Source organism: Porites lutea, chromosome 5 (assembly GCF_958299795.1).
Source record: "Porites lutea chromosome 5, jaPorLute2.1, whole genome shotgun sequence".
NCBI lineage: Eukaryota > Metazoa > Cnidaria > Anthozoa > Scleractinia > Poritidae > Porites > Porites lutea.
The window spans coordinates 41,816,874-41,887,732 of record NC_133205.1 but is presented as its reverse complement, the minus strand read 5'-3'; the positions used below and the strand labels follow the sequence as shown (position 1 = coordinate 41,887,732).

Below are 70,859 nucleotides of genomic sequence, written 5' to 3'. Positions count from 1 at the left end.
AGATTTTAGATGGGGGAGGGGGGAGGGGGAGAAGAGAAAGGAAAGGTTTCTCTCCTTCAGCTCTCTCTCTTTTTCGCTTCCATCTTTCCTCTTTTCTCCCAGAAACGCCTGATACTCAGGCTACCTGCGAACAGCAGACGCATTTCTGGTCGTCGCTTCTCTCCCTCCGAAATTTTTCGGAGGGAGAGAAGAGACGACCGGAAATGCGTCTGCTGTTCACAGGCTAATTTAAGTGCTGAGGTATCTAATTTGATGAGGACGATTAAGGGCTGTATTTTGTTTTTTACTCAATTTAATTCAGTAATAGTTACACTATATGTTCTATTACTTACCGACACATCAGTCTGGATTGCAATCCGCGCTTCTGAAACTGAAAAGAGAGAAAAATTTACATCGCTACGTTTCAACAGACAATGGCCTTTCTCAGGCCTGGGCGATACTAGGAAAACTAATATAAGGTTATGCTCAGACCGTTTTGACCGCCGCCTGGTTAGCTCAGTTTGGAGAGCGCCGGTCTCGCTGGTTTAAGCCCCGGCCGGAAAAAACACACAGGGTCTTTAATTAACTGAGAGTGAGAAGAAAGTGCAGCCTTTGTAACCGGACATCTGCAAATGGTTAGACTTTCTAGTCTTCTCAGATAAGGACGAAAAACCGTAGGTCCCGTCTCACAGCACTTTCACTGATTTAATTGTTTTTGTGGGACTTAAGAGAACGCACTTCACTATTCGAAAAGAGTAGGGGTTGTAGACCTCGGTGGTGTGGTCAACCTTTACGGGTTGTGGGTTTGGGTAGGGATGGCACCTCGCATGGGACCCGAGTCCCGTTCGTGCGTATTCCCTCTGGGCAGGCCTATGTCCAGAAAAGCTGGTAAATAAATAAATAGACTATACCGGATAGTGGATAGCTTTTCGTTGCGCCACGAAAAGCTGCATGACGTCGGGTGCAGCACGAAGAGCAACAGCCTGGAGCGGGACAAGTCTTTCCTGGAGAGGGTTGGTGCAGTCCTTACTCCTGAATATTCAGTCCTCGCTCCTACTTATTGTGTTCACACCCAGAGAAGAATGTCTGTCTCTCTTGGTTCACACTGCACCAAAGTATGGCACACTGAAAACCTATCCGATCTTCGTCACAGCGGTCGCGCCGCAATCGCCGTTCTTGTGTGCCAACAGAAGCCGTATCCCTTATCATTTTCGTGGCAGCGCAAAAGCTATCCCGTAAAGCTGAACAATTAGCCTCAGTAAAAAGATTCACTTAGGCGAAACACCGAGAAATGATAAATGGCAAGACCTATCAAAACAAGCCGCAGGTTATTTCAACCGTCAGAACTGACATTCTGGCCAAAACATGGCAATTCCAAGGCGACAAAAAAGCTACAAAATTCTAGGATAAAAGCCTTTTTCTTTCTGTGCTCGGCATTCTAAACCCTCCGGAATGAATGGACGCTTTTCATCCATAATTTTTGCCGAGGCTGAGAAACTCAAAATCCTGTAACGTGTGTGAAGCTTTGGCCACACTTAAAAGAGCAAAGAGGAACAGTTTTAAAGGAGAGTTATGTTCTCGTGTCAACAAGAACGAAGTAACTGAAGTAATACGTGAGTGATGTGGAAGATGAAAGGGGAGGACAATTATAGCATGATGGTTGTCGGCTTTGTTTTGAAACAACAGAAGAAATACATGACTTTAAAACTGTAAGCATAGGGTGACATGCATGTCATAACTAATTACCAATATCAACACTATCAACCCTTAGGAACACTAGATCGGAAATTTGTTTGAATTTGCAGGCACAAAAGATTTTTTTCGAAATCTTGAAGGCAGAGTAAGTCCATGATTGGCTCTTAAATTTCACTGAGGTCAAATTGTTGTCTCTTTACTCTGGCTTAAACATGTATAACAGAATTTCCTCTCTCAGAGCGACCGCCACAAAACAGAACAATTTTACGTGCCTCACGAAGTCACGTGATCTCGTCTGTCGATTCACTGAAGAAGACATAAATTCAAATCGTTCTGAGAAAGAAAGAGCTTTTGAAACGTATTCTTCATTAAAATTGTGACTTGAAATCATGCTGAGAGATTAGAATACTGAAACAGCAAGATTCATCGTGACGTATTTTATTTCCAGCAGGTTATACTGATTATACCTCCGTCTTTGGACGAGACTTTTTGAATATTATTTTTTTAAAATGATGGATTCAAATTTTATCTAAATGATGGTAGAAATAAATCCTTACTATCCTTGCTAACGGTAACTGTTTATAGAACCACTCAAGTTAAGACGTTTTGCAGCAAATACGATAAAGCAAAAAAATGCGATCATCCCTATGTTAAATCCCGATCAGTTTTAGTCATAGTCGAGGTAACAAAAACCATGAATTGCGCCATTATTTTTCAAATTTATTGCACTCTTACCTTTCTTGATTTCTGTCGACGATAGCATTATCAGTACTCCAAATATTACGAAGATAACCAAGGAAAGTAAGACGCGAAATTTCCATTCCATGTTTTCGAAATAGCAATGATAAAAAATCTCTGCGGACACAAAGAAATATATTGGCCAGATGAAGTCTCTTCACAAAATGTGGTCTGTTCTGGTGTACCTCCGCGAAAGATAAATTTGCATTGAATTACATCCTTAAGAAGTTTCCAACACCCGAAGGAACACAGATCTTGATGAATTCCCAGTTATGAAGTAATTATTATGCTGATTTGCATTTGTGTGTTTTACAGTTTAACTAATTAATGCAAACACCGTCGAGGGAGTTTAATAGTTCAGCCAAATCCAATGTCTGCTACTCCAACGTTTGATAGGCAAGAAGACAGAAAAGAAAAACATTTATTAATTGATCTACTAAAAATCTGAGCTGGTGATCCAATGATTTTCTGAAACAGTGGTCTATAGGAGGTCTATGTTAAGAATTCGTTTAAATTGGCAGGAAAATACTGATTTCGTTCGAATATAAAAAACCAGTAGTATTATTTGGTTTATGTGATTTTAAGATTATTTTCATTTTACATGTTAATCCAGAATAAAGCGTTTATTGATCTCTTCAATACATGTGATTTGAATAGTGGGCATGAACGAGTCAACGTACACCTGGAAAATGGAAAACAATTTTGGTATCTATGCTACTAAACATTTGTTTACACAGCTGTCGAATAGATTTCAGTACTCTTGCATGTAAATTAGATTTAATCAAAATGCTTTTTATCCCGTTGATTCACCATTCACACATTGCCCATAATACGCCTTTTAATCCCCAAAATTTGTAATTAGTTTCTGATTTTTCCAATTTCCAGACGTCCCAAGAAAAATGGACTACAATGCTTTTGCAAAATTTTGAGAGGTAAACAAGCATTCGGTGTATGAGCAATGTTAAAGTAGTGAATATGACACAAAGTTGTAGGCATCTACAGCATCTACTTTAAAAAAATGATACGACAGAGACTCCCTTCGCCATAGGAGGAGGCTCCGTTGATTAACATGGAAGCTTAGCTTGTAAAAGTTTGAATTGATTCTGTATATGATTTTCAAATATATGATTTAAGACCAGTTATCTTTACATCAGGTATAGCAAATAACACTAAACCCCGGTTTACACTACAGAAAATTTCTGGCACGGCTCGGGTGAAAATGGCACGGGTCCCAAAAAGAGGGTTCGGCTCGGATAAAATTTGCAGTGTAAAAAACCTGTCCGTACCAAATTTCAACCATGCCGAACCAAAATTTGTACCCGTGCTGGGACCTTCGGAAAGGTAGTCCGAGCACGGGTGAAAATGGTACGGGTGCTAAAAAAGAAAAAACAGCACGGTTCGGATAGAACATGTAGTGTAAACGCTTTAACGGGTCAAATTGGAGCCTCCTTTCATATAGTCTAGCGGTTTTCTTGCGTATACTTCAACATGGCTGCTCGTTTCTCCACCAAAATCACGCGGACGTTCTTGGAAAGAAAGCGACGTAAAAGAATTACTTACAATTATGAAAGAAGCGACCAAACGCCTCTATCGATGGGTGGATTTGTCAACATTATAGCCGCAAGAAACTTAAAATGTTTCCTTGTTTACTTTTTTTTTAAGGTAGAGGATTCTTGCCGGCAAATTTTTGCCAACTTCAGTGTCCATAGTTGAGCTTTGAACTTTGTGAAACGTCTTTCTTAAGAGATACAGCAGGAAGAAGGCTTCGTCGTCCATCTTTGCTTCTAATTGAACTGCGCATGTCTCCAAGAGAACTTACGCGGGCCAAAAAATTTTGGTACGGTATTTTTGGTGCGGTAAAAATGGTCTGGTGTAGTGTAAACAAAGTTTTGCCGAGCTCTTTTTGGGCACCCGTGCCAATTTCACCCGAGCCGTGCCAAAAATTTTCTGTAGTGTAAACCGGGCTTAAAAAGACTCACAGATTCCACAAGACTTAAGAGTTTATTGTGCCAACCGGCTTACAGCAATCCCGTTGTAACGTGTTGGGGCGAACGCTGTAGTAGGTTCCGAGTTCAACTAGCCTGCGAAAACAGACGTTTCTGCTCGCTCATCGCCGCTGGGGGACGTTTCGCGAGGATCGAGAAACCGTCCCCTTGGCGAAACGTCCCCAGCTGTGAGGAGCGACGAGAAACGGCTCTTTTCGCTGGCTAGAGTTCAACAGTAATAAAGAAGTTTCTTGATCGATATGGTTACCCGTCGAATTTCTCCGAGCCTTAGAAAAAACTACACGTGACGGCTAGCGGAAAATCATGCATTGGCCGAATTTATACCAGAGACGAGTTATCCGTCTAGACGGATTATCCATCAGACGGATAATTCGCCGGCCGATTCGTCTGTTAGCACGTCTTGAAGACGTGCTAAATTTATATCTAGACGGAATGTAAACGGTTTTTTTGACGAAGTTCCACATGAGAGGGACTGGTTTCTATATTTTCGCAGTGTTTCCTGTCTCCCGCGTAAAATATCTAGACAAATTATCCGTCAAAATTCGTCTTCGGATTTATAATTAGACTATAATTTACGCGGGAAACAGGAAACACTGCGAAAATATAGAAACCAGTCCCTCTCATGTGGAGCTTCGTCAAAAAACTGTCTACATTCCGTCTAGATATAAATTTAGCACGTCTTTAAGACGTGCTAATGTATCGGTCAAATCGAAGCTTCAACATGCCCCCCCCGGGCAACCCCCCGGGCATTTGACTTTTTTGAAAATTATTGTTCAAATTCCCCCCTACCCGGGCCAAAATGCCGTTCAAATGCCCCACACTAGGGTTCATTCAGGTGATCAAATGCCCCCACCCCGGGGACATTTCACAGGCACAAAAATGACAGAAGGATGGTGGAAACGCCTTCAGATGTCGAACAAAATTTTTATAAATATAACAAAAACTGAGAAACACTGTTAGCGTATTTACTATGAACAAAAGTCTCGTGCAAAGCGGCGGAAATCGCTACTACAAGGTCACTGAATGCTCAGCTTTTCTTCATCATGCAACATACAAAGCGTTCTATAAAAAAAGATCCCACCTATTGAGATTACTACATCATGACCATTTCACTGACATGCATCATTGCTCACCTTATTAATTAACATACTTGCAATAGGTCAAAGTAGTTGACCTGGGCTTTTTATTTTATTTTATCGCCGGTATAGCAACCTCGTCCCCAGGGCTTTTCCCTCAAAAAATGGGTGGGGCCCCACCCATTTTATTGTATTTCATTGTAAACACAACAATAAAATACATTCATACATTCAAAGCCTGCATCCAATTAAAAATTTTAAAAATTAAATACTTCAAATACGGCACAAAGCTTGTTTAAGCCCTCTCCTCGTAACCAATTGGCCACAAAGGCACAATCTTTTCCACGAAAATCCTCTAACACCGCGTCCGCCATGATAGCTCACCACACCAAAGATTTTACATGAAATCGAGGGTGCAGTTCAAATTCCCCACCCCTAAAGCATGGGGATCAAATTCCCCACCCCCTGGAAGACTCTGATAATCAAATTCCCTCCTCCCCGGGACAGCAAAGGTGTCAAATGCCCGGGGTATGCCCGGGGGGGGCATGTTGAAGCTTCGATTTGACCGATACATAACAGACGAATCGGCCTCAGACGAATTTTGCCCATAATTCGTCTTAGCACCGAATTTATACTAGAGACGAATTATATTCCGCCATTGTGCCATTGTGCGGTTACAACAAAGAAAATTGCTACAAATACTAAGAAACAAAACTAAGGCACACTCTCATGCATCACGCTGACTTTTTTAGACCATCACACATCACATGGGAAAAAAATGAGCTATAACGCATCACGATCACGTAAATGAGGTGCAATTGCAGTAAGTTCACTTTAGGATCCAACGACGCGACGACAACGAGAGCGTCGCTTAAAAAGTGAATTTGCGTTCTTTCAGTCTTTATAGCGATTATTCCTACCCACTTACTTTGTCAAATGTGGGCGAACCCTCCTGAAGCCTTAATTTCAAGTGACCATATCCAAGCTCAGAAAGAGAAATAAAATTAATTTCGTCGTTGCTTGTTTACGTCCTCTATAAAACGCGAAATAAGGCATTTCCACGTCGTAGTCGTGTAAAAACGGTAAAGAAATGTACAAAAAAAGTGTGATGCAAGTGCGAAGTTGTTGTTTTGCTTATTAAACCTATTGTTTTCTTTACCTTCTCGTTGCCGTCCGCGTCGTTGGATCTTAAAGTCCCTAATATCTCAAAATCACGTTCAGTTCCTTTTTGGGGTGGAGCGTTGCGTGACGAAAAAAAAAAACACTGTGTAACACATTACAAGTCCCTTGTCGTTTTCGTGAAAACTTTGCCGCCAAGAAAAATCTAGAGAGAACAAGAAGCAGTAAAATAATAATGATGATAATAAATAAAAATTCTCAGTTAAATATTAAGATGAAAAAAGAAACAAAAACAAAACGTAGACGAAAGAACGCGGAAAATGTGTCAGCTATTGTGTCACTTTATAGGGTTTTAAGTAAAATCTTTCCTAATGCGACATTTGGTCAAAAAGGCTTATAGGACACTGAAATTCAGATAAACCGGTCTCCTTTTATCAGTCATACTTTCTTTGGCTTTCACGACTTGCGTAGGACCGCAGGACGTCTCCATGTGTCGTTACTGATTTATGCATCTCAAGGCGTTACGCAAACAAATCTCTGATCAGGCATATGCAAATCTATATCCCTGTTTACAATATTTGTGATGTAACTGATTTGTTGCTTAAGGATTTTTAAACCACTTCACCGAACGTCAAAGAGGAGATAAAGTTAGCATTTTCCCTCTGAATTTGGTTATGCAAGAACGAGGCAGATTATGTAAAAGTCATTGATAAATGCGGAGTTACCGAAGAGTGATTCACTAGCTGTTTTAAAAAAAAACTGACTGTCAATATTAATAATGGACTACAAAAATGCTTCGGAGGTGGAAATGAATCAACTTGTTCTTCCAACGCACACGAACGAACGGCAAGAAAATTGCCTCAGTGGAGGACAGCTGTTGAAATGGATGGACGCCGTGGCGTGTCTCGCGGCCGAGAAACACGCTCGAGCATCTTGTGTGACGGCGTCCATGGACGAGCTGTATTTCGCACAGCAAATCTACGTCGGCCAGGTTGTTAACTTGACGGCACGAGTGAATCGAGCGTTCAACACGAGCATGGAGGTTGGAGTTTCGGTAAAGGTGGAGAACCTTCTTAGTGGCAAGGTACAAGAAGTTTGCAATGCTTTTTTCACTTTCGTAGCGTTTGATAAAGACAATCAAAAACAGCGGTTGACTCCTGTTGTGCCATTCACGGCTGAGGAAAAATTACAGTATGCTCTAGCCAACGAGAGAAGAAGATTGCGGATACAGTATCCGACTAACCTCAAAGAGTTTGCGCTAAAGCAGAATGGCGAGACCGAGAGTCAACAATGGACTTCTCTGCCAGAGAATGCAAAGTCCACTGATGAGAAAATCTCGCCTTTCAAGACTACACTAGAAAGTGTGGAGCTTGTTCTTCCCCCACATGCAAACCATCATCAAACAGCGTTTGGTGGTCAAGTGATGGCTTGGATGGTAGCCGCCTGCACCATCGCTGCTACCCGCCTTTGCAGATCCCATCCGCAGCTGCGAGCTGTTGACGAGGTCAAATTTCGAGGTCCCATCAAGGTCGGAGATCGGGTAATCATTAAAACTATGGTTAATAACACGTATGACGTGCATATGGAAGTAGGATGTCGAGTAGAGGCTTATTCAATCGGAGGTGAAGTGCGACACGTCAACAGCGCTTTTTTGATTTTTGTTGCACCTGACAAGACTGGCGTTCCGAAGATCCTGGTACCTTTGCGATTAGACACGGAAGAAGCACAGCGACGCGCGCGTGAGGCTATGGCTAGGAAACGCCTCCGCTTAGAGCGGGAACAGATCCGTAAATCGGTGGGACCCGTCATCGCCATTCCTTGGAATCACAATATAAGTCAGCTGCTGAACTACAACAACGTAGAAGCGCTGGTGAAACTTTACGAACTGACCAAATGGGAACAGGTGCGATCCTCGTCAGGTGTCACGCTTTTCAAATGTGAAAGCGACAGTTACCTTTGTGTGAAGGCCACTCTATGTGTAGCCGTTCCTCCTGGTGAAGTGTTTGCGCTGTTAAGAAATGAAAATGGTCGAAAAGAATGGGACCCACTTTTGATCAAAGTAGAAGTAGCAGAGGTCGTCGACGATGACGACGAGATTCTTCACATGGTTTTGGAGAACAACTTACGTAACGCAACAAAACCAGATGATGTAGTTCTTTTGGTGTCACGCAGGATCCCTTGCGACACAAGAGACCACTTTACGATTGCTTACCGGTCAGTCAAATTGACGACTCTACCACCTTTTCCAGAGTATAATCGTAAAGAACACTTGTGTTCAGGATTGCTGATAAAAGAAACTGAGGGGGAGAAGGGAAAGTCGACCATAACTTACATCAATCAAACCACTCGTGAGCTGGAGCCGTACGTATTGGGAGACCTCGCTGGTGCGACAGAGTTTTATGTCAAGCGATTTAGGCCACTCGAGGCATTTTTATTGAAAAATGCATGCAGTACATAAGCCTCTGGGCTGTGGCTAGACTTGTGACATAGACGAGGGGGCGGGGCATTGAATTAGGCATATCTTCAGTACCAGTAACATTGAGCTTGTTCAACAGAGGATTATTTTCCCAATTAAACATTCTTGAATTGTAAATTGTTAGGTCTAATATCATAACACGGTTTTTCTTTTTCACGTTCATGTCTGTGGCTCAACTATGAATTAGGAGTAACTCCTTCATAAGGCGGACAGTTCTCAGGTCCCAAAATAGGCACAAGCTTACCAAAAAAGAGAGTTTGGTATCTTATCGCCTTTACCGAAAACTAACCAGAAGAAAGTGATTTGGAAGGGAAGAGCACCGAGGCTCGATTTCCGCCGCTTTCTGGAGAAAAGGCTCTACACTGAGAGAGCTTTTGGAAGCGCTGGAAAGATCTTTTCGGCGTGGAGCGCGGAGAGACGACTGTATTTGCAGGCTAAATCTAGAAATAATTGTAGAAAAGACTTGGACATCAATAAAAACGTCTATTAGCGACCACCAAGCATTTGATACCCTTAATTTGGCGTTATTTTAGTCCGAAACAAGGTGAAGACCCGGCGGGGGGACTCCGCATATGAAAGTGGTGGGATGCTCGTCGTCTCGCCTAGGGGTGTAAATTTCGGATTTTGGTCTCATTTAGGGTGTTCTGGGCAAAACGTCATCATATTTAGCCGTGAAGGTCTCGTTTAGGGCTGCACGCGAAAAAATATAAAAATATATATTTGATATGTATATTTTTAATTCGTTTTATTTACTCCATTCATATGATCCAAGTTTTCCCATTTGTCTGTGTTTTAACATGGTCTCTTTTAGGGATCAAAAGAAGCTTGGGCCACCCCCAGATCGGTCTCCTTTAGGGGTTTAATTCAAAATTTCCGACGAGCATCCCCACCCCTTTCATATGCGGAGTGTCCTCGGGCGTGAAGACTGATTCTGCACCAGTAACGCCGCTAACCTTGTTTCTGAATCATAATGATTTTTGTTCTTGGGCCATCGTAGTTTGATCAAAAATAAAACAGAAACAGCTGTGATAAACATTTCCGAATACAGTCGAACCTCCATGTGCAACTCGTGATTAAACAAATCGGACTCCCGCTACGCGGTCGTCCGATTTTGTTAATCACTCCTATGATTACAGACCGAATTGGACTCCACTCAGTCCTGTTACCATTACTTTTTAATATCAATTTTTTTTTTCTATAATTGATCGAAATGTGTATTGAAATTTTCCTTATTATGCTTACCTTTCGGCATGTCTGGGTTGATAACACTCCAAAAATTCGCGTATCTTGAAGTTTTCTATGAACTTCTGTCAACTTCAAAGTCAACTCGTTGACTTTTTCGCGCTTGATATGTGCTGAACCCTGTATTTTGCTCAGAAATTGCTCATCTCCATGTTGCTAAAACCACAAAAAGTTGCTCCCAAAGCCAAAAGTTGCTCAAAAGTTGTCGAGCACAATCGGGACAGGCCTTGTCATACTTCGATACTCTTTTGCGTTACTTTTTATCAGTGACATTCTGTAGGGCAGCTGTTTTGAATGGACCAAAAGACACACTCCAAAGCGCGGATGAAGTGAAAAGGCGTGTATAACTGTGTAACATGTATAAACACTTGGAGAGTTTGCCAGACAAGAGCCTATCATTCACAAATCTTTCATTGGAAACAATTTGCCACACACTCTATCTCTCTCTTTGGGGGCGATGGTCGATTACAGAAATTCGCCGACGATTAAATTCTGTGCTGACGTATTCCCTGCTCACAGATGTCCTTCTATAAAGTTTTTTTAAAGCATTGTCTAATATGTAAAAAAGTGAGAACGCGAGAGCCTGAATTGATCAAACCTTTTAATTTCTAACTATTACTTTCCGGCTAATAAAATGGACTGTATGTAAAAAGTGAAAGAGAAATAACGAAAAATTCCAACTTCTAATCAAATCTTTTCTTATGGTTTACACTGAATCAGTGCGTGGAACCTGGCTTTTCCTGTTTTTATCTCTGGGTTTGTATGGAATATGTATGAAAATCTTCATTATGAATCGTTATAAATTATTTCTCAGAGCTGCACAACGGCCAAGAATACCATTGACCGACAAAATATACATAGCGGGCGCAGCTGTAGTGTCAACTATTACTAGTTTACACATCTGATCTTTGGAAGCGCTAATTTGGTATAGTTAACAGTATTAACAAATTATCGAAAGAACAGTTCAAAGGTCAGCTAGAAATTAGTTACATCTTCTTTTAAACAAGGCATTGTTCAATTATCAATTAATGAGTTTCCTAAAACTATTATGTTAAAATAATTAAAATAATTGTTATGATAAAATAACCTCATTTCTTACAATAATAAGCTCCTTCACAATAAACTTTTTTTGCTGAACACTCGGTTCTACACTATTCCCAACCCATAGTTCTTTAAAGTCTTTGAGATCAGGATTTGAATCATTGAGAACGTAAATTAAAGAGTAAGAATGGGACGATGAGATGTCTTGTACGTGATATGTGCAATTATTTTACCGTTATGCAACATCTATCTAAAACTAATTTATAAATTAATGATGTAATCTTAGACACTCTGAATGCAAGATACTCTAACTAAATGAAATGAAGACCTATAGCCTGCTGTCGCTTCTTCGAGAGTTGCGAGAGCAGAAGAGACAAAAAATTCCGAAAACAACCTGTTAGAGCCCGGGGAAGGGGGGACTTCGCATATGTAAGGGGTGGGGATGCTCGTGGGAAATTTTGAATTAAATCCCTAAAGGAGACCGATCTGGACGTGGCCCAAGCTTTTTTGATCCCTAAACGAGACCATGTTAAAACACAGGCAAATGAGAAAACTTAGATTATATGAATGGAGTAAACAAAACGAATTAAAAATATACATATCAAATATATGTTTTTATATTTTTTCGCCGGCAACCCTAAACGAGACCTTCACGGCTAAATATGATGGCGTTTTGTCCAGAACACCCTAAATGAGACCAAAATCCGAAATTTACATCCCTAAGTGAGACGATGAGCATCCCCACCACTTTCATATGCGGAGTCCCCTCCTTCCCCCCCCCCCCAGGGTGTTAGAGTTCCAAGCAGCACATATACTGCATGTACACTTAACTCAAAAGGATAAAACATGGAAAAGACAAAGAAAATCACACAGCAAAATATTTCAAAACATTCTAAAGCATCTTAAATATTTATCTTCTAAAATAAAACATTGAATTTAGCAGAACAGCTCTTAAAAAAGAAATTGAATTACATGGAAGCTGGTATGCGTGAGAGCGACCTATCTTCCCATGTGTAAGGAATTTGAATTGTCTAGGGAAAAAATTAACAAAGTTAATGAATAGCGTTAGAGCGGTTTTCACTTGACTGTCGAAAGTAATTGAGGAATTGGTTTGGTTTTGGTTTCACTACACCCTTTGGTTGGCTAGTGTATTTACTTTGGTTTTGGTTTTACGACAGTCAAGTGAAAACCGCTCTATCCACCGGATAAATCATTATCCACTGGATAGCGATATATTGGTTTTCCTAATACTTATCCAATGGATAGGAATTTATCCAGTGGATCTTTTGAACAACTGGCTCCAGCCTTCAGGTGTTCAAAAGGGGCATAGCCCTATCCAACGGATAAATCTTTATCCACTCTGACTCTATAATGCAAACGGTTTTCCTAATACTTATCTCTTGGATAGTGATTTATTAGGTGGATAGCACTACTTATCTTTTAAACTGCCGGAACCTGAAGGGCAAGAATGAAGCTAGAAGATGAGTTTTAATCAAAGTACAATGTAGATTAAGGGAGTGATATGTGTGTAATTCATCAGAAGTTACCTCTAGGGGTGAATAGCACAGGTTGTCAAAGCTGAGACAAAATGGGAATTGTTGTGCAACAATAAATTGATTATAAGGGGTTTGTATGGGTATTACAGAAATTGCTATACAGGAGTAAAAAACAGGAGAGGAATTCCTTACCTTGTCTCCATGGGCTATTTACTGTGTGTTCCTGGTATTTGAGGCTGTTTCAGAGTGATTCTATCAGGTTTTATTGTGCTGTTTTTCTCTCTTGCAACTAAAACTTACTGGAATCACTCTGAAACGGCCTTAAAAGCCAGGAACACACACTCAAATGGAGACAAGGTAAGGAATTCTGCTACCCTTTGACTCCTAAAATGTGATCAAGACAATCCGAACTCTTGAAATTTAATGGACCATACAACAATTCACAATTGTGAGCTTGGGCTTCCTGTGTTGATAGTACATTAATGCCAAAGGACTCTCTGTGTTTGCTGTTACATGTAGTCATGTTACTTTATAGAGTATTTTCCCAGAAAAAGTGGCCTAGTACTATTTTGAAAAAGGAAAGAAAATGTAAAACTTCACGTCTAAAAGCTACAAAAATAAACAGCCAACTATTTTAACAAACTATAAAGTATAACTGCATTCCCCTGGGGATCTTTGACTTGCCAATGTCCTTCTCCAATGTTTCGAACTCCACCTGGAATTTCAGAACACATTTTGTTTACTCCATTCATCATGAAGCAAAGTGCAGTGTTTTTCACAGTGTGTGATTTGAGAGATGGGTGCAAAACAAGTTCAAGTTCTAGTTTGTCAGAGAGTGGAAATTTACGGTAGCTCAAGCCTTCTTCAATCTTGTTATAAGCAAGTGGAGTTTTACCAGTGATTAACGTGTAAAATTTCTCCATCTCATCCATACTGTTGTTCACATAGAGTAAAATGCGAACTCCAGGACAGGGTGAAAGTCTCTTCACTGCAAAAAGTGGCCCATCAATATTTGCAGTCTTGAAATAAACCTCATCTCCTTCAGAGATGGCTTGTGGAACTTTCACCTCCTCCCAGTCTGTAGAACTAGACTTAACTACATCCAAACACCTGTCAGAATTCTTTTGTGCTCGCTGGGTAAACATCAGCATCATGCCAACAGCAGGTGATGTGAGGCCACGATCATCGATTCTCCTGGTTTTAGAGGCAGGAGAATTGGAAGGGCTACCTCCATTGGTGAATTTATGTTCTGGTTCTCTGATGCACACAAATGGGAACACAGATTGATGAGGCACCAGTAATGATGTGAGGGTTCCTTTCAGGGCTGGTCCTTCACCAGTTGGAACAGCCATTTCTATATAACAGGGTGGAGGAGTTGCAAGAGACACAGCTAAGAGACAAAGAAGAGAGACAATTATACATAATATTAATATCAGCAGCAAGTCACTTACACGTATATTACTGACACTTTAAATAAATGTATGCCAACTCTTCCTAATCATCCAGGAGTTATCTGGAAGCAGAAAACACTTCCAAGTCTCCTGTAAAGGTCACCAAATTAATGTCTCAAACAAAAACTCAATTTTTCCTCATTTTTGTATATACTATACTATGGGCAAACATTTTTATCCCAGATTTTTCCAAATACCTAAGTATCTCTCTGTTTGTTTCCTTTTTTCTATGAGAAAGAAACAAATAAAAAGACAAACAATTGTATTATAGAAAAAAAATAACGTCAAAGGTCAATCATTGGTGGTCACAGAAATTTTCGTGGTAAGATTTTAAATCATTGTTTTATGCTTTTAAAACAGGCGAGAGATGTCTGTGAAGAAGACATTGATCTACAATGCAGTTTACACAGTGAGCATAGTTATAACAAATATAATAACACTTAATGTAAACACGGTTATTTTTCTCAAAGGAGGCAAAAAGATTTACACAATATGGCTATGTTCATGCAGTCCTGGTCGATTTTTTGACCAGTTGAAAAATTTGAGCAGACACTTTGTTCACACGAAACTGTTCAATATTTTTGTACTGTTCACACTGGACTGTCGAACTGTAATAATAACACGATTTGTAAATCCATGTTCACAATATCTCTTTGCAATCTCCCTCTCTTTTTCCAGCTGAGTAACCACACATCCATGCAACCACGCCTTTCCCATACAAAAATTCAGCCAGTCACAGAGTTCACACCTTGCCGTTCAAATTTTCGCCCATATTGGTCAAAAAACTTGACCTAATTCTAGTGTTCAAATGTTTGAACAGCAAGGTGTTCAAATTTTTGTACAGTTAGCATGGATTCCGTGTGAACAGAACACCTAACTGTACAGATTTTTTGATAGGTTGAAAATTTGACCGGTACCATGTGAGCATAGCCTAAGACATAACATTTTACCTTGAATCTCAGTGAGTTTCAGATGATGGATCTCCTCAATCTCTTTATTCAAGAAACACTTTCCAAGTGTTTCATAACCAGAAGAACTGGAAAACAGCACCAGAATTTGAAAACCACTGTAGCGCAGGGCTATTAGTTTTGCGTCACCACTTTTCTTTGTTACCACTTCAGTTATTTTCATAACAGTGGACTCATCAAGTTGTGAGATGCTTGAATTAGGAGTAGCTTCAAAACTCAAAAGAGCAACAAGATCATCAGGATGAGGGGGCCGATATCTTGCCTTTCCAGTGGGAGTTCCCCATGTGCTATGGACCTACCGTTACCAAAATGAAACTAAAAATTAGCTAAATTTGACTCACAGCATACCTGATTTCTCGCATTCAATGCATCCCATTTAGACACCTTTAGTTTCAAGAACAAGGACAACTATGAGAAGAATTTAATTTAACTCAAAGTTTTTCTTACGTTTTCTCAAAAAAATACACCTTGGAAGCTTTACTTATTAGTAAAGATGAAACTTCTAACCTTTGATAACTTGTTTCTGCCACTTCAACATTCTCACTAAAACTCATACAATAGAATGACGACAGCTACTGTGTCACATTTTCCGCCCAAAATAACTCTGGTTCATGTGGGCACTCTACTGTTCTTACTTGGTATTTAGAAAATCATGTCCACACAGTGGTCCTCAGTTTAGAATCTAAAAGGTTTCTAATGGAAACTACACCTCCCAAATGACTTGTTTTTGGTAATTTTCATAACTGCTGTGGTATAATACACATGTCTTCTGCTCTTCTAACAGATGCAGCATTATGTGCACACCACTCACATCAAAAACTCTGGTTTATAATATCCTTTGAAAAGACTATTGTGAATTTTTTTTCCTGAAATTTATTATTGGCATGGAAGCAAACCTCTTTAAAAATTAACGGTCTGCTCACAACTTTTTTGTAAGTGTATACTATACTGCACTTGATATGTAATAAATTTACTTTAATTTTGGCTTTTTGTTCAAAAGCAAAATATTATTTATTGAAATATTCTTAGGGGTACAATAGTTCTTGCAGAAATGGGAAGCATTCACAAGGTTAGTTGTCACATGTAGCATAAATCTTGTCATGGTTTTGGAAGCCATCTTGATGAGTAGGCAAACATGACAGAAATTTACAGTGTTTGTATGAGAATCTTATGTTGAATAATTTTGCTAAAACGCCTGTTCTGAAAAAAATATGAATTGGAAACTAAAGCTTCAATCCTCAGGATTCTACTGAAAATGAGGGCATTGCATGCAGCTGCATGCACTAGAACAACTTTTTAAAATTTTCTGTACATTTGTCTATAAAAATTTCTCTTCCTGCTGACTAACATTTCCTGGGAAAAACTGCAGACAAATATACGGAAAATCTAAAGCAAGTGTCTGGGGAAATTTAAGCACAGTTATGGCCCCAAACATTTGTTAGTAGAATCTTTTGCTGTGTAGTTTTAGTTTAAAATTCATACTTTTTTCAGAACAGGCGTTTTATGGAAATTACCATAAAATTCCGAAAATAAGTCCCTCCATTTTAATATTAGCCCCCCAAACTTGTAACGTAAAAACACGTCCGTTAAATCACCCCTCCAAATATGGGCCCCCGGGGGCTTGTACTTGGAAACTGCCGTCAAATACAAAGTAAAACAAAGCAAAAACGGTAAATTTCCTTCCAACTGTAAGGCTTGCCCAATCGATTTAGAAATGCAAATTTCCCGACATAGATAAGCCTCTCCGAACATAAGCCCCTCCAAAAATAAGCCTCTTTAAAAGGGCCTTTGAAAAATATAAGCCCCGGGGCTTATTTTCGGATTTTTACGGTATTCGACATTAGACTCTCATACAAACACTGTAATTTCTCACACGGTTGCCTACTCACCAAGATGGCTTCCAAAACTGTGACAAGGCCTATTGTTATATTCCTAAACTTTCACTCAACTAAAAAGGGACTGCCATTGGTTGATTTTTGGTCACAATGGCCTTGACTAAAATCAAATTGGTTCTGATCATGATACATTTTAGCAATTGTACTCTGCTTGGGATACATTACAGCACGTGATCAAAGCATAATGGAAAGTGGCGTGACAGAAGGCGGGAAAAACACGGCCAGTTTTCTTTTTTGTGAATGAACAGGCACAACAACACAACCATCAAGCCTCAAGCTAAAAAGCAACAATTTTCAAAGTTGTCCCAGAGGAGAAACAGCAGCTAGTGGAGGAAAAGGATGCAGATAATGTAAGGAAAGTACTTTGTAAATCATTCATTCTGTGGTTTTGAGAATGAAATCAAGTTGTGTTCTTATAAGTACCCAGTCGACTGTTTCGATTTGCTGCAGTTATTCTTTTGTTGAAGTGAAAGTCTAGAAATATAACAAAACACTTAATGTCAGATTCCTCTGGAAACCAGTTAGTTTTGTTTTCTCTCGAGTCATGATGTTTCCCTCGACAACGTATATTGTATTTGTTATCAAATACTCACTAAAGATTGGAACACCCCTCTTCTCCAAATGAGGTAAAAATGGGCTCAATATTAATCCTGGCAACACCTCAATATAATTATAATCAAAATGAAAAGAGGTAAAAAGTAACCAAGCTTATAAATGGGAAAGTTATTACAAGCATCTGTAGTGAAACAGAGTTTTGACAACTAGAGCGTTTTTAAGTCATTTATCAGAAAATTATGAATAAGTATTTCCTATATGGCTAAAAAACTGTCACTTAGCAGATTAAATGTCTGCGTGCATGCGGATGTCACGAAAACATTATCAAACAACGCAAGCTGTCCATCAAAGACAATGAAGTTCTTACAAATGTCATGTCAGAATTAATTTGATAAAACAAAACCCAGTAAAAGTACAAAATGCAGACGTTCGAAAATGATTCTGACCAATCGCAGGAGAACAAATTGACGCGGCAAGTGATCATTTTTAGATAAACCGACAAACTTGTCAATTTTTGCCATGATAAAACATTCTGCAGGAGTTAATTTCCTTTAGGAAAATGACAGAAAGTGACTTTATTTCCCCAAAGCACGATTTTGTGGAGTGAAAGAGGCTTCCCTTTATGTCCATAATGTGCAGTCTAAAATACGCTGAAATTTATAATTGCAAAGAATGATAAGCAGCTACTGTACCAATTTTCCGTGAAAGATAAGCTTAAATGGCGCGTAAACGGTGTTATGAAAGCCCCGGCCGAGAAGCTGCAAACTTTTGTACTAGTTCACTATTTAAGTTGTATTACCTGTCATTCTATTGTCTACTAAACACTGGCAGCGTTAACCCTTTACCTCTGATAACGGGAAATCACATCTCTCGGAGGCACATATGTTCAAAAAACGAACAGACAACTTTTGGTTTTCAATTGTCAATGTGTCGCTTTGAAGAACAATAATTAATAAACAAAAGCGGAACTTTTACCTTCTTTTTCCTCTGGGATGTTTCTGCAGCAGGATCGTAGTGATAAGGGGGCTCTAACTGTGGAGAAAATATCTTTCGAATCAAATATCGTGTTGGGATTTCCGAATCTCTATCAAGTTGAATAACTCGAGTTGATGCCGCGTCAGTTTCATCAAGATCAATATTCTCTTCGTCTAAAAAGGCAAGATTGTACTCGTCATCGCTCACTGCAGCCATTATTTTTCCCCTGGAGTTCTCACCCGATATACTTGTTCACAAGAAAAGGCTGGAAAGAAAAGTAAACCGGATCGATACCGTGCCTCGGAAATTTGTACTCGTTAATCAAAACGCTCCCCTATGGCTGTGTTTTCTAAACAAATACAACGCGAAAAGGTCTGGTGACCGAGATAACATTTTTTTAGCGAGGGACTGGGGAGAGTAGTGCCTACGCTCCTAATGGTCTCACACGGTCAAGATGGCGAATGATGAGGAAGAGAGAGGGAGACAATGAACGGCCAAAATCTGCAGGATTTTTTACTTAACAACTCCTCATTAACTAGTAAAATAACATGGCAGAAAAGGGTGAGTATTCAGAGTGTCATTTTACTACCTCGTGTTCCGTATTGGCGTATAAATAAAAAAAAAAACCTTTGTGCCTGAGGTAAAATATAAAAAAACAGCTGAATATAATAAGATAAAACCTATTAAGCTTACTATAGCGGGTATCAAAAGATAGCAATAAGAGTTAATATCTCTCTCTTTTTATGTTTGTCATTGCCATGTTCTTGTTGTTAGCAACAATTTGGAGATTTCCGTACCACCTCATACATTTATTATGCATGCAGCAATTTTATACTATATTTCTCACAAATAGTTAATATTTAAATAGAGTTGAAAATTTTTATCTAATAGCTCTGAAGGAGTGCTATAAGCCTCAAAATTCAGTGATTTCCGATTGCTCTTACAGTGCAATGGAAACTCTTGTAAGCAGACACCCTCAGGACATGAAATAGCTCTCTGTTACTGAGCTGGCTGCTTACAAGAATGTTTCACTTAAGTGGCCATGCACTAGAGATCTAAGGGTTAAATGGCTGCCTACGGGAGCTTGCTCAACTACAAATGTACATTAGAAATGCAAAAAACTGTTTGTTAATAATTCAGTCACAAGCATAAAATTCAACTGACAGTGCTGCTTCAAAGTAGATAAACCGGACCAAAAACATTACAGAAACACGCCCATTCAAAAACGTCGATCGTGAAAATGCAAATAAGTGAAAAATGACGTTAATTTAGTGTCAATCAAGAAATCCCCTGGGTATATCCCTTTCCTGGTTATTGTTCCTGCTCAGACATCCGCAACGTTTGCCTATTCTTCGATGAAGAATAGAACTATACGCGACTAACAATAGCTCAGTCTGTTTAAAAACTGTCTAAATTTACTCCGAATTAGCATGTGACTTTTTGCTGTTAAACGCTTCAAAATTGAAAAATCCTCGATGATTGTTGTTGATTTTGCCGTAAATAATTCAATGCACTGACTTAAAATGAATTTTTACCTTTGACAAACTTCTTGGTGTTCGAATCGATCGATGAAATATGAGCGCAACTGATGCGTTTATAGTTTGTTTACATTTTGTCACGGGTTTTGGATATTATAAACCTTAAAATTTACGGGCAAATTCGACGAAAAAGCACTCTCACTTACATTCTTCATTTAAGATATTGATTTTAGCAAAGTATAAGGCAAAATTAAGAGCGATACTTTCTTTAAGAACACCATAACTACATATTTAACGGCCAAACCTAAACAGCGATCTAATCCGTCTCTTGAAAACAACTACAATACCGCTTCTGATAATAATATTTATAAACGCTGCAAACATTTTTATTCAATCTTATCGAGTGATTTTCGTGAATATGAGTTTTTAAGTGAAGAATACTTTGGTTTCTGATTAGCTTTAACTGTTTTGCTATCAAAATGATTCGCACGAGACTACCGAATTCGCGAGGGTTTTATGTTAGTGCACGAGGAAGAAAAATGCTTCGCTTTGCATAAACTTGAAGCACTGACAAAGACATTCCAACACTTAAAACAATGGCAACCTACTTCTATTGTTTCTGCATTGTCTCTTGAAAGTGTGAGAATAGTTAACCGCTATGGAGTTCATAAGAGACCGAAAACGACGGTAGTCTTTGAAACTTCGTTTTTGCTCGCAAAGCCTAATGGGTACCCCACTTTTCACGGGCGACGTTTTTCAATGGGCGCGTTTCTGTAATGAAATGTGAAAAAAAAAACAAAACAAAAAAAAAACACCGAAGTTGATATATTATTCAGTGGTGAATAAGATTTCATTTCAGGTGTCTGCTTATGGGAGCATAAAAGCAAAGATAAAATCTAACTAGTAAACCCTGAAAGTGTCCGCAACTGCCTACGGGAATTTTGTCCACTTACGAGAATGTAAAAATACACAGTTTGTATAGCAGTTGAAACGAGGTTTTGTAGAGGTGGCTGTAAGTAGAACTGTGCACTTATGAGAGTGTCCATTAAAGAGCTTTGACTGTATTGTCATTTTTCAGAAACAGAAAGGTCACCCCCAGATTATGCTTTTGGTCTCCTTGAAGTTGGATGCAGTGGAACAATTGAAGTCATTCCAGATTTAATCAATAAAACATCTGATGATAACCTGAAGCCACTCACAACAGTAGGTTGGCCTTTGAAAGCTAGAATGTTGTTGCAATTGAAATAATGTTTTCTTCATAATAATTTATTTTTTCTACTTTATTTTATGCCGATAGACATCTTGTTGATATCAACTGTAAAAACTGTGAACACATGAATTATTTTAGGAATGTTTGTGTTATGGCCAATTGCAGTGAAGATCAGGATATGTGAGGAAGCATGAGGGTCCCACGGAAAACTGCCATAAATGGAGAGCTCCCTCTTTTTAAAATTATCATTATTATTATTTATTTAGTATCATGGGTGACAAATTACTCCTTAATTTTGGCTTGAAATTTCAGCCATGTCCATCCTTGCCGTCCTTTTCAGCAGATGATTATGGAACAGTTCTAATGGCTACAAAATGAAAATATCCTGTACGAAACATGCGTCACTCGTGCAGCACTGCTTTAGCGACTTATAAGCGTTGCACAAATGGCTGCAGGAGAGCTGCATGATAACTGCACCGCAAGCACTGCCGGAGTTTCGAAAAAATGACCGAGTAATGCCAGATGATTGTGTGAATCATGCATAAGCTATGCACACTTTTAGTCTTAGATAACAAAAATGGACCATTATTTTTGGAATTCAATTGTTGCACAAAAAGTTTTAGCCTTTTAGCAAATAGCGTGACATAGCCCCTTTAAATTAAATGATTATTAAATTGCTTTTCTTGTTTATAGAAGTATTATTATTTCTTTTCAGCTCCCTTGTGGCCTTCCTCCATTGTTTACCCCTGATTTAAAATCTGATTTGGAGAAATATCTTCTGGATCCTACAGTGTTGCCCATCCATGACTTTCATAAAACTCAAAGGTAATACCACCTTGTTCAAGATGTTTTTTTGGTTATTTAGAAGTACATGTAAATGCCTCCAAATGTTGTATCAATGTATTTAATTATAATAATCATTGATTTCATTTCATTATCTTGAGAAGTGAAGCAGACAAAGATGAATCCGTAAACTTATCAGACCCTTTCCTGGTTTTTTCAACTTTTAAATGGGACCAGTTAGAAAATCTGACAACACAGCTAGAAAGAAATAAAAAATTGCCTTAAAATCAGTAAAGTTGCCAACTTTGAAAGTGATTGGTTAAAAATCAACAAAGATCTAATAATATAGCTCTGCAAAGTCACAGAATTTTACGGACGTTTGTATGGTGGAGGGTAAAATTAAAAGAAAAAAAATAAAAATTTTGCCAATTTGTGGAGCAATACTGTATCTCTTTGCATGCAACACTTTTAAACTTTGGCAATTTACCCTAGTTTAAGACCCTCTTTCCAGCAATGTCCATGGAGTTTCAATTACTGTTCTTAACATTATTTGAGTAAAAAACATACAATGTAGACAGACCTTTCCTGGATCATCTTCCATTAAGTGATTAACTGCCAAATAATACTAGTTTTCACTGACATAAATCATAGATGTGATATTTATCTATTACAATCATGTATATATATGTCACTTAAAATTTCATAGCACAACAAACAGCATCCAAAGTCAGGATGGTAAATCCAGAATAACATAACCTCAAAAAAGTTGAAAAAATGACTCTTGCCGATATTTCGTCTTTTTTAAAAGACTTTGTCAGGGTCATTACTTAGAATTTTATAGTATACACTGATTTACAGTTCAGATTTGTTTTTTTTTTAAGTTGATCGATGTGCTGTGACTCAATTCTATTCTTATGGTATACAAATTTGTTTTCCTTTGTATTATACTTGAACATTATATAAACTTTGATTTCTTGTTTTTATGTCAGGTTCTGGCCCCGTGAAAGAGACCCAGAAAGTTTGCTTTTTGGTGATGTCTGTCCAGTACCATCAACATTGAAAGTAGAACGAAATCCAACAACTGGAGAGCTTCTTGGATATAATGAGGTGTGAAGCATATTATGTTTGAATGTGTTTTATTAGCTTTATGCAGTGGAACTCCTTTAGCATCCTTTGGGACACCTCCATTCAGGGGATACAAATTTTGGTCCCGGAAAAATTTACACACAATCTTCATATCTGTTACCTCTTTGAAGGGACACCTCTATTCAAGAGTAAGGCACATTTTCTCTCGGCCCTGAAACCCAGGTTTAGCATCCATCCAGCGGACACCTTAGTGGTGACTGGCCACAGATATCATTGATAGGTAAATAAGTGTTCACTAGTCACAATGGTGACAGTTTTCAAACCACAAACTACATGTATCTCTCTTAAAGCAATGTACTGCACAAACACACAACATCCCAGAGATAAGTTAATCAGGACGTTTAATTACATTATCTAGCTGTTTAAAATAATGACTGCAACAGATTCCAAGGCAGAAGAAAAGAAAAATATTTTTATTTGTTGGTTATTATTAACAAACCCCAGCCCAACCTCCATTCAGGGAACACTTGCCTTGGTCCGTCCTGAAGGTGCCCCCTCAATATAAGTTCCACTGCACCTTGATTTCAAACTTCCACTGCCCATGTGGACATGGTTGCCTCAAATCAGGGTAAAATAAAATTCTTCAAGGTCAGAGAAAAATCCAATTTTGAAGAAAATTCAGGACAAATTAAAATCATACCGCCTCTGATTGAATGCTTTTGAAGGTTAGAAGAAGCATTTAAAAAAGGTTAGAGGGTAGAGAGATTGACAAGTTATAAAAAATAATTATATTATAACTTTAAAGGAAACTATACAATCTTGTTATTATAGTAGGTGGAAGAAACAGACTGCTTGGTCTTACTAATTTTACTTAATACACCACTAATCTTTTACTCGCAATAGGTGATGGTGACAGATACCGGAAGTACGGCCAAAAATTCTATGTCCCTTTTACGACAACCTGGGCCACTTTCTTCTTCTGTAAGAGGAGAATCCACAAATTATCCTTTCCTTCCAGGTATGAATTAGTCCTGTATGTTTAAAACTACAGAATATAGTTACTACAGCTCATATCTGCTCTCCATTGACACTATGCAATTAAAACCTATTTTCAGAAAAATGATTTTGTGTGATTGTCAAACTGGTGTTAGTTGTAATGCTCTGCATAGTGCAGGATTTGATTGCCAAATGCCCAAAGAAGTGTCCTGTTTCTAACAAACGATACACTCAAATTGCCTGGCAACCATTTTGTAATTACCGTGGAAACTCTCGTGAGTGGACACGCTCGGAACGTGAAAAAGGTGTCCGTAACTGCAGCTGGCCACTTATGGGAGTGTAAGAATACAGAGTTTGTATGGGAGCTGAGAATAATGGTGGCCATAAGTAGAGCTGTTTGCTTACGTTAGTGTCCATTAGCAGAGCTTGCACTGTATTTCAGGCTGCCAAAGTGCAACTTTGAAAACAGTCAAACCAGGAGAACTGCCGTTGAGTCATGTGCTCTTTTTCAACTCCGCTCTTAAAGAAAAGAACATTTGTACCACCCAAGAAAATCCCTTGAGTTGCAAAACCCAGAAAGAGCTTTCCTCCTGCCTGTCACTTCTTTTCCTGAGTACAGTACTCCTGGGTGTGGGTGTTTACTGAAGTCTAGTATAATTATATCAGGTTATTCTATTTCTTCTCTGAGATAAAAAAGTATATGTGAAAAGCATGTATTAGAGGTAAAATGCTCTGTTATGTCTCCTTGTGTTTACAGTTATTATGGTTGTATTTCAGGCCAAGAGGTTTCTCTCAGTTGTTCATTCGTGGCAATCACTAACTCCTATTGTTTGATGTTAGGTGGAATGGAAACTCTAGAAACTTCCAAACCAGATCTTGTGTTTGATGGAGAGCTGGACTTTGAGAAAGGTACGGTGTAATGTTTACAATGCATTTGTATTTTTATTCTTGTTCTTAGGCATGTATACAATGTATTTGTAATTTTCTTTTTCACAAATTGTTTTTGCTCTACATTGTAAACCCTATGACCTGGGTATGTTTAGGCTTGGAGTTGACTGAGCCATAATCACTGATGATCGACTGTCAATAGTATTGGCTATTTTATTCAGAGAAGTCATCAAGTTTGTTCGCTCATTGCTGATACAATCAGTTACTCTAAAGAAACCAGCTCCATCCTTCTATTTTTGTTTTAACGAGACAGTTTAAATGAATTGAGTACTATTACGGTAATAACATTGTAACTATACACAAGAACTTTGGGAGCCACACCAGTTGCTTTTAGTCTAATTTTTAAAGAGTTTCTTTGGACTCCTGGAGAAAGAACTTAATTTTTATAAGTACCAGTAAACTAATTTGGAGATTGAACAAAATAAAGTACATTGTTAATAGGTATAGCCACAAACCTGTTCATGAATATAATTTATATCTTTTTGTTATTGTCAGATCTTCTGTCTGTGCCTCCAGGTTTTAAACAGGGGGTCTCATTTAATGAAGCCAATGAAAGAGAACAGCAAGGTAAGATGCTCTCTCAAAAATGTGTTAGCATTGCATTTCAAGGTTAAATTTGACCAGCTATTTGTGCAACGAGTTCTACGGTCACGATTGACTTCAAACTTGCAGATATAAAACTAGAGAGCTCTGAGGCTTGTTTGGCAAAGTTACAGAAAAATCTGTCTTAGGGTTTTGAAATTATTGACATTTTTTGTAAAAATGCGGTTTTAAACATACCGGTATACCGATATCTCAAACTTTTTCAGACCAATTAAAAGATAAGTAATGGTAACAGGACTGAGTGGAGTCCAATTCGGTCTGTAATCATACGAGTGATTAACAAAATCGGACGACCGCGTAGCGGGAGTCCGATTTGTTTAATCACGAGTATGATTACAGACCGAATTGGACGACACGAAGTTCTGTTACCAATTAATCATAACTTTAACAAAATTTGTGATATATAGGACTCTTTTTAAATCAAAATACAAGAAATTCCAAGATTTTTTCGCTAGCAATGAAAAAAAAAGCCATTTAAGCGCGCGCGTGATGGCGCGTACTGTCCAATTACTCAGGCATGACGCGTACCGTCCTATTAAGGCTGAAATCAGGGCAGTTGAGAACCAATCAGATTTGAGAATTTTGTTATAGTTATGATTAGTAATGGTAATCAGTCCGGAATATCCCTAAATTTAAGGACAGGGCCAGCTGATCACGCGACACTTTTCAACCAATGAGAAGGCGCGCTTGTGTTTATCAACAAACAAATCAAAACATCAAAACATCGCCGCAGTGCAGTGATCAAAAATTTTCAAAACAGCGGAAGGAGTCGGACAGAATCAGTCATCGTTTCGAGGCTCTCAGGCATATTTTAAAGACTTTTCATGAGGTATACACAATTTTTTTAAGTGGACAGCGTATCGGAAGCCATATTGGAAGAGTCTCGTGAAATATTCAACACATTTTGTGGCTTATTTCTTCTTTTAAACAACGCGATGTATGGGCGAGATTTTGGTCGGTTTTCAAGGTAGGTGAAGAAGTATCTATTATTTTTTCGATTCACAGATTTTTTTACGAAGTTCTAGATATTTTATCTCGATTGTCATATCGATTAACTTTTATCATGTTGAATGTGAGGATGGTAGACAACCTAGAATTTTGCTACACAATTTTTGAATTCCGAGGTCCAAAACACGTACGTTTTCCATTCCCGGGTTTGTCACAGAGCCGTGTTATTACTTTTTTTCGCATTAGTACGAGCCTTTGCCTCTTTTCTTTTCAAGGCCAAAACAACTTTATTGGTCTTATGGATATTCACGTCCAACATCTCGCCTCACTTTGCCGAATTTGTGGGGATGAAATTGAAGATCATAAGCGCAAGATAGATACTAACTGCTTTGTTTCTGAAATTCACCAAATCTGGAAAGATTTAATTTTGCTGGATTCTCCAAATGTTCATCCACCGTTAAAAAACAGTCAAAGAAAGAAGGCAAATTTCAAGTGTATATGATGTATTTCGCTACTCATTGAACATGCACTGATTATCTGGGATAAAATTAAAACATTGCAGGTACTACAGCCAGCAAGGAACACCAGATGCGTGTGAAGTCAACACGAAACAACACCAAAAAACAAGCAAGAAAAATTAATAAATTTGAACTACTTCTTATTCTTGTTATGATGAATGGTTCTTTGATTCTTGTCCCGTAGAAGTTAATAGATAGTATCAATCTTGTTTTGTACGATCTCAACAAATTTTCACACTCTCCCTAAGGCTATTTTTCACGGGAGCAGTTTGCTTCTATCAAAAATCTTGCAAGCCACAGCTGCAAGCCATGCCGGTGAAGCCACGACCTCTGCGATCGGTCCGGAATCAGTTCGAACTCCCCAATGATTCCTTGCAATGAATAATGCTCTTATTCTCTCACATGAATTGTTTTCTTTGAAATATTCAATGTGAAACCTAGACGAGTACTGTTAGCTCATCTTTAATTCTGTCCGCCGACTCCGTCCGTTGTTTTGAAAATTTTTGATCACTGGGGCGATGTTTTGATTTGTTTGTTGATAAACACAAGCGCGCCTTCTCGTTGGTTGAAAAGTGTCGCGTGATCAGCTGGCCCTGTCCTTAAATTTAGGGATATTCCGGACTGGTAATACTGTAACATGTTTGTTACTTAATGTAACCGAAGTCACGCGTATTAGTGTCCAACCGCTTTATTTTATAAATCACACTCCTACGGTACTGTACAACCAAAAATACAAAGAATACGAAATTACGAAAAATGTAGAAATCAGTACAAAATAACAAATACATCAAAGAAAACGGAAAAGCGTACAAATGGCGTATGACTAAAATTTACCTTAACGGTTTCTTGACTTAACGTTAAAAGGAATGAGCTGTTCTTGACCGATAAAAACTGTAAAACACACTGACCGACAAGACTAAGTTTATACCAGAAAACTTGACAGATTACGTAACATTACGCAACGATGGTGACACCAAAAAGAAAGTAAACAATATAACAAAAGAAAACTATAAACAATTACAACTAATTGCAAGTAGACGCGAACAAAAAAAACAAAGAAAACCCTAAGTTCTAGAAGTTTCGCTGTAACACACCGGCCTCGAAAGGCAGACGGGCATTACGCCTTGCCTTTCTTAAGAAAACTAAGCGAAACTAGTAAACGAAACTTATTTAGAATATTCAAAAACCTTATCTACAATTAACATCTTAATTGCTTTACACAGTTCGCAACGTATTTATGAGCTAAGTGATCACTGCAATCAGGGACTTCCTTTCCAGCAACTGGCTCCTTTTTCTCCAAAACCTCGAAGCGGTCTGTCTGTCCTTACAAGTTACATTGTGTCAACAGCTGGGATTAATTATCGGCAGCTTCCAGCAGCAAGCATATCTTTCTAATATCTCGCTTCAAAATTGCTCTGGCGGTTCTAACTGTAGCTTGTCGCACTGCACCATAGCGATCTGGTGTAACTTCTTCAACAACACCCATTGGCCACTGTCCACGCGGACTGTGCTCATCAGCTATGAGAACCAAATCTCCAACAGCTACATTCCGGCGCGGGCGAATCCACTTCTGCCTTTCTTGAAGAGATAACAAGTATTCATCTACCCATCTTCTCCAAAAGATGTTACTCAGGTATTGTGCTTGTCTCCAGCATTTTTTGTACTTGTCTGTGGACGCAGTGGAGAAGTTACCAGGGGCAACACATGCATTACGGTGAGACAACAAAAGATGATTCGGCGTTAATGGTTCCAAGTCATTTGGATCTTCGCTTAATCTTGTGAGTGGGCGGTCGTTCAGGATTTTCTCTACCTCGGCCATAACAGTGAGAAGGGTCTCGTCATTGACTATTTGGTTTCCCAGGAGAGCGCGCAGTATCTTGCGAACAGAGCGAATCATTCTCTCCCAGACCCCTCCTTGGTGACTTGCTTGTGGGGGGTTGAAGTACCATTGAATACTGCGCTTGCGTAAACTCTCTGTGATGCGTGATTGATTCCACATTTTAAGAGCTTTCTTCAACTCACATTCTGCTCCTTTAAAGTTGGTACCATTATCACTGTAAACTTCTGTTGGTGCACCGCGCCTACTGACAAATCTTGAAAACGCCATCAGAAACGAGTCAGTCGTCAAATCTTGAGAGACCTCAATATGCACTGCTCGCATTGTTAGACAGGTGAAAATGCACCCATATCGTTTAACTCGACTTCTCTTCAACTTGACTGGCATTGGTCCGAAGTAGTCAATTCCAACTGCGGTGAACGGTGCATCTCCTGGCGTGACGCGAGCCATAGGTAGCGGAGCCATAATCTGTGTTTCCGGCCTTGAGTTCCATCTTCTACACTTGATACACTTGCTGACCACTCGTCTGACGGCTGAACCACCTTTCAAAATCCAAAATTTCCTTCTAATTGCAGCAAGAACTTGACTTGATCCTACATGGCCTATCTGATGATAATGGCGAATAATCATGTCAGTTACGTGATGCTTGGTTGGAAGAACTATTGGATGCTTCATGAAACAATCGATAGCCTCTGCATTATTAAGACGACCACCAACTCTGATTAACCCATTATCAGCTATTGGATTGAGTTTGCGCAGTGGGCTGACGTACGAACCGTCACTAAGGCGTTTCCCCGACACTCTAGAGATACTACGGCGTTGCTGGGCTTCAGTCATCAGTGCATTCAACTCCCTCGGAAAGAACAGCCTTTGCACGTACTTAATGACCTCCACTTCAGCGTTTTGGATTTCGCGGACGGATATTTCTCCTCTTTTGACGTCTTCTTTTGCAATCTTCCCTGTGCGATACAGCAAGTAATTCTTGAAGCGGCTCAGCCAAGCTAGAGCCTTTTTCAAACCATACCACGAAGAGTAGTGATAAACCAACGAGTCAAACCCTTGATCTTGTATAACAGCATGCGCCTGGACTTTCTTCGATCTTTTGACGTTCTGGTCATTTTCATCAATCTCAGGAAGCTGGGTTGGCTGATTTGGCCACTGGCTTTCGTCCTTCAACAAAAATCTTGGTCCCTCGAGCCAAATCTTCAGTTTGGTACGTTCATGAGAATTAAACCCACGAGACGCGTAATCTGCTGGGTTCAGATCCGAGCTAACATGACGCCACTGAGACGGGGTAGAGATATCGTGGATCGTTGCCAGCCGGTTGGAGACGAATGTCTGGAATCTTGTGTGACTGTTGTTGATATACTGCAAGACAATAGTAGAGTCAGTCCAAAACGTCACTTCATGTATAGGCAAAGTGAGTTCTTCCTTGATCTGCTTGTGAAGCTTTACAGCGACTGTGGCAGCCGTTAACTCCAGTCGTGGTACTGTCACAGTCTTCAATGGAGCAACTCTTGCCTTTCCCAGTAAGATGCTACAGGCGATATTACCAAGCGCATCAGTTAAGCGCAGGTATGAGACAGCCCCATATCCCTCTTCCGAGGCATCTGAGAAATGATGCAGCTGGACGGAACTGAGCTCGCCAAAATCTCTCGGTTTCACACAACGTGGTATGGCTACTTCGGTAAGACCAATGATGCCCCTTGTCCAATCTTGCCACTGCAGAAGGTCGTCTTCTTGGACTATGTCATCCCAACCAAGCTCGTCTTTGCATAACTTCTGAAGCAGTCGCTTAGCTGGAAGTATAACTGGAGCAGCTAGGCCAAGAGGATCATATAGAGATGAGGTGACAGAAAGAATCTCTCTCCTTGTGTTGGCTGTAATATTCGGAATGGTCCTAAACCCAAAGGTGTCTTCTTCCGTGTCCCACTGCATGCCAAGGGCGCGATCTAACGGTAAATCTTCTAAGTCTAGGTTAAGGTTCTTCACCGACGGTGCTAGGTCTTCCTTAGCGACTGAGGACAAGATTTCTCGACGATTACTGATCCACTTTGTTAAGCGGAAGCCTCCCCTACTCAACAATTCTGGCAGCTGCTCAACTAATCGTACCGCCTCTTCAGTTGTTGCGACCGATTTAACACAGTCATCAACGTAGAAGTTCCTATTAACCGTATCGATGGTTTCCACATCGAAGTCCGTCTTGTTGTCTTCTGCGGTTTTCTTTAATGCAAAACTTGCACAGCTAGGAGATGATTTAGCTCCAAAGAGGTGAACAAGCATCTCATGGTCTTCTGCTTCTTTAGAAAGATCGCCACCAGGCCACCACAAAAATGACAGAGCGCAAGTGTCTTGAGGAGACACTCTCACTTGATGGAACATCTTCTCTATGTCGGCCGTAAGACCTATTTGCTCTTGACGGAAACGAAGTAGTACTCCGACGAGATTATTGGTTAAATCTGGCCCTTGAAGCAGCTGTTCGTTGAGTGACGTATTGCGAAATTTAGCGGCGCAATCGAACACAACTCTGGTCTTCTCAGGTTTCTGCGGGTGTATCACAGGATGGTGGGGAAGATACCAGACAGAACGTGGCACTTGATGTAGAGATACTTTCCTCGCGTGACCTTGTGCAATGTAATCTTCAACAGCATCCTTGTACTTCTCTTGGAGAACTTTGTTCTTTTCCAAACGTCTTTTCAGAAGATTTAGTCTTTTTTCGGCCATAGGTCTGTTATTCGGTAGGCACGGATTATCATACTTTCAAGGAAGGGAGAGCTGATAATGGCCATCGACCATCTGAACGGTTCGTTCCATTATTGCCAGGGCTCTTCTATCTTCAATCGACATCATTTCTTTAGATGACGCAGACGATTCGCCGAACTCCGCGTTGTACATTCGCTCAATTTGTGCTGACAGCGTTTCTTGACCTCCACTTAAGAAACTGACGGTCGCTTCAGGGTTGCTTGAACCGCCAACTGGTCCGATAAGTGTCCAACCAAGCAATGTCCGTGCAGCGCAAGGCTGTTTACGGCGACCACGGCGCTCTTCAAAGACCCAGTGAGCCTCGGGAACATCATTGCCGATTAAGATGGATACCTCTTTATCGAGCTTAGGTATACTTATACCCTGCAGATGCGGCCAATCGCGGATATCTTCGGTGCTGGGTATGCTTTTCTTTGAGACAGGTAACTTGTCAACAGTCCACACACGATCTAGTTGTATGCATTCATCTGACGACAATGCTCTCACAGTAAGACTAACTTCTTCTCCAGACCGTTTGGTTCTCTCGGCATTAATGGTAGTTAAAGAAAATGACGTTGGAGAACCTCTTACTCCTAACTCATCCAGAAGGCGTCGTAGACACAAGGTGGTGTCAGAACCATCATCAATGAAAGCATATGTCTCCACTTCTCGTCCACCTTTAGCAGAGACTCGGACGGGCACAATCCTCAAACTAATTCTGTTTTTTCCGGCATTTGTCGCATAATCCGCCCCGGCCTCGATGTGGTGTGGACTTGCTTCAGCCAGATCTTCACGAGTCGCTGTTGGCCCGGTAACAGGATCTTCAGAATCACCTCGCGTTCTAGAAGTTTCATTTGAAGCTATGGGAGCGCTCAATGAATTAGGTGGGTGCAGCAAGGAATGGTGCCTTTCTCTACAGCCACTCAGCAAGCAAGCATCAAGACTCCTGCATCGTCTAGCGATGTGATTAGGCTTCAAACAATTTTCACACAGATTTTGTTTCCTAACAAAGTCCTTCCTTTGAATATATCGTTTGTCCCGGAACTTAAAACACTTCTCCAATTCATGTCTTCCATCGCAAAACTTGCATTTGACTTGACCATCCGTTGCTGACCTCTGATTTGAGCGTTTGCTGTTGGCTGTATTGGCTTGATTACTAACATCCTTCTCAACTTGAGTCAAAGCAAGCACAGTACCATCACCATCAGCTGCTTTTCTTGGTTGTTTTGTGACTCTTGACTCTCCAAGCTTGAATTTAACTAACTTCCCGAACTCAGTGTTTGCTATCAGAGCCCTTTTTTCGAGAAAGTCTGCCAAATGAGAGAAGGTTGGCTCAGAACCCATTTCCAAAATCTTCCCCGACTCATCCGCCCATTTTGCCTGCATGTGCACAGGAAGACGCATAACGATCTTCTTCAGAGTGTCCAAAGAGTTTATATCGGCTTGATAGCTTAATTCCGCAGAATTCAACAAACAGATTCGCATGTCCCTTGCGAGCTGTAAGAGTTTCTCTCCATCAGAAGATTTTAGCTGTGGACCTTTGACAACTTTATCGATGAACGATCGGATGATGACATGACGTTGTCCAAAATTCTTTCTAAGAATTTCACGAGCAGCTTTGTATCCTTCAGGCCCTGGCAGAATTACACAGTTTTCAATTGCCTCCTTAGCTTTGCCAGTGCAATACTGAATCAGATAAGATAGCCTTACATTGTCATCTGTAATCGAAGATTCCACGTTTAGCTCAAAATTCTTAATAAATCTGGGGTACCTTGAAGGATCGCCATCAAAGTACAAGAATTCCCGCTTTGGCATGTCCAACTTCTCAAGTCCAAGAACAACTTTATCGATAGACATCTGCTGTTGCTCCATAATCCTTTGAAATTTAACCGTTGTTTCGTCAGTGCTATTTCCAGTAACATTCTTCGCTTCCGGTATGTCAGCTTTCACTTCCGGTAAAGCGTGCGGTTTGGTTTCCGGTAAAACGCATTTCTCAACATCCGGTTGACCAGGAACGGCGGAAAGTGACAATCCTTCCAAATATTTCCTCACGTTCTCGCGACCTCTAACTGATCCTTCGGAAGAAAAAACAGAGTCAAAATCAACCTGCTCCCCCAGTTTGGCTTCAATCTCAGCCTGTTCTGCGTCAATCCTGGCTAACATTAATTCGCTTCGAATGTTCAAACGTTCCTTCTCGGCTGACAAACGCGTGTTTTCTTCTTGTAGTCGTAACGCAATTTCACTTTCCTTTATCTCTTGTTCAGCCAGAAGCCTTTTCACTTTAAGCTGAGCCATTGTACACTTGACATTCCGTGCCGATAACTGACTTCCTCTTTTAGAACTCTTTTCCCTTGGGTGTAATTGACTTGGCGTCTTATCGCCGCCACTTGCATGATCTCGAGTCGCATTAGGTGTTTTCGTTTCCAACAAATCACTACGCGCGCCCGCACGGGAAACTGAAGGATTTGTATTCTGAGTTCCTTGAAAGGCACCCTCTAATCGTACAACAGGCGTTTTGGAGCTCAAATCAAACCCAGAAATATTCGCAATTCCTTCACCGTAAACTCCTCGACTTATTGGGGTGTAAACATCGTTTAACCATTCCTTGTATTTGTTTTCAAACATCTGCATTCGATAAACATCCTTGGCGTAGTCATGAGTAGTACGCTCTCTATCCTCTTGCTCCCCAGACAAATGATACCACTGCGCACAAGCCCGTTTAAGCTTCTCGAATATGCTCACCAGCGAACTGTGCTTTTCAACAACTTCTTTAGAAGCAATTTGCTCCAAGAGTAGCGGATCTAATTCATTTATAATCCGCGTAATGTGTCCACGCTAGGCTATAATCGTCCGTCCCAAGCTGTCTCTTTCACCAACCGAAGACGTCGTTAATGGTAATTTCAACTTGGAACTCCTTTGATCTGTCGCCAACCAGAGCGGCCAACTTTTACCAAAGTCGATCGTTAAGTACTATGTAACCGAAGTCACGCGTATTAGTGTCCAACCGCTTTATTTTATAAATCACACTCCTACGGTACTGTACAACCAAAAATACAAAGAATACGAAATTACGAAAAATGTAGAAATCAGTACAAAATAACAAATACATCAAAGAAAACGGAAAAGCGTACAAATGGCGTATGACTAAAATTTACCTTAACGGTTTCTTGACTTAACGTTAAAAGGAATGAGCTGTTCTTGACCGATAAAAACTGTAAAAAACACTGACCGACAAGACTAAGTTTATACCAGAAAACTTGACAGATTACGTAACATTACGCAACGATGGTGACACCAAAAAGAAAGTAAACAATATAACAAAAGAAAACTATAAACAATTACAACTAATTGCAAGTAGACGCGAACAAAAAAAACAAAGAAAACCCTAAGTTCTAGAAGTTTCGCTGTAACACTTAAAATACCTGCAACTGAACAACTTATCTTTAAGTGTCATGTCTAACAATTCACCTTGAATACATGAACCTTTGATTCTGTATCATATAATGGAAGGATAACAACAGGTTTGTTTAGTGGTGTATAGGCGTTTGACTAGCTACTTGTTATATGCTTATAGACTGTTTGGCTTTAATACTATTGGCTTAATGGTAAGCTGGACAGTGGAAATTATATTACTTCTTCTTTTACTTGTGTTTTCGTCTTTAAAACGCAAGAGACACTCTTTAACTTTTCTAAGGCAAAATTTATTTGATTGTACCGTATCTTCCCAATGAAATGCCATGCTAAAAGGGCGTGGCAGACCCAGCGTTTGTTTTTTGTCTTCACTTTATCTGGCCTACTATTTTCAAAGGAGGTTTTCAATCCTTTTAAACATTCGTTGCCCATAGGGCTATTACAGCTTAAAAAATGTCTGAAGTGTAGCCATAAACCTGTTGCACTGTATTGAAATAGAGCGAATTAAATAATGATAATGACCGACGATGAATTTTGAGAGTAGAATTATTTCAAAGTCCGGCTCTCAGCTTTTTTGCCCACATGTTTAAATTTAGAGCTGTCAACGACGGTACCTCAAGTCGTAGCAATGTCAGACATCATGGCTGGTACCACCCTTGAAGAGCTGGAGTATAGTGATGAAGAAGATGAAATGGAGTCAGACGAGGGTGATATTGATAAGGTGGGTGCTCTGTTAGGGCGAATTACTGTGAATACTTGGCGAGCCAACAGTAGGGAGCTTTAGCAACGACGACGGCAATTGGAGCGAAAACGTCTTAGATATATGAATTCGCCTTTTTCAAACTTTGTCGCGTTTACTTTAGCCTGCGAACCCAGGCGTATTACCTGTCGTCGCTTCTCTCCATCCGAAAAGTACTACGTCTGGGTTAGCAGACTACGTTTATTCCAACTTGTCTAAAGTGTCAAATGTAGGTGAATTTTACCGGAGTTGGATTTTTGGGGAGCACACCCAAGTTTAGTAAGAGAAAGAAATATTCTTCTTTGTGTATTTATTTGCTACTGTCAAATTGTAAAACGATAATTGACTTATCAGAGAGCACCTTTTCTTTATCTGTAATACTTGTATCACTTTACATTGTATCAAGTGAATAATTTTCAGTCATGCCAGTGAAGGTGCAGAACCCATGTCGTTTTTCCACCATACTTATTAAAGATTTTAGATTCTAAGGCGAGGACGACTACGAGACTGAGATTCTCCAAATGCTAAGTAGTGCGCTAAAGGTCTCCAATAGTTTAGCCTGTGGGTGATATTCTTTTCGCGGATTGACTCTTCTGCTTTGTTTTACCTTGCATTTACATGAAAAGGGAGAATCTGCTGATTCGGAGGATGCGGCAGAAGGTGAGATCTGAAAATTATGACTTCCGTCTGTTCAATTAAGCTGTTTGATGTAATAATAGAATTTTCAAATAAGGTTACCTCCAATATGCATTGTAGCAGGAAATATAAGTATTACTAGATGGGAATTTTCGTTGCAACTCTTGTAATCAAAGATGCGATACACTTAAGCGTGTAGGCAAGTTCTCCATTTCAGGGAGAGAAGTTACGTGCGAGCGGCACTCGAAACGAGACTCGAGAATTAAGGGCTTTGTAGCCTGCGAACGCAGACGTATTTCTGGTCGTCGCGTCTTTCGACTCGAAAGTAAGAGAAGTGACGCTGTGACGCCGCTCGCTTGCGTCATGTTTTTGTTTCATGAAACGCTTTTTCTTGTCGTTAACAGAAAATTGCTGCCCTCATCTTGTTGTCTTCTTTTACAGGGAGTGTTGAGGGGCAAGAGAGTCTTGAGGATGTCTTAGTGGAGGTGTGACATATTTACAGTGTATGACTTTGAAATAACGTAGTAGTTTATCGTAGTAGATGCACTAATTATAGAGTAATAGTTTGTTTCACGATGTAGTCATCGCCATATTTCGACTTCTTACTGTTTGTGTTCATCGGGCGAGTAGCCACGCATTCACGACTGACTTAACTCATTTCATGAACAAATGATAGCAGCAAAAGGCGTTGGGTGCGGTGCACGTCATTTTGATTTATACATCGAGTTCTTATTCGTTTCTTCTGGTCACGTGAAGTAAACCATACATGAAGCAAAGGCATTTTTGAGCGACACACGTCAACCGAAAGGGGACTTTTTGCATTCTTGGGTAGTGGTTTTGCTCAACAGTAATCGTCTCTTTCAGATTATGGACTCTTGGCAGAACAAATTTCCTGGTAGCGTTAAGGTCGTTAAGACGTATTAGAAGGGAAAACGCCTCATTACCGTTTCACGTACGTTGCTCAGAAATGCTTTCGCTAATTCTATTCTCGCATTTATAAGCGTGCGCTTTGTCAATGCAAAAAAAAAAGCGTTCAAAGAGTCAGTTTCTTGCGGACTTCCTGCCCAAATTTAGGATCCTAAGTTTATTTTTTATTGTTTAGGGTCCAAACTCAGAGAACAATTTTACTTCAACTGCTCCTGTGGCAGAGAAATCAGCAAAGGAAGAGTGGGCAGTTATGGTGAATGTGACTGAACCAGTAAAGGATTTTCACAAGCGAGTTCCTGATATGGCTCATAAGGTGAGAGCTCCGTACAGTTTTCTGTTTCTGTGTCTCTTTTCTCTTCCATTATTTTTTATTTAGTCATAAAGAAACTTAAACGTAAAGAAGATCATCACAGTTTTAGACGCAACTTTAGCAGCAGCTGTTAGTGAAAAGAAGCTTGAAATACAGGCTTATACGTATTTTTAACCCTCCCCCCCCCCCGCCCGCTGCGATTCTGGTGCAGCGCTATACCAATTGTTCATTAAGTTAGTTCGTTACAATCCCGTGAAAGGATGAAGAAATAAAGTGAAATTCATACAGTTGAAATTGAACGTAAAGAAGATCATGGCAGTTTCTTTCGCAGTCAAAAAAGGCCAGTACGGGATTCAAACCCTTGACCTTTGCGAGGACCCTCCTTTATCTTGGCTTGTACTCCCAGCACAACTTAGATTAGCCTGCGAGCAAGCTCTCCATTTGGGGAAGTCCGAGAAGTCACGCGAGAGCAGCACGCGAGAGCAGCACGTGAAAGGAGACGCGACTCCTGCATTATCAGGCTAAATTTGATAAAAGACTTTGTAAAGTGTGTACATTCATGTGATTCTTAATGGGTAGTTCTCCTCTTATAGTATTTCAATTGTATTTAGGATTGAATGTTTTACAAACGACTGGCTCTCACGCAGCAATTGCTAATCTGGACAATCCGGGATTTATGATCAGATAGTTTCTTTATTACAGTGCATGATTAAGACCAGTGATAACGAAAAGGAGTTCTACATGGTGAACATAAACGTTCATAAGCTACTACGCTGTACTTGCTTGCATTAATGCTATTTATCTTTTGTATAATGTGGTCCATGTAAGAAGGAAAACATCCTTTTTCCTGAAGTGTGACCGTTCACAGTGCTAATGTCCCTAATTATTTCTTTGCTCTCCTTTGGCTTGTAGTGGAAGTTCGAGTTGGACACATTTCAAAAACAGGCTGTTCTATGTTTGGAGAACAATGAGAGCGTGTTTGTTGCTGCTCACACATCTGCTGGGAAGACTGTTGTAGCCGAATACGCGATTGCACTGGCCAGTAAACACATGACTAAGTACGCTTATATGACTGACCACTTTCGTTTTATTGAAATATGTGGCGATCGTTGAAAGTTAAGATAGAATTCAGTCCTGTGTCAGATCTTTCCTAGAGTATCTTTCCTAAGCTTTAACTTAACAGCACATATAGTAACCATAAAGGTGTTTGTCCCTTTATTCGCAGAATTTGCACATTGAGAACTGGCCAGTTTATCCCTCCGAACTGCTCAGATTCTATTCCTCAGTAGCGCGCAGAAACGTATTGAAAATGGCCTGTTCTTTGCGAAAATGTCCAGTGAGGGTTAAAAAGGAAAAAGGAATGCTTTTTACCCACAGCCTTCGAATCCATCACGGCGCCTCCTCAAAAATAGGGCGCGTAATCTTTGGCGATTACTTACAAGTGCAATGTCATTTCTAGTTACACAGTTCTTAGAATCTACCTGTACTCTTTCAGAAACCCGGTTATATCTACTGCCGTAGTGTCATCGTAAACCGATTTATTCGGTACATAACTAATAATGTGACCGTTCGGAATATTTTCTCTCTCAGGACTGTGTATACTTCTCCGATCAAAGCTTTATCCAATCAGAAATTTCGAGAGTTCAAGGATACTTTTGAAGATGTCGGTTTGTTGACCGGTGACGTGCAAATCAGACCCGAGGCGTCCTGTCTTATTATGACCACAGAAATTCTGCGGTGAGTGTTTTACGCATGCCCGCACTCCTCGCAGCTCTTGTTTATTTTTTAATCTAGATATCAAAGGGGAGCTTTTGACCGACATTTGTACAAAAGCTAAAGGTGTTTTTTAAATAGCATTCCAGTTGAAGTGAAGAGAAGTTAAGCAACGCAATGAGCTAATCAGAATTCGAATCATATCATTCTTATTGGATAAACACAGCCATAAGCAAGTACTTGGTGCTAATCAAGAACGGAATAAGTTTCGTGTTATTCCTGTCGCATTTTGAGCTAAGGTAAACTCGCTGGGTTAATTTGTTTGTTTGTTTATCTGTTTTTTTCCTCCCGCAAGCATAACAGTGACACTTTCAAACGAAAGCGAGGGGGGACTGAAAAGCTCAAGTAACTCTCGTTGCATTTGTGTCATTTAATCCTTGCCCGTGTAATTTATCTGAAAGCTTAACGTAAAATATTCACATGAGCAAACTGAAGCAGTATTTGGTGACTTTCTTTCCAGGTCTATGCTGTACAACGGTTCAGATACAATACGTGACGTTGAGTGGGTGATTTTTGATGAAGTTCATTATGTTAATGATGAAGAGGTAATTATGTCGTTAATTCATTACGTGTTTATATGCACCAAACTTTCTTCGAGCTCAAAGGCGTGCCTTTGCTTGTAAGAGTTAGATTTTGTACCCGGCAATATAAGAAAAGCCATCACAGAGCCACCCTTTAGATGACTGTGGCCACTAAACGACTATCTTATAAGTGCGATAGCATACCACCGCCGCCGAGAATAGGGTTTGCATGTCACCCATTCCTCAGAAAAGATATTTTTCGTTAACAGACTATTTCTTCTTTGACAGAGGGGTGTTGTTTGGGAAGAGGTGTTGATCATGTTGCCGGCGCAAGTCAAAATCATCTTACTATCTGCCACGGTACCTAACACTTTGGAGTTTGCAGACTGGATCGGGTGAGCGAGTTAAGGCCGTAAATTCCATTCTTTACAAACACTAAAACAACTAGTTTAATCAACTCATCCTGTGAACACTTGCTATGGATTTCTCGAACGAGGGTTCAGGGTAAACCATATTTCAAACATAGTGTTCTCGTCTAGCAAACAAACCTGGACTTAAGATGTTACCCCTTTGTTTGCCCCAATTGCTCATGGAGCATAAGGATTTGAATCGACAACCTGGTTTGTTTTGGCAGCCTCGACTTACAAACGGCGACAATATTGTTGAGGCACCAAGAGCCATAATAGGACAGAGAGGGAGTCTGAGGCCGTTGGCCGGAATATCTTTATTTCAAAAAAGTTATTTTTAGAACTATGCGGACCACGCGGAAACAGTTTCCGGTAAACTGGTTGACTTCCGGAAGACTCGCTTTCACGATTCGGCGCGCCAAGGCGAGGCGGCGTCAACAACAAAAGAAAAAAATGGCGGCACAAGTGGAGGGACGATGTGGAGTTGATAAATTGGCCTTCTTCAACAAAGAACCTGCCATAGAAACTGCTGAAAACGTCTACACAAAAGGGTCCTTTACAAGCAACGGTAGAAATCGGTTAAAGCGACCGCGTGACCATCGTTTTTGTTTGAAGAGCTGGAAAGAGGACAGTGCTAGAAATTTTTTATGCCTTCCAACGATGAATACCCGTAGCGAAATCTCATCACGCTTCCCCAACAACATATGTTTAGTTACTCAAATCGCGTGATATTGTTTTCAACCAATCGGAAAAAGGAATAACCAATCAGTATAGATGGTTTTCAGAGTGACGTCATCAAATTGTAAAGTCAAAATAGCGAGGTTTTACGAATTCTTATTTACACTAGGTTGAAGGTAAACAAAAAGTAAATCTTTGTACAAGTTTCCATTCCCGTAGCATGTTTCATTTCGAAAATACAGCAATTTGAACTTCCGAGTTTTCACACGGTGCATGACATCAAAATAGCAATGCTGTTTCGTTGGGGAAAAAAAAACCTCTCCTCTTGATTTTAAGCGGTATAACCATTTTAAGTAGGAGATATGCTTATGGGCACGTATGCTAGCTCTCGAGTGAAAAGAAAGAGCTTTTATAGAAAAAGTGAAATCCAGATGTTTTTGTTGATTTCCGACGGCCATATTGGTGGACCACCAATATGGCGTCTGCGATACAAAGCTCTACAAAGTTGCGTGAAACGTTTCGGCAAATAAATCAGAAACTGTGGGCCACAAAGACCTGAGACTTGGACAAATTGTTTATATATTAGTCTTTTATAACATTTCACTTTCTTGGTTTCTTCCACTGGACGGTTTCCAATTTATGTTTTCGTTGCGTGACAGTGAAAACGATCTATTTTCAGGCTCAGATTATGGTCTCTGTGATTATGGTCTCCTTTCCTTTCTCCCTCGCGCGCGCCCAAATTCCCCCTTCCCCTTCCCTTTTTAACCCCAGCCACGCAGGCTATTCACAGTCGGAAGTTATCGTCGACGCGAAGGTGAGCGATCGACAGCGACGGTGTTGCGCGCCTTGACGAAATATCATCGGTTGTGAAAGTAGTTTTACTTGCCATGTGCTTCGTGGTTTTTGCTTTCTGTCTTGTTGGACGCAGTTCAACGTGAGCTTTGCGGAGATTTTCCGCCGAACCGAAGTGGTATTTATTGTTGTGTTACACACTGTTATGGTTTAAAAGGCATTGTTTAGGAATTCTCTAGTCCGTTGACCTTTTATGATGCAACTCATGCACATTTTGAACTGTCAGCTGGATCTCCGTAATAGACCTAGATTGGTAAAATCTTCAATACCAAATTTTAAAATTAAAACAGTAAACTGATCCTTACGGCAGAAAGACTAATGTCACGTTTATGGTGTACCTGTATTTATTTTTCCCTTTTAGCCCCCATTGAAGGTTTGTGTTGCATACCGAAATATTGGGCAAATATAATTCACCATTTTAGTTTTTGTTTTCACTCTTCCTACCGTAATTAAGGGGGGGAACTCCCATATAAAAGTGACGGGGAGTCCCCCCGGGTCCCGTGCCTGGTCGGGATTTTAATTAAGGTTAATTATAGATTGCGAGCAGTCCCTCAGGATGGAGAGCGACTAGCTAATAACGAAAAAACATTGGTCAACCGAGGGGAAACTGGGTTGGTGTATATGTGCCCCTTGCGGCTCCTTGCTTGATGGGTGGGCCGACAATATCTTCTGACAATCGTGTAGTCAAAACCTCAACCTCGTTTAAAAGATTCATCCTCCAATCAACAACAACAACAATCGTTATTACTAAATGCATAATTAGCGCAAGACATATATAGTCGTCCTTCACAAATTAGCATGGTCGCTTTTTGAGGCGGAGACAGGATAGAAATTCAGTAAGTTCTTCAGTGGCTCCAGATAATTTCCACGAGAAAAGTGAGGACGTTTCCAAGCTTATTTACTTACGATCTATTTACAAACTGTAAAAGAAGATTTTAAAAATATTGCAAGAACACGCAATTTTCACAACCTTAATCAATATTTATTAAGGATTCTTCATATACTGAACAACTCGTTAGTGGATATCTTCTTATGATGTGCAATAATAACTTGATTTTTTTAAAAAATAATATATACAATACACCAGCAAACTCTTTATATAGTTTTTCTTAATACGATCAGCGTTTCTAATCGGTCCGCATAATGCTACAACATGTACAATTCAGGGATTTTTTACAAATAAGGAAAATAAATGTTACTGATTCCATTTGTACAATGAAGACTGTGCACAGAGTAATTCATTTATGACACTTGTCAGTCATGAGAAATTATCTGATTGTTTAATAGAATCTTATGTGTAACGAGGGAAAAGTGTCGAATTGGGGTGAAGGGAAAAAGGGAGAGGGATTGGGGAGAGTAAGCTCTCTTCTCTTTTCCCTTTTGCGCTTTCCCCCCTCCTCTCCCCCCTCCTCTTTCCCCCTCCTCTCCCCCTTCCCCTCCCGTTGCGCCTGTACTAGATATTTAAAAGGCCAATACTTCTTTTTACTGTAGTGTGGCACTTTCATGCTATTAAGATTTGTTTTACTTGTGACTGCGCAGGTCAAGACAGGATAATAAGGTCTGGGGCTTTCCACAAGTTGCAACATACAATCCATCATTCTAAGAAACTGCAATTTTCCAGCTTATTTAAACATGATCACATAAAATTTCAAGTTATCTAGACTTAACTAGAAATTCAGCCAATAGGAAAGACAGTGAAAATTCGTATAAGTAACCACAAACTCATGATTGAAACTGGAAGATATAATCAAACTTCCCGCAACGATAGATTCTGCCCTATTTGTAACTCCGGTATAATTGAAGACGAATTTTTATTTCTCTTCAATTGTCCAAAATATTCAATCCCAAGGGAGAAATTCTACAATCAAATCCAACAAAATTTTGTCGACTTTAGGGCCTGTGTACATGGAGTGGGGGACCCCGGTCTAGTGGGGTTGGTTTCTTTTGTTTTCACGCTCTGGGGGACACAAAACAAAAGAAACCTACCCCACTAGACCGGGGTCCCCCACTCCATGTAAACAGGGTCTTAATTAGCTATCTTACACAGAATTGATAATTAAATTGATGAATCACAGAATTTTTCCGTAAATTCACATTTGTTGAAATTTGTCTCATTATGTAATGATTTGCGTACTAATTTGTTATCAAATCATGCTGATGACACTTGATTGACTGTGGTAATCATTGCATTGCATCATCATTGTTATAAATTGTAACTTTATGTTAAAGCTATTGCAATACTGTAACTACATAATTATAGTCATGCAACTAAAGCTTATGTTGTTGTTGTTGTTGCTCGGCAACTTTTTGGCAACTTCTCGTATTTCGAGCAACTTTTTGCATTCTGAGCAATTTCTCTAGTTATCTTCTAATTCTGAGATATCGAAACAGCTTTTAGTACATAAATTGACCTTTTTTTTCATATTTCACAATGTCTTAGTAGACAATTTATGAATTTCCTGTAAAAAATGGGAGCCCAGTCCTCCCACCTAGGGCAGATCATGGGCAGCGGTTTTAAGAGAAAATTCAAAATGGTGGACGAAGATTCACACTCGACTGAGTAACGAAGGTCATTCAACAATTTTATTAGCTCATTACATTTTTTTGGTTTTAATTGAGGACAACGTTATTTAGCAACGCTGGTTACGCTGCAAAATTGCACAAAAATGCTTACTTTTGTTGTACAATCAGACCAAAAAAGGTTTTGTTTCTACGAGCAACTTTTGAGCAACTTTCGTTACAAAAAGCAGCTTTTGATGGTTTTTTTGAGCAACTTTTGGGAGACTTTTTGAGGAATCACGGGAAACTTTTTGCAAAATCTCGAGCAACTTGTGGAAAGTCCTAATAAGGTCAGAGATTTAAAATAACCAACGACAATTTGACTCTATTTTGTCAAATATAAATAATCACAATCTTATGCTAGTACTTATGTATATTTGACAAATTGTAAAATTGTCAAATTGTCGGAAACGCAACTGTACATGTAACGCAACACGACACGTAGGTTAACGATGAATTCTGAGCCCATACAACACTACACAGAATCAAACAGTTCAGTCTGAGGGTAGAATCCTGAGTCAAGGTTTTGCTTCACTTGTTACAGCTCTTCTCTACTGTAAAAAATTTGCGTGAAATCCAACATGGCTACGATTAAAAGGTTAATTTATTGTAAAATCGAGACGAGCGATGCCTTCTATGAGAAATAGTAGGGTAAGTACACGCAGTTCAAATTTAAGTGTTACCCTAAGATTGTTGCAAAAATTGATCATGGGCATTCCGGATCTCAAAAAGCGCTCTATTTAGCACACGTATATAATGTTCCTCGAGATCGCTTGTCAGCGGACTTTTAAAGGCTTGCAGGATCAAGCCAAGGATCCTAAATAAGTTGTTTGTTGATTGAGTAGGATTTCTGAGCTTTTTCCTAGCATGAGTATCATTGCCCCCAGTTGTCTCTTTGTTAGTACTCTCTACTTCTCTATACTGATTATCTACGGGGCGTTTTACACCACGCGGGGTCGCTCCTGTTGAATTCTCAGTGCCACCGTTTTGGACAGTACCTGTATCGTTGCCTAAAAAGGCTTGTTCAATCCCCACTTGCTCGTTTGTGAGCAGCACAGAGTCATACGATTCCATCTTGGTTCCCAGACTGAGCGTTCTCTGAAACTGTATGACGGGCTGATTTTGCACTTTTGTTTGATCAGAGGGTGTGTTGTGAATACTTGGGGCATCTTGTAGAGTTCTTAGCTCCACTTCACCAGTAAATTGTGAGGGAGAAAACAGCTGGCCATCACCTCCATCAAGGATACTGAGCAAATCATTCTCTGATAAGTTGAAAGAGATGGGGTTGTTTTCATCGCCGAGAATGTTTAAGACGTCTGTTAGATCCTGATCCCATAAACTAGCCGCACTTTGCGCTGATGTAGTTAACTCCATCTCTGTGTTTTGAGCCATGCATCTGGTGATTTAAATGAATATACAAACACGTTAACTGGAAGATTCCCATTCTGCGTGCTGGGCAGGCGCCAGTTTTTTTTAGGGCGAAGGAAAAATCTCGAGGGCGCGCGGCCTGTAATAAGATGATTATCGGCACCTGCTACGTTGGCAGAAGTTCCCGAACACGGAAAAATAAATGATTGTCTTTATCGTGATTTATTATCCCTCTTAGCTGAGGCTCGTGGACTCACAACACTTAGACAATGTTATGACTTCACTTTATCATCGATAAGTCAATTTGTTGATTGTTGTTTGGCATTTTAAAGATAATCCGTTGTCAATGCCCCGCTTAAAAAACCACAGACATTTTGGGCCTCGATCTCAACTGTAGATTGCGAAACTTCGGCAGTCGCAGTTTACTCCCGGTAACACATGTACTAACAGCCGGTACCAAAGTTCACCCGAGCATCGCTGGTTGTGTAGAATAAATTATAAGGGTTTGTGTGGAAAGTTTAGTGCGTCCTTATGGTCCCTATGTGTTACTTATTGCACGTTTTTGGTGTTGTCAGAGCGATTCCAGCGAGTTTTAATTAGCTGTGCCCTTCTTTGGCACCGACTTACTTGTGAGCCTGCGCTACCTGTGCAAATAGTCGCGTGTCTTGACGCATTGTGATACAGCTATGCGGAAAGTTAAATATCCCCCGCGAAAATGGTTTTCTGCTATAAATTAATTATTGAATCAGAATTTTCGGATGCAGAGAGGACAGGTATACCAACATAATTGTTTTTCGACTAAAAGCAATAGTAATAAGATTCGTGAATCCCTTCGTAGCAAAAACACCTGCATGTCGTCGTATAAGTTTGATGAATGCATGATACCTTCAAACCTTTTCCTGAAATACCTAGCCTCACCTTGATTTAGGCCCATTTCCATGTATCTTTGTCTTTCTAGTTTTGTTGTTCATAGTCTGTAACTTCAGATTTATACAACCCGGGAGCACACAATCTGATCTCGTACATGGGACGTGCACGGTAGGCTGGCGTATCGTAGCAGGGGAATCCCGCGGGAACCGTGGTGGCATGTTCTTTCTATTTGTCGCGGAGAAGATACTCCCTATAAAATCAAACTATTTTGAGACTAGCTATACAGTATGAAGAACGCAATTAGAATATGTTTTAAATGTTAACTCCATCGCCTGCCATAGGAAGTAGTGCACTTGACCCTGGGCTATGGAAAGATCCATTCTATCTTCATTTTACTTCTAGTTACAACCAAACTAAAACCGACATCAGATCAACAAAAAACCTATGAGGGGATTTATTACCCTTTTTATTACATCCACTTTGAAATCACTAGCTATCCGTACAATCTGATTGGCTCTCAGCAGTGTGATTTATTCCTAAATCGCACCATTTTTTGCTCTAAATCGCATCTGTTCCAAATAGCGTCACTCATGTTCTAAATCGCATCATTTCTGTTTTAAATCGCACCATTTTTGTTCTATATCGCATCATTTCTGTTTCAAATACAAAATGAGATGTAAAAGCCTTTTTGTTTCGGCTTTTTAACAAACCGGCTACTCGATCAATAAAATATTATTACTGACTAAATTCTGCGATTTCAAAATGAATGTAATAAAGTGGTAATTGAACTTCGTGTTGTGCAATTTTGGTCTGAAATCATACTTGTGATTTGAAATCGAACTCGCGCTGCGCGCTCGTTCGATTTTGAAATCACGCGTATGATTTCAGACCAAATTGCACTCCACTCAGTTCAATTACCATTATAAATGGACCTTTAATCAGTTTGTTCCCAATATAATTTTGATTCCGAGGAGACTGAATACTGTCAATTAATGGCTTTAAAAACTTTGAGCTGATATCAGAAAATTTGACGAGTAAAAAGCTGCAAAGGCAGTTTAAGTTATCACAAACTTACCAACGATAGCTTTATGACGTCTTCTTTCTTTGATAGTGTGCACGAGCTCAAAACAAAATTTCTCGTAAATGAAGAAACTCCAGTTTTTATGTACAAGTTTATTTTTCTAGCATTTTCGCTCGACAAAGAAATTTTTAGTTTGTTACTTAACATGTTTATAAATTGTTATTTGCTGCGGTTCTAAGAATAGAAGCAAATTATTGTTTTCACGGTTCCAGCTTATTGACAGCTGTCACGGATACTCATGTATAAAGGGGCGGGATTTTACTGAGGTGATCATTCTAAGCTGACATCGCTGCCTGAGTTTCGTTTGTCAATGCTTTTTTCTTTTTGTGTCATTTGAATTTATTGCCGTTGGTGGTTGATGTACTCATAATTCTGTATTCTAGTTCAACCTCTCTCCCTCGAGGTTCATGTTAAGGCGGTGTCCGGCTCTGCTTTCGGGAGGGTTCAGGTTTCCTCCTTAGTGAGGGGGTTTTTCCTGACGGGCAGCAGACACGATATCATCTTTATTATTGATCAAAGAACTTTACTCGGAACTTGTTACATTTTTTTTTACTTCACTGCCTTTGCAGTACCTAAGTGTTTGTGTTTGTATGAATAAACGGGGACTGATGTTCGCATTACGCTGGGCTTCTATCCAGTGCAGCAGTCAGTTTTCCTATTTAACATGGAATGATTTCATTGTTTTCACTGTTCACCGTTTCAACAATAGGGAATAGGGAAAACTTAACCTTTGTTCGGGAATTGAGCCTTGCCCCTCCCCCAGCTGAGACAGGACTGAGACAGCAACGGAAGTCGAGCCTATCTTTTGGACAACGTAATAGTTTAATCATCAACAATTTCTCTTTATCGTATTCAATATCTGTTACCTTCCATGGTTAATCTTTTTTACCGCATGAGGATCCTCAAGACTTAGGGCCTGTTTACATGGAGTGGGGGACCCCGGTCTAGTGGGGTTGGTTTCTTTTGTTTTCACGCTCTGGAGGACACAAAACAAAAGAAACTTACCCCACTAGACCGGGGTCCCCCACTCCATGTAAACAGGGTCTTAGAGATTGCGCAATGCAAAACAAAAGACGTGTTGAATTTCATCACGACTGAATGTTTCATTTTATTCTCAAGTCATCGCTTGACAGCTTAACCAAATTAATTAGAAATTTTATTCATTGCACTCAATGGAAACACAGAAAAGAACTCGTGGGACCTTTCAAAGCAAGCCGCGACAAACGGCTAGTAAAACGCGTGCGAACAATTTGCGTGTGAGCTGCAAATACCGAGTTAAAAAACTTTTTTTTCTTGTGTGTGTGTAATATTTGGCCAAAAGCGAGGAAAACTAAATGCACGTCGTAACATTTATTCCGAAAACAAATCTTACATAGAATTCTTTAGTCAGTTTGCGAGAGTTTACGCAATTTTTTTAGTACAATATTTATTTGCCAACGGAAGGCCTTTTTGTTACAAGAGAAATGTATTCGTTGTCTGGTAGTTTCGAAAACACAGCACTGGAAAACGAAGACCGAAGCACGAAGCACGAAGCACCCAAAGCACCCAAAGCACCCAAATCTCGAAGACGAAGTACCTAAAACTCGAAAACGAAGCACCCAAAACTCGAAACCTGTGTGCCCTTGAAAATCACGAGACAGTCCCTTGTCAAGTGACCAATGCTAAAACAGCAGGATAACGAACAGACTGCTGTTCAAAACTATTCAAGTAGAACTGCGAGGTGTTGGAAATGCATTTCCGCCGCCCTGACTAAATTAAAAAAAGTGACGACTTCCTGTCGATGTCACGTTTACCTAGTTTTGTAAAGAAAAACCTAGAAAGAATGTGCAGCTAGTATTTTGGCCTAGTGAAAACGGCAGCCAGTAATACACTTTGATCACGTCTAAAACAGGAAGTCGTCACTTTTTTAATTTAGTCAGGGCGGCGGAAACGCATTTGCAACACCTCGCAGTTCTACTTGAATAGTTTTGAACTTCAGTCTGTTCGTTATCCTGCTGTATCAGCATTGGTCACTTGACAAGGGACTGTCTCGTGATTTTAAAGGGCACACAGGTTTCGAGTTTTGGGTGCTTCGTGCTTCGGTCTTCGTTTTCGGAACTACCTCGTTGCCTGAACGACTTAGCCTGCGAGCAAGCTCTCCTATTTGGGCAAACGAAGCGAGCCTCGCGAGAACGCGCGAGCGAGGGGCCAAGGGCCCCTGCCCCTCGCGGCTTCGCCGCTCGCTCGCGCGTTCTCGCGAGACTCGTTTTTCACTCACCCAAATAGGAGAGCTTGCTCGCAGGCTATGGACGACAATAAACTACGAGCAGTCTATTATTTTTCTTTACAAAGTTACGCAAGGCGTAAACCATGCAGTCTAGAGGCGAAGCCGCGAACTCTTAAACGAGAGCGTCTCGACCTTAACTGATTTCACTGAAAAGCTTTGGCCGGAAAACGGAAAGCGCGGGCATGGAAGGTCTCTGGCACCCAGGGTAAATTCTCTATTGTAAAGTCGTTGTTTACCATCTCGTTAGCTCGAATAAGAACTAAACAGATTTTAAGAGAAAAGGCGGGCTGCAAACAGTCTAGAAAGACTTTCTTAAATGTTTGAAATAAACACGACCTAGAAACTCGTAATATTGTGAGACGTGACCTTAGAGTTTGCTTGAACAACAGGGGTTTTCCTTCCTTTCTTTGTCGCGCGTTGGTCACTACGCCACACGTGGAGCGTTTTAAAATTGTGTTTTTTCCGCCGCACAGAGACTTACATTTAGCGGTCATGAAAATGGTCTATGCAAAAAACGGCGGGCTGAAAGCAGTCTAGAAAGACTCTCTTAATTGTTTGAAATAAACATGACTTATAAACCCGTGATAATGCGAAACGTGACCTTAGAGTTTGCTTGAACAACAGGGGTTTTCTTTGTCGCGCGTCGGTCACTATGCCGCGCGTGGAGCATTCTAAACTTTTACTGAGTAAATCTTGCTTTTTCCGCACTAAGACATACATTTAGAGGTCAAGAAGATGGTCCATGTATATTGGGTAATAATTTTTTTATAAAATAACTGAGATAGTACGCGTGATCTGATTGGTCAAAAACCTATGGTTTATTATACCGGTAAACCCATAGAAAAAGGCATCCGGACCACGAGCCATAAACAAAACCGGCTATTGATCTGCAAACAATGATTTTAGAAAGGCTAAAAAACAGAACAATAGTATCAAAAGCGTTGGTTTCCACATTTTATTACTCCCATAACCTTAGAAGTAATAAAGTACAAAGCTGGAAAGCAGTTTACATTTCACGACGATGCCAAATCGCAGAGAAAGGCAACAACTGTGTGAATTTCTGGTCTAGAAAGTCTCGAGAAAAACTTAACCATGTGCCAACCAGCAACAAAAATATGGTTTTAGTACCGGACAAATCATGCGTGGAAATCGGTAAACAATAGGTTTGATCTTTACAGAATTTTCAAACATTGCAATGTTAGTTCAATAACCACACAGCAGTTTAATAAGTACACAACAGATCAATAACCACACCAGTAGTTCAATGACCACACATTAGTTCATAGCCTGCGTGCAGACGATAACTAAACTCTGATTAGTACCGTCTGCGAAGCAGCGCAGAGATCCTTGTTCTGGACCCCCAACGGACTCAACGAATTACCGGAAGTGCGTTTCGAATTCCCCTTCAACCTGATTGGCGATCAGGACAAACAAAACAAAGGCCTTTTTTAACTGGCCAATCGTGGCGCGTACTCAAATCTGGGTACACAGCTGGAAGTCCAGAACAAGGATTTCGGCGCTGTTTCGCAGACGGAGTTAACCAGAGTTTAATTTCGTCTGCGCGCAGGCTAATTAGTTCATTGAGCGTAAACTACAGTTTACCGGAAACTGTTTCCGCATGGTCCGCATAGTTCTAAAAATAACTTTTAAGAAATTAAGATATCCCGAAGCCCCGACTGGGAGACCCGGCCCCTCTCTGTCATATTATGGCTCTTGAGGCACTTTACAAGAAGTGTTGTAACTAATTTTAGACGCCGATTTTAGGTTTTTTAATATCTTAAACAAATGCCGCGCCACATAGCTAAGCAATAATGGCTTTCACAGCACTGAATGACACCTTATCTTTTTTAACTACTTAGCCGCACAAAGCGAAAGAAGATCTACGTCATCAGCACGCCGAAGCGCCCAGTCCCCCTGCAGCACTTCTTGTACACGGGCAACAGCAATAAAACGAGCAATGAGCTGTTTATGATCGTGGATGCCAACAGTAAATTCCTGACGCGCGGTTACGAAGCAGCTGTGGCGGCAAAAAAAGAGCGGGAAGGTAAAGGGAAGGACGCGTATGGCTCAAAGTCCAACCAATATACCAATATCAAAGAGGTCTGCTGCAACTTCACATAATGGTCTTTAAGATCCATAGACGCGACGGCAACGAAAACGTCGCTTTAAAAGTGAATTTGCGTTCTTTCAGTCTTAAGCAAAATTATTCCTACCCATCGAATTTCAAGTGACCATATTCAAGTTCAGGAAGAGAAATAAATATCCGTCATTGCTTGTTTACGTTCTCCATAAAACGCAAAATTAGGCATTTTCACGTCGTAGCCGTGCAAAAACGTTTGTTTGTTAAAACTTTTATTTTTTAGACGTTCTCGTTGCCGTCGCGTCGTTGGATCTTAAAGTCCCTATTCTTTCTTTTGACAGAAGCAAGTTTTAGTTGTGGTAATTGTGGTAATGAATGTTATACAAAGAGAAAGAAAACGAAAAACCAACTTTGCTTGAAGCACTTCAAACCAGTTCCAAAGAAAAATTTGAACGTTAGTTCTGAATGTTGTGTAACATTGCATGGACGCAGTGCTCTGTCAAAAATATACACTACTAGTATTTATTGAGTCTCAAATCGAGGCAAAAAATTGGAAAAATAAACAGTGAAGTAAACAAACCTACAGAAAATAAAGGGACTTGTTGGTTGCTCTCTCTGACTAAAAATGATTTTTCTTAGTATATGTTTACCTAGTTTCAACAAGAATGCTAATGGTCCGCTCTTGTTTTTCTTGAGCGCGCTTTACTCACTGATAACCAAGGACAAATGAGTCACTGCTTATAGTAAAGTTTATGTTGCAACTGCATTTTGGGCAATTGTAATTACGCCACAGTGTCCGTTACCGACCAGCCCTGTGTGGTGTATAACACATAGTTTTCTCCTTCAAAGGATTTGGGCATATTTACATATCTTTCTCCGTTTGTTCCAAGGATCGTAATATTTGGCTGTCCTTGATTGAAATGTTGCGTAAGAAAGAGAAACTCCCCGTAGTTGCCTTCACGTTTTCAAGAAAGAGATGCGATGACAACGCTGATCAGCTGAGCAGCTTGGACCTCACTACCTCTTCAGAGAAAAGTTTAATCCATGTATTTATTCAGAAATCCGTGGCGAGACTGAAGGGCCCTGACCGAAATCTTCCGCAAGTAAGTTTATGCATGAATTTCCTATTTTATGGCCCAAATCTAAAACGAAACTTGATGTACTTGAGCTCTGAAAATGTTTAATGTTGTTTGAGACTTAACTAGCACACTGAAACACAAAACGGTTTAAGTCGGTAGAAAGTCATGTTTTTACCATGTATTTATAACTCGATACAAAGAAAAACGGAAAAAAGGAGTGAAGAGTGAAGACCTGCTTTGGCTTTTAGCTCTTAGTTTCTTCATATAAAATCTGAATCAATTTCAGCCTCAGTGTTCAGGGGATTCTTGTGACCCTTACACGGTTTTTTTCAACTTTTGATATGGACAAGTTACGGAAAATCCGTCGACATCATTGGAAACAACGCCTGAAAATGAGTAAAACAGCCAAGTTTGAAAGTGATTTGTTCAAAACTAACCGAGATATGGCTCCTCAAAGTTGGTCCATGTGAAAAGTTGAAAAAACCGTGAAAGGATCTATTGTTAAAATAAAAAGCGTGCGGGTGACTATTCAGTCATTATTACGTCAATTAAGCCTCTCTTTGTGTTATATTTCAGGTTGCTAGGATACAGGAGCTACTAAAGCGCGGAATCGGTGTTCACCACAGTGGGGTGTTGCCAATCATTAAAGAGGTAAACTCCTCCAGCGTAAGCGCTCGAAATTCAGTTACAGAGCCTAGTGCTTTCATTTTTGTTTTGACTTGCAAACCATCCTGCAAGGCACCGTTTTGGGTGGAAAGTGAAGGGGTAGGTATTCATACCGTATTGTGGTGGTTTTAAGGAGTAAATGAAGTGAATCCTCTTCAAGGAACGACGCACACTAGCATCCTACCCCTCGCACGGACTTTATGCCGCCAGTGATGAGGATGAGATTAGCTTGCCTTCACCTCTTCTCCTTGTAACAATATTGAATTTATTTTAGCATGAGTGATCGTTTTTAGAAAACGTGAGACGTTTTAGCCCGGACTTGGATTCTTAATAGAGGTTGAAATAATCTCTGTTTTTCACATTTTATTTGATATCCTTTTTTTGCAGATGGTAGAAATGCTTTTTGGTCGAGGACTAGTGAAGGTGGGTTTCCATTGCAGCAAAATATCATTATGATAAAACCGATTTTTTTGGTGTTGACCCAACCAAGTCTCTTTTAGCATATTTTATATTAGGGCTTTTTTGAAAGGTATAGTAAACGAAAGTACCAATTAGCAGCCTGTTTGGTATTTGGTGAGAAAGAAACCTCTCCGTTGCTGATCACCACGGTATACCGGCTTTTGACCTCTCTGTCTTTTACTGGTCCACCGCAAACCCGCCCCCCCCCCCCCCCCGGCGGGGGGAACGTTGTAGACGCGTTAAAAAACCATCTCCTAAAAAAACCATCGTTTTTACGTGGCAACCCGAGCTCCTCGAAGGTCGAGCCGTTTGCAGAGAAGGAACAGTATCCAGGGATGGAACGCCCGACATATCGCTCATCAGGAACGCCAGCAATGTACCCGCTGAATTTACTCTGCGACGGTTGAAATGTTAAAAGAAATAAAACATGTGTTTCTGTTTGCAGATACTCTTCGCCACGGAAACGTTCGCCATGGGGGTTAACATGCCAGCAAGGACGGTGGTATTTGATTCAATAAGGAAACACGACGGAAGTAGCTTTAGAGATTTGTTACCTGGCGAGTATATTCAGATGGCAGGTCGCGCCGGACGGAGAGGACTGGATCCTACGGGAACTGTGATTCTACTGTGCAAAGGAAGCGTTCCTCTTATGGCTGACCTTCATAAGATGATGTTGGTAGGCTAACGTTTGGACCAAGTAACTCGTTTTCAGTCTTTCAGCTCTCAAAAATTATACCAGTCTTCATTTACCTGACAACCTTTTAAGTGGCCAGTAGACATTATATAGGGCGTTTTCACATGACGTCATGCCCCCCTTGTTAGTGTCCCTGATCAATAGAACGGTGGCCATGTTGGTTTCCCAAAACAGTCATGTGGGAGGTGAAACTTGTTCCTACGAAAAACTTTCTCGTGTTCCAAGAAATTTGCACAGCTGCTGGCCACGTGAATGAAAAGAAGTGCTCTGTTAACCTTTTAAGTCCCAGGAGTGACCAACATCAATTCTCTCCTAACAGTATCCATATTTCTTCAAGAGAAAAGGTTAGGAGAATTAATTAAATGATCATCAAAGGGAAAATGCTCTATTTTATCTTTTATCAAATTCTCTTAACTAATTCTTTAAGAAAATCTATTGACATCAGTCTGGAGAATTTGTACGTGGATATTGGGGATTTAAGGGTTATGGGGAAAACAGCTGTTAAAAGCTGTCTTTACAAGCAGCCGCGACAGAGTCTTTTTTCACGTAGAGAAAGCGCCATGCTCGTAGCGTATGTTACCTTCACAAACACTTTGTAATAACATTCCTGCCAGCGGATCGGATTGCTAAGTTGATTTTCAAGTAGAGAAAGGCGGGTTTTTAGCCAGTATTTTGCTTATAGAAATCACTGGAAACTTTTTATTATTATTATTTGTCAATATTTGCGGTAGTAGGATGCTGGTAGATTTGTACTAGAACGATAAGAAGGCTCAGTCTCGATTTTTTTAACTTTGATCTTGGCTCGCGGACCGATAGAAATTTAAGGTTGTCTTTTTAATTTTGACATATCTTCCCCCTAACGCTATTATTAATCTCTCCGTTATGTCTTTGAACAGGGTAAACCAACTCAGTTGATCTCCAGATTCCGTCTCACCTACTCTATGATACTGAATCTACTGCGAGTGGAAGAGCTAAGAGTGGAAGACATGATGAAGAGAAGCTTCGCTGAGTTTCACATGCAGAAAGACGCACTACAAAGAAAACGCGAGGTGGAAGAACTGGAGAGAAAGCTACAAAATATAAAAGAATTAGACTGTGCATTTTGTTCTGAAGACTTGAAGGGTTACTTCAAAGCTTGTAGGGAACTGTCCGAGTTAACAAAAGAAGTTCAGGTAATGACACCGTAGCAACGGTTAGTGCTACATTGTACTGAATACTACGCTCGCTGTGATTGGTCGTTACGTTTTATCTGTAAGATTTCAGATTATTCATAGGACTAAAAAATGGATTTGCACAAATTTGCCCTCGGCAAATGTGTCGCAAAATTGTGAAAACTGAGGAGTAAATCTGGGGCAAAGTTGGTAAATGCCTCATTTGCCTGAGCCTTTTTGCTACCCCGGAGTGTTTTGGTATTCAAAGGTGGTATTTACCATCTTTGCCCCACGATTTACTTTTCAGTTTTTACTTTTTTGCGACATATTTGCTACGAGCAAATTTGTGCCAGTCCTTCTTTTATCGTCCATTGGTAGCTTGTAAACACCTGTCAAGTCGGCTATGTTTTCAAGTCAAAGCAATACAATTTTTTAAAGAATTTCCATGAAGAAGAATTCGAATTCCAAGCAGAGGGAAACACTTTTGCTCTTCTCAACTAAGATGACCGCCTTGTCGTCAACGGTGTACGGTTTACGTCGTGGAGCAATAGGCCAGTTTCGAATTATCTATTATTAATTCATACTTAGCATCGAGGCTGAGGGGAATAAAACAATAGGTTTTGCATTGAGATTCAGATCCAAATTCACCAATGGTCAGGAGTACTGCTCAGGCCCTAAAATGGCCAACATATGAACGAGGCTGTTTGTAGAAATCATTTTAAAATACCTTTTTAAAAGGGTTTTTGTAAATACACGACGAGATGGAATCTGTGTAATAATTTTGCAACGATTCTTTACTTTATAGAGAAAGGAATGTATGCGGGGCATAGGAAATGCAGTAGCTGAATAATTGTTAATTATAAGGAAACGAGGTTTAGGCTCGAGAGATAACAAACTGTATGGAAGATTTGTGGAGATTCGTCATTCCTGTTAATAAGCAACATTACTTCTGCAGGCAGCGATTCTGTCGTCATCACATGGTCAGCGGGCACTCTCTCCTGGGCGTGTTATCACTATAAACACCGCTGTACATAAGAACGCACTAGCTGTGATATTGCAGGCGCAAAATGTCTCGACCCAAGGCTACTCAACCATACAGTCTCAACCAGTGTCCAGTCCTAAAGAAAGAAAGTTCCAAGTTCTGGTAATATGCGATGCAGCAGAAAATAAACCAGGTTTTGAATTTATTGTTGTATAACTAATATTAGGGCGCCCATATGTAAAGGAAATCTACGAGGGACCAAAGATAACCCCTTTTTTTATCGTTCTAATAGAGGATCATCTGATTTCTTTATCAGGAGAAGTGTGACGTCACGTTACCATGGTAGCAAAAATTCTGGATCTCAACCACCTTTCTTGATAGAGACGGCCATACGCATTGTCGAACGATGGGAGCCAAATTATGGGTTGCCGTTTTGGTCCTGAGTGTAATCATACACAGGAAAGTCTTACATGTCGATTTTTTTTCTGCCGTATTTGCAGGACCACGGTTTGTTGAGATCCAGACATTTTTCTACAATGGCAACGTGACGTAACGACTTCTCCTCTCTCTTGATGTGGTTTAAGAAGGCTGTGTTATCATGGGGCGCTTTCCATTCAAAAAAAATTTCGGTATGAAATTTCGGAAATTCCACGTAATCAGTGGAACGGTTGCGCAGACCCAAACCGGACCTGCGCGTTTCAGTTGTCTACGTGTAAGCAGGATACAGAAGAGAAGTATTAGGGACAACAGTTTTGTCAAATGGAAAGGGTCATTTCGGCCCGACCGTTAGAAACCGACAAAGTGAACCACTTTCAAATATTCCGGTCGGACCAAACCGAAATGGACCGAAACGGAGGATGAAGGAATAATCTTATTTCTTTTCTCTAAAATCTGGAGGGTTCACCTACATTTGACAAAGTTAGTGACCTGGAGTAATCGCGATGAAGATTGAAAGAACGCGAATTCACTTTTTCAGCGACGTGGCGCTGTCGTCGCCGTCCTCAGATCTTAAGGTCCCTACTAACGGCGGTCAGACGGTGGCAAATTACAACCATAGGGATTGTATAGTATTTACGAAAAAAAATTGTACGTATGTCATTTACAAAATCTTAGTCATTGACATTGGTAACATACCGCAAACTGCCGCTTACAAGCTTGCCCCCCCCCCCCCCCCCAGTTATAGACCCATCTCCATGTAAACAAAAAATACTCCCAATCATAAGTCCCCCAGGATGTAAGCCCCCCCTCCCTCTCTAGCTTGTATTTAAATGAATTCGATTTATTATGAAGTTTTGAAGCTAAAGTAAAACAGTAAATGCAAAACTTAGTTTGATCATTACTGCCGATAGCTTGTTCCGAAGCGCTTTTTCAACTTCGGTTATAAACCCCCTCGGATATAACCCTCTCCGATTATAAACCCTTCTAAACCCCCTTACGAAGATGTATAAGCCAAAGGCTTTCAAGAGGCAGTTAACGGTACCTTGTGTGGAATGTTTCTTGGAAAAAAGCATAATTCATATTGCAACTTTCATTAACAGTTAACAACGACATGAAAGCAAATTCCAAAATACCTGATGCAGTTGAAGGGGACGTTGATAAAGACGTGCAGCCGTTCATTAAAAGAAGGTTATTTTTACCCGAGGGCCGATGTTCTCATAGCGTTATACAAGTGAATGGGAATGAAATTAGTTCTATTTCGGTTCGTCAAATGAAAGTGGATACCAACAAGATCATTGATGATCACAAAAAGAGAATGCTGCCAAGATTTAGGTAACAAACATCTTTATCATAAACTAATAATGTTAATATTTTTGTACGAGGGTGTATCAAGGTAGGATGCTGGAGGGTGTTACTTGAGTACTTCTTATATGTACGTATATATAATCTTTTTTTACATTTCCTGATATACCTTATTGCATGAAATTTTGGCGACTCTTTAGTTAAGCGAATTTGAAAAATCGCTTAATGAAAATGAAGCAAAATTAAGTGTCGCTATATTTAAATCTTTTGTTCGTTCACAATTAAGTTCCAGAACGTTGTATGGTTTTGATTTGAATGAAGCTATTGACGTTTAGGATTATTTTTCTCACATAAATGTTCTCTTTTCATGTAAAAATTTTGAATGCCTTACTTTGCCAAAGTTTCCGTACATGAAATCGCGAAAATTAAGTAACTTTTGTACCAAATTAAAATTTACGAAAAATCGCTAAATTAACGTTTCGCCAAAATTTCATGTAATGAGGTATTAAATTGTTTTTTACATTTGTAATCTTTTTTCTTTTTTTAAAATTATCATTTATCGGATTTTTTTTCCGAGTCCTCCTCAAATTAATATCATGTTGTTGTTGTTTCATCTTTAATATACTCACTTTGGAGGTTGGTTGGCCGCATCTTTGATATGCTTTAAGGTGACAGTGCGATGCTGTTAGTGAGTTCTTCACTTCTTGTGTGCCTATCATTACTTGGCTGTGTAGCCGCGTGATGCGGTTCCAGTCGAGACCCATAAATTGGCCCTTGCTCACCATAGAGTCTCCAGTAGCTCAAGTGGTTAGAGCATCCGACTAGATCACGGAGGGTCGTGGGTTCAAATCCCATCTGGGACTCGGATTTTTTTTCCGAGTCCTCCTCAAATTAATATCATGTTGTTGTTGTTTCATCTTTAATATCAATATTGTCATGCGTTTATACATGAGCTGTTAGCTCGGACTGATTGGTTGATTGATTGATTGATTGATTGAGAGTGCCCGCACCACCATAAAAGTGATCTTCTTTATAAAGTGTTGGTGGGACGCTTTGATGCGTTTGAATATTAGTTCATAGAACACCTGCCACGTCTAATTTTCAAGGGAAGCCAATTAATTAGAGCGCTGCACCGGTATCGCAGAGGCCAGGGTTCGAATTCCGCCCAGCCTGATTTTTTTCAGGCTTTCTTTTCGCAACTGCATAAGTTGCTTCTTGAACTGCGATGTTCTTCTTTGTATTTATTTCTTCTTATAAACTATTTTTATAAAGGGATGATCCACCCGGAAGGACCACTTTGAGCGCTGAACAAGAACTACTCAGACTGTCCGAGGCTAATCCTGAGGGCCTGGGTACTATGGATCCTATCAAAGATTTTAACATCCGGGACATTGATATGGTGACGACGATAGCGCGTAAACAGAGTCTTGAGGAACAAATAATAAATTACAAGTGCTTGAATTGTCCTACGTTTGCTGAGCACGTAAGTGAGTTGCTGCTTTTCGAGCAGATCTAAAGTTGACCGGGTTTTTTGATTTGTTCTTCTACAAAATTGCAGCTAACGCAACAGCGACCACTTTGGTTTACAAGAACAAAAACGTTTCTATTCTGAGGAAAAAAATTGTAGGTTTTGTCAACCAACATAGCCGAACTGTTTTTGTTTCAGTAAACCTTGTTTAATCAGAAAGGAAAAACGAAATGAATCGTGGTACTTGTAGTAAAAGGATGCCGTTGAGAAGTGGCGTATTATAGTCACTTGGTCGATTGTTCGTGTGTTTATGAAGAGTTTAAAAAAATTTGAAACCACAGAAGCATTGGAAAAATTTAAATGTTTATACCTGAACATCATTTTGATGACTCTGTTTCTCACGGACGCTTTGTTTCTTCTTGTAGTTTAAATCTGTGGCGAATCAGGTGAAACTGATTGAATACGTGACTACACTGAGATATCTGTTGTCAGATGAAAGTCTTCAACACAGAGAAGAGCTGCAGCAAAGAATTCAGGTAGACTGAGGTTATGGCAAGAAGTGCCGTATAATTACACTTCCCAATAGATTTCTTCAATTCCGTAATCCCGATCTAAAATGTCGTGCAGTAGTTATTTTTGGTATCCATCTCCCGCGCATACTTTCAATACCGAATCTCGCCCCGATTTTGCTTTAAAATATCAAATCCCGAGCTGCAAATAAAGGAAATCCCGGATCCCGAAAAACTATTATGAGCCTCTGTAATGGATAATAACAAGATCGTGAGGGACTGAGGCCTAGGCCAAACGTCGAACTTTTCATGAGACGAACCAAACTTAGTGAGTTATGTTCATGAAAAGTGCGACGTCTGGCTCAGTTAAATTCGTCTGAATGAGTTTAGATCGTCCAACATGTTCTATCCGTCTGCTTCAGACGGATAGGACGTCTGAAGATAGTCTCTGGGACAAACGTCGACCTTCACATGCGACGAACTAAACTAGTAAATTAAAAATTTGTATAATAATGTGCATTTAGCCTCGTTCGGGAGAAAATTTATTAAAATTGCTTTTTGTGCTGATTCAGTTGGTTGGTTCGACGCGTCCTTATTTCGACGTCTGATCCAACAGACGATCTTAACTTAATTTAGGTCTACCCAAATTTGCTTGGTTCGTCTTACGAAAAAAATTCGACGTTTGGCCCAGGCCTTACAGGGCCAAAGATGCGAATGAACTCGAACGAGATCTCGAACTTAATTATGTTGACCATTTATAATCGCCTTTAGACTAGGGAGTTACTAGTTGTTGACACTTTTGTTGTTCGATACTTAAAAGTTATTCGGTGGCAGCTGCTTAGTGTAAAAGTTTTAAAATTAATCCTCAAGAAAAAATACAGGAGTAATCTGCCACTGGACAACTGATAAGTAGAAGTGATTAAACACCAGCAGTCATAGAAGTTTTCGATGTACACACTAAATTAAAGTTACCGATAATTTTGGCCTAGCTCTATTTAGGGCTAATAACAAATTGTACATTTTTAGTCATCGTTTACGACAACAAATAGCTAGCCTATCGTGGCCCTAAATACCCTGGCTCCGAAAGTCCGTTCTCGAAAAAACCTAGGGTAAAATAACTGTGTGCATGGCTCGGTAAAGCTCCCGAGACGTTTTTTTTCTCTTCCTCTCTCTCGGCGCTTCGTGTCTCGCTGGCATCTAGGGTAGGGCCTAAATCATTTTGTTACAATGTTAACAGGGTTAATATTCTGAGACCCGACTAAAACAAAAAAAAATTGTCGTTCACCGAACTTCCTTTTCTTTTCCAGGTGCTTCAAAGACTGCGCTACGTTGACGCTAATAACGCGGTACAGCTTAAAGGAAGAGTGGCTTGTGAGATTAGTAACCATGAACTAATCATTACAGAACTAGTGTTTGAAAATGTCTTCACCGATCTTCATCCTACAGAGATTGTTGCTTTACTCTCTTGTTTCGTGTTTCAGCAGGTACTAATCATGTGACAGTCTTGGCCAGAATAAATGGAAAAGCAAACCTCGCTCGTCCCTCCCCCTACCCCCCCATGTTTGGTGGTTTATGGGACTTGTTAACACCTAGGTTTTGTAGAGGTGGTCTTTTGTGTCGTGATAGGTGCCATAGAACAAACAGTCGGGTAGCAACGAGAGGGAATCATGGGACATCTCTTCACTATTCTCTCTTGGTCTCGTAGCAAAGCTTGCTTAGTTCAAGCGTGTTTCTAGTGTTAATTAATACATCGATAAAATAGATTTGGTTTTCCTAAATGGTTGATACTAAACCATTCATGAAATAAGCTCGTACCAGTAGCAGTCCTACCAGTCACCAAATGGTTCAGCCTGAATGTGGAGCCAAATCAAACGTCTGTCAAGCAAAAACTTAGCCAAATCACGGAGACCAAGACGTTTCTGGCCGCCATCATCCACGCGCGATTGGTATGGTAAGCCAGTGTCTGGAATCCGGAAGGACTTATTGGTTTAATTCTTTTTCCGAAATCCTGTGTGTTCATTTCCTCAAAAAGCAGTGAAAATTTCTTCCGTCCAGATTTGGATTTCAGATTCGTACGATACGCTTATGGCTACGGTCACGTTTGCGACCAACCAATTCCTTAGCTATCTTCGAAGCATACTTCTAAAGCTATATGATCAGACTATACCGGATGCCGACACCAAAAGCTATCCGTTTCATTATGAACACATATCCTATATGTGACTACCTCCACTTTAGGGATCGGCCAGGCGCAGCTTCGCTCCGTTACAAAAATCGCGCCAAAAATCCCCGTTCTTATGTGTGAACATAAGTGCTATATATCTTGGCGCTATCCAGTACGGTTTTGGTGCCGGCACAAAAGCTCTCCGGAATAGTGGAACATAGCTTAAGAGTCAAGAGCTTGCTCCGCTGAAACTACAGTTCCGTTTTTTTTTTCTTTTCAGCGCCGATGCAGTGAACCGAACTTGACGAAAACACTCGAAGAGGTATTGTGTAATTACATAGAATTACAAACGTACGAATTTGTGCGATTTTTATTCTTCTGATCGAATTCGGGTAAACTCGTATGTAATGTAAAGGATGAGAGAAGCAATTGGTAATTTAAATTGTTTGATAATTTGTTCGACAGATAGATATGAAACGTTCTTTTGATAGTTGTCTGAACCCTCTGGATATTGAAAAGTTCAGAACAGGGCCCATGCAGCTGCTAAGACGCTGGACAGCGCTCTGGTGCCCGTTTTTCGAAAATCCTGCAGTCCACTGCCATTCCATTCGGTGGTGGCGGCGGCGGCAGCGGCAAAAACTTCACTTCGTGTTCCTTTAATCTTGATGGCGATTATTTCATCTCATTTACTTTGTCAAATGTAGGCGATCTCTCCTGGAGTTGAATTCCTAAGAACCATATTCAAGTAAAGAAAGAGAAACAAAATTTCTTCGTTTACTTGATTATATTCTCTATAAAAATGTCCACGTCGTAGTCGAACATTGACGGAAAAGACATGTACGAAGAAGTGTATTGCACATGCACGTTGTTGTTTTGATTATTAAACCCATTGCTTATTTTGACATACCATGAGCTCTCCATTTGAATTCCGACTCTAGGTTTATTTTCGTTTGCACTGTTAACATTTTAGGTTTGGTAATTTTGTGTTAATTGCAAGATTGTATGTGGATTTATCAGCAATCTTTTTTCCTTGTCATTTGGTTAATATTAATATTTTTTTGTAATTACGTTTGATCATTACAACGCGCATTGTGAGATAAAAATTATTATTTCTTTATTTATTATTAGTTATTTATAATTTGTTTACTGGGTTTTTATTTTTAGGGTAAGCAGTGTATATTGGATATGGCGGAACGTATTGCTCACCTGCAGTCTGAATGCGGTCTCAGTACATCAGTACAAGAGTTTAAAGAGCAGTACCACTTTGGTCTGGTCGAGGCTGTGTTTGAGTGGGCGCGAGGAATGCCTTTCTCGGAAATAACTAATTTGACTGATGTTCAAGAAGGTGCGTTAGTGAAAAGTTTTTCGCCCAAGAATGTAGCTAAGGGGCTTTAAGGTGCCGAAAAGTTTTGAATAAACAACAAAAAACAAATCAAATGGGATGCATCACTTTAAAGGAACAGTATCCCGTTACTGCGCATGCACCAAACTTTGTCGCGAAATCAAAAGATGCGAGGAGAGTAAGACAACCTTGAAAAATCTGTTTGCATTGCGCTTGACCGAGTTCGATACTACACTAAAACTTCTCAGGATTACAGATCAATGATATATTGTTCCCGATTAGTTTCGATTTAGGCGAAATCGGGATTTTTTGGGCGTTACTTAATTGCCGTTGGTCGGAGGACCAAAAGATGGGAAGCGCTCTTATGGCGATTGAAGGCTTATTTCTTCTACCAGCTTCCATACAAGCTTAGATAATTGTGAAAGGAATACGCAGAAATGAAACAGCAATAATAGAGACTGTGAGAAAGAAACCATTGAGACATGAATGTGACTGAGGAGATCTTGTGGAATTAAGCTTCGTGAAGCAGAATGTTTTGCAACGACGCGTTAGTAAACTTTTTAAAGGAACCTTCCTACGGCCGACAAAATCAAACAAACAGGCGCTACATGTTTAGAAAAACTAGTACAATGAAATCATAATATAATTTTTGACTAACCTTTGCGATAATTCATCGCGTTGCGATTACATTTTTATGTATATCCTTCAAACGTTTGAGACTAGAACGCGAGCAAATCATTCAAATATTACTGGACTTGGAACAATTGACCTCTGACAGGAGTTTCACATTAGGAAAGCTGTTTTTAAAGCGAGCGGAAGGAGATTTTCGGGTCGCGAGGCGGCCCCGCTAGCGACAAAATCGCGATGAGTCCTCGTGCCGCGAGCCAAATTTTAAATAAGACGAAAAATTTCTTCGAAAGTTTAAAATATTGCTTGAGATTGTAAACAACAAATCTCCGTCGGCGGTGTGGTCCGGAAGGAAATCTTGTCGAGTCAATATAACAGTTCTATTGTCTTTTGAAGAAGAATAAAGATGACGCTCGCGCGTGCGCACAATCGGGACACTGTCCCTTTAATATAATTCCTGGCCTATAGGTAAACCTCGTTTAGAAAACGAGTCAACAGTCAGCCGATTAAAAGTATGGGGGTACCTGTAGCTATTTTTAAATCTCTTTTTCAGGGATTATTGTTCGATGTATTCAGCGATTGGACGAGACGTGTCGTGATGTCAGAAACGCCGCTCGTATCATTGGGGATCCAAAACTTGGCGAAAAGATGGAGGAAGCATCGGCCATGATAAAAAGAGACATTGTTTTCGCAGCAAGTCTGTACACACAGTGAAATTATCAAATTTACGAGTCAATTTATTAGCTGCTTTTACAGAAATTCAATCTAAAGGGTGATGCTACACGCAACCACGATTTTTAGCGCAACACCGCTTTGCAACATTGTTGCTACATTGTTTCGAATAATTACAACATTGTTCCAACACTGGAACGCTGTGTTCCGGCGGAGTAAAAATCGTCGTTGCAAATCGTCTCGTGTAACATCACCTTAAAACTCAAAAACGTCCATCATACATTTTAAAATTGAGAGGGAAGCTGGGTCGGTGTTTTGTCGAATTGCACTGTGGGAGTGTTTTGGGAGACAAATTTTACCCCAGTTTCCTACGCAGCCTTGTAACAGCCAATAAAAAGAAAGCGATAGCGTATCCAGAACAATCTTATAATGCAATCGACACAATACCCGCCATTTTCACGTCCTGCAAGTCCCATGACCATTAAGAGGAGGGTTTTCATGGCAATCATAGAAGGAAAGTTCGAGTTAGGGTTGGGATTAGGTTAGTGTGAGGGTTAGGGTAAAGTTAGAGTTAGGGTTAGGGTTAGGGTTAAGTTAGGATTAGGGTAGGCTAGGGTTAGGGTAAGGTTAGGGTTAGAGTTAGGGTTAGGAGGTTACGAATTAGGTTAGGAGTCCTTGTTGTTGCTTTTATTTGACTTTTGTTTATTTGGTTAATAATTATTCTTATTTTTCTATTTTTTTGCTTACAGATAAATTAGAAATGTCCTAGTTGGAGTCCTGGCTCGAGTCCGGGCTAGAAGTCCTGGCTCGAGTCTTGACTCGAGTCCTGGCTTTGATTTTTGTTTATCTTACGTGATACTTTCAGAAACTTCCTAGTTACATGTTTTATGGAGGAAATGTCGTATGTAGTCCTGTTCGCTTTTTTCCACTGCATTCATTTTGACCTTGGTGGTCGCTAGCATTTCTCATTTCTCACCGCCGCTATAAAATTTTCATGTTTTCTTCCCACGCTCTAGATTCTTCTCTTTTTAAATATCCGCATCAATGTAGACATTAAAATTTATTTGAAAGGAAGACTCGGCTTTGTTGTTCTTTTTTTGCTAAACGTTCGGGGGCCTTGCGATTTATCGCCGAAACGCGCGGGTGCTGGGAAATGCGAAAATTCACGCCGGCTTACATGAAGGGTAGATGTATGGACGTAGTTACGGACGATTTTCTTAGAAACAAAATTTCTTGGATGCATGGACAATTATGAACAACCAAATTGTCTTACCCACGGTGCTCTGCAGCGCGCGCGCGCAAGAGCTGCGTTAATAAGGTGAGTCAACATTCAGAATCCTCTTTGGAGACATAGGGAGCCTTATTTTCACTCCATCTGTTATGAAAATGCCAACGCTTAAATCAAATAAAAGTTTTATTGATACAATTACAAATTAAACACAGTATATTAATATGAGCAAGAATTATAAGTATTCACTGTTGAAGTCATTTTTATATAACGTTTAATTTGGTGTGCAGATTTTATATGAGGAAATATAAATACTCTTAGCTATATTGTATTTTTTCCATCAGAATATAGAACCTATTTAAGAACCTAAATAGCCTAAACTTGTGCTAACTACCATTTATATAAGAACCTTTTTAGGCTATCTTGGAAAAAACCAGGTTCTTAGTCGCGCGGTTTTCCTGGAGTTTGTTTTCAGCCGAGCTTAGCCGGGTCAGAACGTGGCTTACTGAACGGTCATGCTCCTTCTTTTGTCTACAATAAAGTAACTTGCTAAGTGTGGATCTCATATTTTATTTTGTGTTTGAAAAGAAAAAGATTGGCTGTTTTAGAGCCTCACTTGCATTTTATAAGGCTAGTAATTGCTTCTCTGACTTTCTTATTTCCCCTGTAATACAAGATTGGGTTAACTGCTGAATTTATGGTAAACAGAGGAATTATAAACGGATCCAAAAACCTTGCAACTTGTTTTTGCACAATAACACTCACTGTAATAAAACTTATCATGGGGATGAAAACTAATCCCAAAAGGCTTACCACGTATGTTGTTGTTTTCGTTAGTTCGCGCTCAGCTGCTGCGTTTTGATCGCTGACAGAATTTGCTTGATTATCTCCATCCTCCATTATCTGAGCTACAGCGTTGTTATGACGACGGAATAAACAAAGTGTTATGATCTGGAAAATGATGATGACCAAAGCTAAAAGGAAGATGACGCTTGACATTATAAAATCAAAGACTGTGTGACGAAGAGTTTTAAACTGGTTTAGACATCCAATGGTTACTGATGTCACCCACACGAGAGAACAACTGACAACGGCGCTGCGTCTTGTTACTAACATGGTATATCGAAGCCAACTTCGGACAGCAAGATATCGATCAATGCTCATGACCGTAAGGTTTCCTATAGTGCCAAGAAAGCACATCGTGAAAGGTATTGCTAAATTCGTTTGTACCATTTCGAAGGTTTGCCAGCTAACTTCGCACACATCACTGTTCATTAAATTTTTTATCCTGAAACTAGCGTTTATCGGTGCAACTGTCGCCCCCCACAGAAAATCACTGAAGGCCAAGCTACAAACCATCAGTAATCCTGGACGAAGAGACCTGATGCCACTCCTCAACAAACCAATGATGACTATCACATTGGATACACAACACCAAATGCTTAGTAACATTGTGAGAGGAGAAAACCAGTTGGCGTAATAGAAGAATCTTATCTGGAACGACACGGAGATCCCCGGAATAAAACATGACTGATTTGCCTGGTTTTCTGCCATGTTTTGGAGTTACAGGACCAGGGTACTGTATAATGAAAGCGACAAAAAATTTTTTTCGAAGTTTGTTTAGACTGAATATGAAATTGAAAAAGATGACAAGGGTTGATAGCATGTGGCGTGTTTGGTCTCTTAGAACCACTGATGGCAAAGAAGTAGTCTCTAAGAAAATTTTCAGGGTTTGATTACCGTGAAATGTTCTGTAGCCAATGAATACCACTCCACCTTAGTAATTACTCTTCGGCGTTCTGCTCAGATTAAAATATAACCGTGATAAAAGAAGTATAAAATGTCCGCAGGTTTTCACGGAGTAATCCAATGAAAACTGACAAAGTTTAATCAAAATGCTAGAACGATTAAAGGCGGAGAAGAAAAGTATTTAGTATTATTTTGTTTAATCTAAAAACGGTATAATTCTGTTGGCGTACTCTGCTCAGATTAAAGTATATAACAGTGATATTGTTTTTCACAGAGGAATCCAATGAAAGCTGTTTAATCAAAAAGTTTAATCAAAATGATAGAACGATTAAAGGCGGAGAAGAAAGGTTTTTAGTATTATTTTGTTTAATCTAAAAACGGTATATTTGCTGCAGTTAATTTTTTTATTTCAGTTATAAATTTTGATTTTTCCTTTGTGTTAGCCTGTGGTAATGTTGCTAATGAATTTGAAACAAAGAAAAACAAAAATTGACTGAAATAATTAATACTGTGAAAATTCATTTAGCAGCCGGGATGTTAGCTTTTTGTCATTCAATTTTAGCCATTGCTTTTATAGTAAGAACTATCTTTATTAACCAGTAGAAACGAAGCTGCACGCTTTCGATTTGAGTAAAGACGAAACGACAAAGTAATTATGCTTATCCGGTTATAGCGGATCCGGCACTATAGCGCCATGTTTATGTGTTATTTCCTCCTAGAAATAAAAAGCCAGTTATCACTTAGAAATGTAGCATGAACAGATTTTATTTTAGGTTTTGTCTTCTAGCAAAGTACTGTATTTTTCTTAAAGCGCAACAACTTTTGTAATGAATCTTCCTGTCGCTTATAATTTACACTGATTACATTTGATTGAATTAATTACGCTTGTTTGTTGCATGTACTTTGTGGTCTCGCTTGGCTCCGAACTACGGCGTATTACTGACCGTTGCGCTGTTTCGCTCTCTTCTAGTTAAAACTCAATCGACATTCGTTACGTCTCGGTAACCGTGCGTTCTCTACGAATCCTGAAGCGCGGTTGCTAAGCGCGCGTTGTTATCTCTAATTGTTAAAAAACTGAATCATTGGATAATGCCATTCTAGAGCTCTGATTGGCTTAGCCATCATTGTATATGAGCCGTTATACCATGCTCTCCAAATATGATAACTCTACACGTCTGCTCAAAATTTAAAACAGCCTGAACAGAGGTTATTTTTACAAATAAAGTCGGGAAGAATTCTTGATATTTTGTGGGCGTTTTCAATAAAACAATTATTCCACTCGCGCTTGTCGGATTGAGATGATTACCGTATTTGCTCGAATAAGCGTTGCGGCGCTTATTCAGTTTTTCGTGTCTCCGGTGCGGCGCTGATTTAAAAGCTCATACCACAAAGACAAAACATTTTGATTGTACAATTTAAATTACTTCATGAGTATTTTTTCATGGCTTACCGGCTTGAAGCTAACCTAAGTTTTGGCTTTCATGACAGCCTTGTCAATACTTCTCAGCAGGTTTTCAAAAACTCTTCACTCGCTGTCAACGTCTTGACTGTTGCTGAAAGTTTACAAGATCTAACACAGCGATTACAGTGTATTTTTACCATCTTATGGCAATACTCGAATAAGCACCGCACCGGAACTGGGGCGCTTATTCGAGGGCGGCGTTTGTTAACTTCCTTCTCCTTGTGCGGCGCTTATTCGAGTAAATACGGTATAGCCAACTCAGATCCAACGCGCACTCGTGGAATAATAGTTAAAAGGTAAGAGGGTTTTAGGAGAATACAACGCCCGCTTAGAGCCCACGCCTGTCTGTCAAAGCAGACAGAAAAAAGTAAATAATCAAGCTCATCCGAAGAGCAGTTAATGAGGTCAGAAACGTACTTTGTTGTAATAGCTTTAGTGTTCTTCCGGTTTATAAGTCAAAATATTTATAACCCTCAAAAACTTCAGTAAACATTAACATCAACCGAAGGTGCTTAGCGAGCATAAACG

The 70,859-nt window shown here is 39.9% G+C and overlaps 6 protein-coding genes across 6 annotated transcripts in view; 2 read left to right on the top strand and 4 right to left on the bottom strand.

Moving 5' to 3' along the window:
• LOC140938932 (carbohydrate sulfotransferase 9-like) overlaps window positions 1-2,638 on the bottom strand; it is a 3,716-nt gene extending 1,078 nt beyond the window's left edge. Inside the window, exons 1-2 of the mRNA XM_073388464.1 lie at window positions 2,410-2,638; window positions 333-370 (exon numbers count right to left, since the gene is read on the bottom strand). Of these exons, the coding sequence (XP_073244565.1) occupies window positions 333-370; window positions 2,410-2,500 (129 nt within the window). The 5' untranslated portion in view covers window positions 2,501-2,638. The remainder of the gene's footprint in view (window positions 1-332; window positions 371-2,409) is intronic.
• A 4,753-nt stretch (window positions 2,639-7,391) lies between these two features.
• LOC140938974 (acyl-coenzyme A thioesterase 11-like) lies at window positions 7,392-9,533 on the top strand. The gene has a single exon (XM_073388520.1). The coding sequence runs from the start codon at window positions 7,392-7,394 to the stop codon at window positions 9,069-9,071; it is 1,680 nt and encodes a 559-aa protein (XP_073244621.1). The 3' UTR covers window positions 9,072-9,533.
• Window positions 9,534-12,833: 3,300 nt separating this feature from the next.
• LOC140936844 (uncharacterized) lies at window positions 12,834-19,081 on the bottom strand. The gene is made up of 3 exons (XM_073386349.1): window positions 18,713-19,081; window positions 15,270-15,582; window positions 12,834-14,258 (listed from the first exon to the last, which is right to left on the bottom strand). Exons 1-3 carry the CDS (start codon window positions 18,926-18,928, stop codon window positions 13,498-13,500), a joined length of 1,290 nt encoding a protein of 429 aa, XP_073242450.1. The 5' UTR covers window positions 18,929-19,081; the 3' UTR covers window positions 12,834-13,497.
• Window positions 19,082-19,260: 179 nt separating this feature from the next.
• On the top strand, window positions 19,261-66,468 carry LOC140938403 (superkiller complex protein 2-like). Its single transcript, XM_073387889.1, has 29 exons — window positions 19,261-19,273; window positions 21,269-21,393; window positions 22,116-22,225; window positions 23,173-23,290; window positions 24,173-24,287; window positions 25,106-25,174; window positions 25,709-25,780; window positions 35,869-35,993; window positions 36,638-36,671; window positions 37,089-37,132; window positions 37,750-37,887; window positions 38,797-38,942; window positions 39,475-39,621; window positions 40,118-40,202; window positions 40,467-40,573; window positions 52,119-52,359; window positions 53,230-53,442; window positions 53,995-54,069; window positions 54,472-54,507; window positions 54,989-55,219; window positions 56,134-56,409; window positions 57,344-57,563; window positions 58,909-59,140; window positions 60,383-60,593; window positions 61,004-61,114; window positions 62,395-62,571; window positions 63,532-63,573; window positions 64,416-64,596; window positions 65,774-66,468. Exons 1-29 carry the CDS (start codon window positions 19,261-19,263, stop codon window positions 65,932-65,934), a joined length of 3,855 nt encoding a protein of 1,284 aa, XP_073243990.1. The 3' UTR covers window positions 65,935-66,468.
• Window positions 28,602-31,843, bottom strand: LOC140936706 (uncharacterized). Its single transcript, XM_073386193.1, has one exon. The coding sequence runs from the start codon at window positions 31,841-31,843 to the stop codon at window positions 28,637-28,639; it is 3,207 nt and encodes a 1,068-aa protein (XP_073242294.1). The 3' UTR covers window positions 28,602-28,636.
• Window positions 44,193-47,301, bottom strand: LOC140937753 (uncharacterized). Its single transcript, XM_073387319.1, has 2 exons — window positions 46,961-47,301; window positions 44,193-46,070 (listed from the first exon to the last, which is right to left on the bottom strand). The coding sequence occupies exons 1-2, from the start codon at window positions 47,128-47,130 to the stop codon at window positions 45,359-45,361; spliced, it is 882 nt and encodes a 293-aa protein (XP_073243420.1). The 5' UTR covers window positions 47,131-47,301; the 3' UTR covers window positions 44,193-45,358.
• Window positions 66,469-70,859: the final 4,391 nt, after the last annotated feature.

Coding starts and splice junctions, on each gene's coding strand:
- LOC140938974 (XM_073388520.1), top strand. CDS start 7,392: ATGGACTACAAAAATGCTTCGGAGGTGGAAATGAATCAACTTGTTCTT.
- LOC140936844 (XM_073386349.1), bottom strand. CDS start 18,928: ATGGCTGCAGTGAGCGATGACGAGTACAATCTTGCCTTTTTAGACGAA. Junction 15,583..18,712: donor CATCCCAGAGGAAAAAGAAG/GTAAAAGTTCCG, acceptor TGGTAACGGTAG/GTCCATAGCACATGGGGAAC. Junction 14,259..15,269: donor GAAACTCACTGAGATTCAAG/GTAAAATGTTAT, acceptor TTTGTCTCTTAG/CTGTGTCTCTTGCAACTCCT.
- LOC140938403 (XM_073387889.1), top strand. Junction 38,943..39,474: donor GCCAGTAAACACATGACTAA/GTACGCTTATAT, acceptor TTTCTCTCTCAG/GACTGTGTATACTTCTCCGA. Junction 59,141..60,382: donor AGAATGCTGCCAAGATTTAG/GTAACAAACATC, acceptor ATTTTTATAAAG/GGATGATCCACCCGGAAGGA.
- LOC140936706 (XM_073386193.1), bottom strand. CDS start 31,843: ATGGCCGAAAAAAGACTAAATCTTCTGAAAAGACGTTTGGAAAAGAAC.
- LOC140937753 (XM_073387319.1), bottom strand. CDS start 47,130: ATGCCACCACGGTTCCCGCGGGATTCCCCTGCTACGATACGCCAGCCT. Junction 46,071..46,960: donor GGAAATGGGCCTAAATCAAG/GTGAGGCTAGGT, acceptor TTAAATCACCAG/ATGCATGGCTCAAAACACAG.